Source organism: Glandiceps talaboti, chromosome 13 (assembly GCF_964340395.1).
Source record: "Glandiceps talaboti chromosome 13, keGlaTala1.1, whole genome shotgun sequence".
Taxonomy (NCBI): domain Eukaryota; kingdom Metazoa; phylum Hemichordata; class Enteropneusta; family Spengelidae; genus Glandiceps; species Glandiceps talaboti.
This window is the reverse complement of record NC_135561.1, coordinates 10,159,204-10,231,292: the sequence shown is the minus strand read 5'-3', so window position 1 is coordinate 10,231,292 and position 72,089 is coordinate 10,159,204. Positions and strand designations below refer to the sequence as shown.

The 72,089-nt window shown below is 34.9% G+C and overlaps 3 protein-coding genes and 1 pseudogene across 3 annotated transcripts; all 4 read right to left on the bottom strand.

The window, feature by feature from the left end:
- Positions 1-4,183: 4,183 nt before the first annotated feature.
- LOC144444215 (failed axon connections homolog) lies at positions 4,184-9,475 on the bottom strand (annotated as a pseudogene).
- Positions 9,476-10,898: 1,423 nt separating this feature from the next.
- LOC144444721 (peroxisomal acyl-coenzyme A oxidase 1-like) lies at positions 10,899-19,369 on the bottom strand. The gene is made up of 14 exons (XM_078134248.1): positions 19,199-19,369; positions 18,307-18,466; positions 17,738-17,901; positions 16,982-17,089; positions 16,612-16,731; positions 16,069-16,184; positions 15,401-15,570; positions 14,879-15,038; positions 14,488-14,678; positions 13,867-14,028; positions 13,048-13,153; positions 12,471-12,617; positions 11,585-11,791; positions 10,899-11,219 (listed from the first exon to the last, which is right to left on the bottom strand). Exons 1-14 carry the CDS (start codon positions 19,311-19,313, stop codon positions 11,160-11,162), a joined length of 1,986 nt encoding a protein of 661 aa, XP_077990374.1. The 5' UTR covers positions 19,314-19,369; the 3' UTR covers positions 10,899-11,159.
- A 21,786-nt stretch (positions 19,370-41,155) lies between these two features.
- On the bottom strand, positions 41,156-60,703 carry LOC144444214 (uncharacterized). The gene is made up of 28 exons (XM_078133631.1): positions 60,674-60,703; positions 59,741-59,867; positions 59,090-59,281; positions 58,498-58,663; positions 57,967-58,135; positions 57,524-57,670; positions 57,043-57,132; positions 56,202-56,308; positions 55,514-55,595; positions 55,095-55,241; positions 54,508-54,672; positions 53,951-54,049; positions 53,407-53,501; positions 52,653-52,800; positions 51,758-51,875; positions 50,792-50,990; positions 50,349-50,577; positions 49,318-49,410; positions 48,720-48,822; positions 48,217-48,365; positions 47,696-47,806; positions 46,913-47,095; positions 46,117-46,470; positions 45,469-45,546; positions 44,674-44,838; positions 43,865-43,962; positions 42,944-43,308; positions 41,156-42,381 (listed from the first exon to the last, which is right to left on the bottom strand). The coding sequence occupies exons 1-28, from the start codon at positions 60,701-60,703 to the stop codon at positions 42,269-42,271; spliced, it is 4,122 nt and encodes a 1,373-aa protein (XP_077989757.1). The 3' UTR covers positions 41,156-42,268.
- Positions 60,704-61,562: 859 nt separating this feature from the next.
- Positions 61,563-71,798, bottom strand: LOC144444213 (uncharacterized). Its single transcript, XM_078133630.1, has 13 exons — positions 71,748-71,798; positions 71,128-71,266; positions 70,271-70,491; positions 69,226-69,561; positions 68,470-68,598; positions 67,642-67,876; positions 67,297-67,382; positions 66,720-66,834; positions 65,784-65,993; positions 64,534-64,721; positions 63,885-64,001; positions 62,121-62,727; positions 61,563-61,603 (listed from the first exon to the last, which is right to left on the bottom strand). The coding sequence occupies exons 1-13, from the start codon at positions 71,796-71,798 to the stop codon at positions 61,563-61,565; spliced, it is 2,475 nt and encodes an 824-aa protein (XP_077989756.1).
- Between the last annotated feature and the right edge of the window lie 291 nt (positions 71,799-72,089).

The window sequence follows — 72,089 nt, the reverse complement described above, 5'->3', positions numbered from 1 at the left end:
ATTCTAATTAACTTAGCAGCGTTAACATTTTTCATCGATGATATTTTTCTGATGTATAATACGTGTGCCTCGTCGTTTTATTTTTAGTAGTTGTCTGAGCTTTGTTCAAGGCTTGGCCGACCAGATGTATTGCTTCCTCGACATTTGTGTTTGTATACATGGGCACTACAGGTAATATAAAGTTTCAATAATACGGCAGTATAAGGAAATTTGAATTGTTCCTACTTTGGGATAATGTACGTTGTCTTTTTGTGTATATTTGTTGGCGGCATAACTCTAGGTTGTGTTAGCCTGGAATCTATGCAAATGGGGTTTTGAATTCGTTGTTTCTCAAAATACAAAATTCCCATTCATCTGGAATATATATCCCACTTTTATGCCTCCCCCTCCCCGAACGTTCTTCGTTAAAGTGTATTATAATGATACAGTTCCCCATTCCTATCCTACCCGTGTTGCTACTCATGGCAATTTTACATACTTAAAGTTAACGTGACACAAAAATAAACACAATACTAAATATGCACTTACTCACCACTTGAACTCACTACAGAGTCATATCAAAGACATAACTCACAGAGACAGTTTCAAAGCACCTGAATAATTGGCAGGAAACACTTGCATATATTTTTTTTAACCTGGTAACAATTTTATATCAAATGTTTTCGACATGTAAGTACTTTGCATTCGTTATTACATCACATTAATAAGTCTATTTATTACCACTACAGTTAATATCGTTTCTTTAAGTTTTTCTCTTTCTATTTATCGTGCAGTTAAACACTTGTATTTTTTCCTTGTATATTTTATTTGTCAGGGTCACACACTCGACTATAGCTAGTTCAGATCAAACTATAATCTGTGGTTCTAACAAGAAACACTATCCTGATAATGTCTTTTTTGAAATGCACACCCCTTAATACTTTGGTGAATAAATCAATTCAAGAAGGCCATTACTGTGTATTGCGACCACCCTTGAACAGAATATTAGCTCACAAGTGACTGTGCACCTACCATATCGTTATGGCTTTCCATAATAACATACACACAACTACCAGACTTAACAAAAACCCTATACTGATGCGCATTACTGGCATATATTTTAACCTATCTCATATATTGCGTTAGCGGAATCCTAAACCACCCCCACCCCCATTCCCCTACGCACTACCATCCGGTTAACATTGTCGCGAATAATTCGAATAATCGAATAATTGCATATCTTCTGTTTCGATGACATAAATCTTGGACGAACGTTATATAGAGATTTTATACCAATTGCAAGACACAAATAAACAGAAATGCCTTATTAAATAAGGTTTGTTTTAGTATGTAATTGCTTAATAAAGATAGTGTTTGAAGTTAGCCATGTCACTTTAAGTATAGGCTTTGTCTTCTACCATGTGTATACCCTGCCCCCTCCTCATAGATCACCCCATGATGTTGTCCGTCTAATTAGGGCTAATTCATGTACATGTGTATAACACCAAGGCCAAGAGTATTATATGGGTGTGAATGTAATCAATGAATACAATTCCAGCGGTCGACTAGCCATTGTAGTTTACTGGACCGAATCGGTGTCAAAGTTTAGACATGTCATGAATAGACGAACTACTAGTTTTACAAGCCTACTCTGCATATGAAGGGTTCGGGTTAACATGATGGTCATAGTGTTTGAAGTTAGCCATGTCACTTTAAGTATAGGCTTTGTCTTCTACCATGTGTATACCCTGCCCCTCCTCATAGATCACCCCCATGATGTTGTCCGTCTAATTAGGGCTAATTCATGTACATGTGTATAACACCAAGGCCAAAAGTATTATATGGGTGTGAATGTAATCAATGAATACGGTTCCAGCGGTCGACTAGCCATGATTGTAGTTTATTGGACCGAATCGGCGTCAAAGTTTAGGCAAACTACTAGTTTTACAGGGCTACTCTGCATATAAAGGGTTCGGGTTAACATGACGGTCAGGCTGCATACATCATGGCTTTGCACGCTCACATAGGTCATAGAGCGCCCATGAAAATGTTGTTTGAGAGAGTATTTGTATCTCTTCAAAATTGGATTATGGTATTATGAATATTCAGGAAAGAAATCTGTCATTGTATTTTGGAATTAGTTACGTTTTGGGGACTGTATTCGTGAAAATGTTGGCTTGATACTCGTTGGAAATGTCGGGACACTGACATTGAAAATTAGCCATTTATACAAAATTGTCTGTCTTACCTTTCAGGTACGACTTTCTGTAACCCAATGTAGGACACAGCAGCCACAGTTACCGCGCCAGCAGTCAACAGCAACTTTTTCTTCATTTCCCTGTTGTAGTATTATGTATTAAAACAAAAGAATGTCGACAGAGACGAATGTGGTATGACATAAAATTATGACGGTTGAAGTTCGTATGGTTACAAAATTAAAATTATGGGTACCAGGAGGACCTAGGAGGAGAAAACTCCGAATAGAGCTCCCTAGGTGACTATAAAAACAATACATGTGTACTAAAGGTTTCGGTAATATTATTCTTTCAAGATGAATGTTAGTCACTTGCTCTTCACTTTTGCAGTTTATAAAATAAATACCTACACAAGACATAATAAAATACGTTATCCTTTGTTATCATCAACAAAGATACCATTTAAATCATGTCCAATTTGAAGTAAGGATTGTTAAGAATTAATAGAACCTCATCAATATGTGCACCAGGTAATATGAAATTTGAAGCATGCAATAAGATGTCGCCAAATTGCCAAAATATCAGTCATCAATCATATCATCATCATCTAGCGATATCGGACAAAAACGATGAAAAGTGATAAAAGAAATACATGGACGATTTTCTATGCTAGTGCCAGTATTGACGAAATGGCATCTATATATTTATTTTTGAAAGTAACGTGTCCAGAAAAAAGTTACATTTCTGCATTCACCATCATATTATAATCTTATATTATTGTCTTTCTGTTTGTATAATTACCATTTGTATCACTTGACTTGACCATCACTGTCAAATATCAAAATCGAACAATTTGAAGTACGTACATCGACCCGGGTGTCTTACTCGTAACTGTAAAACAATAATAATTAAATAAATATTATATAATAATAATAATTTTGATAAGGGTAGCTTAAATAAGTGTTACTAGACTAAAGTAAATGAAAGACTTTTTTCCATTGATGCCATCACTAGATTACTAATCATACAAAATAATAAGTCAAATGAAATTCAAATAATGAATGGGTAGCTATAGTATTGCGAAAAATTTATATAGTTAGTATACGTTAATGATTGGTTTATCAGTTTACTTGCAATTGATGGCTAAGTATGCTTCAATAAGTAGCATACTACATGTATAGGCACCTTCAAAACATGTCGCAATACTGTGGAAATAACTACGTCCCAAAACGTAGAATACAGCTTTCATCTAAATGCCAGATCAAGCTGATATAGCTTGAGATGTTTTGGAAAATCAATGGCAGTTTGCACCATGGGTTAAATGTTGACAAGTCCTGAAGACATGTTAACGTTCCCAAAACAGACAGTACAAAATAAGGTACAAGTTTCTGTGTAGTAAATCTTTGTAAATCTCTACTTTACCGTAACATTTGAACCAACTCTTTCATTTTTGCCCTTTATATACAATGCGAATTCTCGCCATTTTGAAAAGTCTTTCAAATTCCAGGCCAGCGTTTAGTAATTTTTAAAATTAAATCGAACTTTATTCCACTAGAAAGTGAAGACATGCACAATACAATCGGCAAAACCAACAAAAAATGAGAACATATAATTCTGGTGAGGACCAGGGCATTATAATATTGCCTGGGAATTGGTCAAACTTCCTGTAACAGATCTACAAATAACACATATTTTGATTGAAGGCAATGTCCATTTGTAGCACCTTTTATTGTTTACATTCGACACATTCCCACAAACTCGTCAGTCACAAAGTCGCTTTTGTTACGACATATTAAAACATTTCAATATATAGTTATGTCAGTGTTTACATTTCAAATGAATCAAGAAAGGTAATGCACACTACTCTTAAGAACAAAGTATGAACTGTTCACGAAATAAACTGTTCAACGAAATATCTAAATCGACTACTCCATACAAATGTAATTAAATTTTATTTAGAATTTTAAGATTGTTCTGTGTTTCTTTGTTGCCAGCAGCATCATATTCCTTCATTTTCCCTTCCATAAAGTTGGATCCGAATCTGGAAAATGCAAGAAACCTTTCAACTTTTGATCACCCATGATGCATTGCTCCCAGTCCGGCCAGAACCGTTCCTTCATCCTATAGCAATAGTCTTCAAGGTTCTTATATTTACCTAAAAGAAATACTACAAACGTTATAATTATTGTGTTTTTTAAATGCTATTTTAGGGAACCTTCATTGATTAGAAGGGGAGGGGGAGCGGGAGAATCAAACATGGATGTTGGTGTAAAATGTGAAGCTCCCCCACTCAGTTATGCTAAAAAGTGGTCCTCCCCAACTTTCTTATTCTAAAACATGACCCTCCCCCTTTAAAAGTTAAATGCTGTCAGATATGTAAATCGACACGAGTCCCAGAATCAATAGTAAGGACTTAATCCCACCGCTGCCACCATCTTGAAAGTGTTAAAGGCATTGATTATTTCTTACTACTACCACCATGAGGTTGAGTGAGAAGGCACTGAATTAATAACCACCTGTATTTAGATCTCATTGGATGAACTGAAGGCCACACTTCAACTTCCAATGATTATATTGTCAAACTCCTGACATTGAACAAGGTCAACATCTCCCCAACATTGTCCCAAGTGTCTTGCCCAACTGTTCTCGTTTTACAACTGTGAGACCTACTCCTCTCCTCACACCATAACTAACAATTAATTCATTACATGGTTCTCAGCAGCAATTTGCTTGATATAGATTGATATCATGGTATCAAACCCTAACCCGAATGGCAGCAATAGGATTTGGAACTGATTGTAGCAATAAGATGACAAAAAACGGAAATAATACATGTAATATTAGACAATAGAATTAGGCAAAGTAGTATGTGACCCTCTCCTAATTTGCATTTTCTAAAATATGGCCCTCCCCTGAGACCTGATTTTTTAAAATTTGACCCCTAATTCCCCCCGACCCTCCAAGATTAAATGTAGATAACCCGTGGTAGCAACGAGGTAATTTATGAAAATCAAATTATATACTCCTTTCAAACACAGACACTCCAACCACAGAGGGCTTATATTTCAATCAACAAAAAATTTCAGATCTCAATATACTGAAATTATTAAACACTGGTCGGGTATCATGAATAAAGGTTGTTCACAAATTTGTTCATTTTACATTGTCTATGAACAGAAACAAGAAATAGTGACGTTTTAGTTCAAGTTTCTTCAAATGTTAGCAATTATGGGTCGGTTGGTCGATTTAAAAAAAAAGATCATCTTCATGTTCCCCCGTGTCTCCTTATCCTCCTCTCTATCTTCTTTTTATTGGTTACCTGTAACAAGCCCTTTCTCAGCTTCTCTACACAATTGACATGTTCTCAGCCCCTCCCCGCATTAATAATTTCCGTCACGAAAGAAATGCTCTGTTCGTAAACAAGTGTTATCGCCCCCACCATAACTTTAGATGACGTCTACAGTTCTGACACTTGCTTATTCTTGCCAGAGAGGGCATATTTTCGCAAAATATTAAGGGCGAAAAAACCCCAATATTTTGTTGTCAGAGCTGAAAATTTGAGTCGGTCGGGTAATGAGAAATGGAAAAAATAGGGTCACCTTTGCGAGTTGTCGACATTTTGCCCATGGCATAAGCACACACTGATCTTGTTCGTTTACCTTTTAGGAGTACACCTTGAGGAGAATTAGGAATCAACCACAAAGCCAATGAAAGTTGTCCAAATATGGCACAGTCCTCTTCACAGGGTTCGTCACCAAACATGAACTTTTTGTCACCTGAAATAGAAATAATATAAACATTGACAGAATATTATTATTTGCATGCCCTGTATTTTATGTAATTTGTAACAAAGAACGTTTTTGGAGACAAAAAACACATCTAGCTACCTAAGTGAACTTTTAAATGTGGTCTGTTTGGGTAGTAAGTTATCAAAATACAATTACTCAAGATATATATAGGTATATACAGTTGGGAAGAGAGTCCTGTCCATTGTTGAACTATATATGCAAGTGTATGCCTATATACATGACCGATCATCCATCAACACAATCAAAAGTTCTGTCTGTCTGTCTGTCTGTCTGTCTGTCTGTCTGTCTGTCTGTCCGTCCGTCCGTCCGTCCGTCCGTCCGTCCGTCCGTCCGTCTGTCTGTCTACTTGCCTGCCTGCCTGTCTGCCTGTCTGTCTGTCTGTCTGTCTGTCTGTATATGTCTGTCCCATTCATTTTTCTCTCTTTCTTATTCATTGAAATTTCATTCATCGTTGCAATCTGCCTTTCCTTGCTCACTTTTGACATATGAACTTCTCACACAACTCACCTAGAAACACTGAGAACGCCCCCATGTCTTGATCAGCTATGCTATATATCTCTTCCTCACTATGACGACCCATTCCTTGACCGTACATCATTTTTCTAAGACTACGTCTTAAATACCCTACCACCAACGAATCCAAAATCGGATGTTCAGGCACAAATGATGGCGAAACTGCACGTTTGTCAAGCCATTTAGCATGCACAATTGTCCTACCGGCAAAATATGATAATTGCCAAGCGTTGGTATGATGTGAGTAATAACCACACAGTGAGTAACTCTATAAAGGCATAACAAATTGTGTGGTTCCGATAACATTCAATTCTAAAATAGGTGGGGTAGGTAGATTTTTGATTTGATTGTAAGTAAAGTATGTGTTCAAGAAGCAAGCGGAATGGGAGATAAAGCGTGTGTGCAGTTACTGCCCATTTCAATTCTCTGGCTCTGTTTAATACAATCACGCAGTAACCAATTAGAAACAGTTCATGCTACATTTCAGTTTCTTGCGATATTTGTCTAAATGAAACGAACTGATGACATGCCATCATGCATACATCAGTTGCAGACATCAAAACATTTATACTTTAGAATACTTTGCATTCAATGCACATTTTTTAGCACAAATTTTACCCATTACGCCATGGAACAACAGTTTGGCACAGAGCACTGTTACTTTTGCCTGTAATAACATACTGTAATTTATCCATCATGAAGTGTGTTAGCGCTGTATGCCTATCAGATGCAGCAAATTGTTACATCTGTGAAACAACACAAGTGTATTCTCGAGATGCTTACCAATAGAAATTTTCGTCCATCATTTTCTGAAAGGCCCTAGCTGTAGCTCTTTCTGAAGGACTTAAATGTTTATTGAGATCCACTTTGAACTTTTCATTGAGAAACTCAATAATGAAACTGGAATCAGAGATGGTTTCTCCATTGAACTCAATCCAGGGAATCTTGGTTTTCGGTGACGGTTTCGTAGTAGGTACTTGCTGAAACGAAAAATCATAGTTTTCACAAAATGAAAAGCTGGTGTGTGTTTGTGAAACTATCTATAACGATGAACTGCATTGGTGAAACTGTCTATAACGGTACCCCTTCCCTAAAATCGAAGTGAAAAATTATTAATATCTTAAGTTGTCTTTGTCAAAACATGAATGGATCCTCGTAGTAAGGGGTCAATGGACGTATACCAGAAACTTAGTACCGCTCATATTAGTTTTAAGATGTGTTGTATGTCCGTAATACCTGTTGAAAATGCGTATTGGGTTTTTGGGCGTAGGATGTTGACTTAAGTTTTTTGTCAATTAAATACGCTGGTCATTCCATGTGGATGTGCTAAGAGTTCTTTGTTGTTTTGAGATGTTGGACATCGAAGCTCCAATAAGTTTGTTTTGAGTCCTCATGTTTTCTCGTACAGCAGTTTATGTATCTAGCCATGGCAAAGAATTTGAGATTTAACACATTCATTTCAGCAATTTTAGGGACACAGCATTGACTCGTTAGGACGTACATGTGAGTAAGCTATAACATCAGGATGATCTCTCTCTCTCTCTCTCTCTCTCTCTCTCTCTCTCTCTCTCTCTCTCTCTCTCTCTCTCTCTCTCTCTCTCTCTCTCTCTCTATGAAAACATAGAAAAACAAACAAAACGAAACAAAACAACAACAACAACGACAACAAATAATAATATTAGGAATAATAATATATATGGCTTGTGTATGTACTTTTGACACAATTTTATCTAATCAAAAATTGGTAGAATGGCAAAGTGTGTTGTCGGCATTAATTTACTATTACCCAATTCTGAACAATACCTGTCTACTGCCATAATGAGGCACACAAGTTCACACAACACTATCAACTTACCACATAAGGGATGTTGGCGAATCTCAGATAGGTTTCCAATTTCATTGGGAAGGGTGAAATACTCGGCATGTCTCTACTTCGAGAAGGCTGATGAAGTATCACCGTGTCTTTGGGAAAGTCAGTCTTCTTGCTGGGATTAAGAACATATCACTATGTTTCATAAACGATTGTTTTTAGAGATGGATGCTGATATAAACAACATGAAATTAACAACATGAAATTAACCGAAGGGTAATTAAGGCACACACACACACACACACACACAAATGTAATCTATTCACATCGAAACATTGCTGAGGACTTGCTTCTTGTATTCAAAAGTAGACCAAGTGAAAGTGTATCAAAAGTGTTCAAAACTCAGGACCACTCAGACGATTTGACCCCTGTTTTTGGCTTGTTGTAGAGTTTGTGCTTGTAAGTTTTGTCCCACAGGGTACATATGTGCCTATTACCCACCAAAGTACCGCCCCGGGTGCTGATATAAAAGGTGCCGACCTTTTTAAGCGTGTCATATGCAGATACGAACTATTGCATATCTTTGAACTTTAAATGAATTGTGTATCTAACCTTCCAAGTACGTCTTTCTGTAATCCAATGTACGATGCAGTAGCCACAGTTACCGCTCCAGCAGTCCACAACAGTTTTCTGTTCATTTCCACTCTGTGGTCGTACGTATTGCAGCAGCAGATGACGAATGTCGACGGCTAGGAGTATGCTATAACGTAAATGCATGACAATTAAGTTTAAACAAGTTAAACATTATAGGTATGGTATCTGAAGTGGAGTCTCGGTAAAATCGATCAGATTTGGTTAGCATGCATGGCTGACTTCAGGGGGAACGCCTATAGAAAGGTATAAAGATATGTGCCGCCCAAATGGGTCGCTTTTCTACAAATAATTCCCTAGACACAGGTCGACTCTTCATCTGAAAAATCCCTAAATCTTTGCGTCGATGTTATAGGATATGGCTTCATACTTTAGAATTTCATTCACAGCACTAGCGCATTTAGTCACATTGACCGGACTTTTGTAACTGGAAATATATACCTAACAATGGGTCTATTTTTGGATTACCCCACCCATATACAACACCTACCGAAGTGACGTCTTTTTCTGGTTTCCCGTTTTTATATAGACGTTAACTCATCGATGGGAAAGGTAATTCCACTGTATTTCTTCCGCTGTACGTCTGGATTTTGTTGGTATTTTTTGCACTCAAAATAAAACTGGACACGTACACCCTGACGAAGTACGTATATTGAGTTTGAGCTTGGGGTAACGGTTCTTGATACATGTACAAGGTCGTAATATAACCCTTGAACCGGAAGTAACAATAATCAATGTTGTACCCTATTCCGTAAGCGTCCTAATGAGGACGTTGCAACACCACATGCAAACAAACAAACAAATTAACAAACAAATTACAATTTGACTATATATGGCTTTAATGGCTGTAACTGGACCTTTCTTTTCCTCAATGCCCGAGTATATCATTTCATTTGAAAGCTTTGATTACTTCTAAAAGTGTCCATGGCTGCTAAAGTTCTAGCGTTAGTTATTGTGGGTTTTATTTTGAGTGCAAAACACTGTTCAGTAAACGTACAGTATTTCATAACGCTTATCCATTTTCAAATTCATGAATGGCAAAGAAATGGTGTCTATTAGCTACATCAATAATTGGAACCACCCCCTTAGAGTGTCACACCAATGGGGGTCAAGGGTCAAGCTATACAACCGATTTTTGTGTTCTCCAAGCCTTGTCTCAAAAAATGATGTCGAAGGTAATTCAGTGACGGGGGTGGGGGGGGGGGTGGTTGGTGGGATGTGTTCCATTGAACGATTGTTCTGCTGAAAGACGAGTTATTGAATATTTCAGTTTTTGCTTGATTGGGGAAAGACGTTTATTATCTGCTGCAATGACATACTAGTCACCTTTCCTGATTTTGTGTGGCTTGTTTAGTCTGGTTTTCTCCCTGTTTGCATCATAGGCCTCCCAAGACTTTGGACTTAATGTTAACATTTATATTTTTGACTATCTTTGGTGCTTCAACTTAAAGGAATTAAATTATAACCTTGTTTAAATGTCATAAAATATATTTGTCTTGATTCACCAGAATGTATCATACATATTAAAATTGGATTCATCTTAATTTTCCAAATATTGTACATGTTATTCGGAGTTGGTGTCGTAAATATTGTAAACATTCATTTCACATTTTTCCATATAAAATATACCATTTTAAATAAAATCATATTGTGAAGGATGAACCAACTATTGCACATTTACATTTTCAAAAACTTTTGACCTCTGATTTAAAGAAAAATAGTATATTGTTCATTAATTCCAACTGAAAAAGCACATTCTCTTTCTAGTGCATAAAATATAGACAACATTAATTGTGACAAAAGGAACAAAAAATATATAACAAAAAAAAAATAAAAAAATAAAATCCCTAAAAATCAAAAGAAAGATGTAATAATGATATTAGAAAACATGTACGGCTTGTTTCATACAAAATGGTCAAAGTACGTTTGATATCACTGTATGTCTTGGCAATCATTATTCAGTAGTTTAATTTTTTTCGTCAATATTCTACACAGTACATATACACACAACACACAGTTTTTTTTTTTTTAGATCAAAAGAATCCTCATTTCATAGCATTTATATTTGAACTGTGTACTACTAAGGCATTGGTTCATACAGGCTTGTTTTCCCAATGTAACCGTCACTTGCTGTTATTAACTCTAAAATCCAAAGGTATGAATACGGTTTCCACAGTCATCTCGGAAATCAATATTAAACTCTTACAGTTTTGATTTCCCAGTATGCAACATGGGTTTCAAGTACTTGTACGATTCATGTACCTAAGAGTGATAAACAAAAAAAGGTACAGTGAGGTTATATATCAACGCATACACAAGGATGGAAATGCGTCATTATGGAACGTTTTTAGCAGAATGATTTCTAAATCTGTTGGATGAAAAGATTGCAACAAAACAAAAAGGAGTCACACAAAACATACAGCGCTAAGATATGAACCATGTTGAAGTATTCGTCAATACGCCATTCCTTGCTTAAATCCCAGACAGGGAAACGTATTTTCTCTGTTTGTTAAACCTATAATTTTATACCAATAAAATTGCGAATCAGCATCTTTTTGTGTTAGAGTATATTGTAGGAAATAATATACAAAACGATAAAGGTCAATGCACACATTGTTGTTCCTTACCTCTTGTTTGTTAAGTGGTGAGTCCTTTGCCCATTTGTACATATTTTCATAGACATTACCATCATATCTCCCTAAAATGGAATCCAAGATTCCATCTGGGAAATCAAAAGCATCAACCAAACCTACTGCATTTGGACGAATTGTTGCCAGAAGAGATGTAATCTGATTTGTTACCATGGTAATATCCTCGCCTGATAAATAGCCATCCTAGAAAAATAAAATGTCAAAGGAGTTAATTAACTATTGCCATCAACACTAAGCATGAAGATCAGGATGCCTACTATGTTAGTAACAAAGCACAGTAAATATTTAATCAGTCTTATTTTCCATGTCTTCATGTTAACATTACACAGTCATTAAGTATTTGAATATTTTTTAAATCTGGAATTGATAAAGTAGGCCATATCTTAGTGTTACTTTCATATCCAACAGTTTTAAATAAAACAACTTTCCTACTAGCATTCAGAACTGCACTTGAACTGTTAACCACATCAAAATATAGCAATATATACTTGCAATAAGTAGCTGATGTCGTGGTCTGACGTTCTAAAACTTCTACAGTTGATACTTTTCATGATGTTGTTTCTATATGCCATAAACTGGTTACCCAGAGTGCGGTCAAAAACAATCTTCACCTGGGATGCCATTGCCCCCAATTAATATCCTAAAGCTGTTGCCGAACAACACCCCTAATAGCAAAACTATGCAATATGTGTCTTACCGATAATCGTAATATAGCACGAACGAAATGTAGATATCATTTAGGCCCATATAATGACAATAAAGCGAATTCACAAAGCACCTGTTCCCCGGGCTCCAGGCGCAGAAACTGAGCTACTAACAAAATGAGAGGATACAGAGAAACAGTATGACCTTGAGAACCTACCTGTAGGAATTCTCCAGAATTTTCATAGATACCATGTAAGGCATTCAATTGGCACAAAGAGGTCAAAACAGACCTGACTGAATTTGGCATCTCTGTTTGACGTAATATATCTATGGAAGCCTTGACTACAAAACATTGAATATGAGCCTGTTGACGAATATCACAAACAAATATATTATTAAAGACTAGTATATCATATATATATTGTGTATCTGTAAATTCTAACTTCAATATACATTTGTTGACATAGTAATACTGATCAAGGTGACTTCCTTACTAAGCAGACAGACCACCAATGTAGAGTACAAAATAGAAAATGGGAGACACAGGTGAAGAAATGATATGAAGGTGGTCTTAAACAAATTTATAAAACCAGTATTAATAATTATTTAAATTGACATGAGATCATAGCATTTACGTTTCACAAGGCTCGCACTTCAAATTATGTTTGAATGTCCTGTATACTCCTATATGACCCCTTTTTCATATTTTATTGTAGTTTATATGCTTGCGCCCTCACAGTGAGTAGCTTGGCCTGACTTTATTAGAAACTGTTACATTGGTGTTAGGTACCTACATTGGCAGCTGCCAGAAGCTCGATGTGACATTTATTCCAAGCAAGATGTTGAGGCTTGTCTTGAGACATCTCAGAATGTAGCTTTCTTGCTGCTTCAATGACGAGTCTTTGATATGAATGATTAGATAAAGAACAAGTACAATAAATGTATCACTTTCTTCCTAAACGAGGTATTACACAAGCAAGGTAGACAGAGAAAGAGAGCAAGGCCACACCGTGTTTAGAACAATATTCTCATGAGAAATACAAACCAAAATTATCCCCGTAAACAAAAATTCAGATTAGAAAACATTTATACATAATTTATCATTTTGCATACATCAGTGTTAAGAGTGTCAATAATTTATGTAAAACTGTGCAAAAATAATTTTGGATAATGGAAAGAACACCGTGTATCCTAACTTAACATCAACACGTACTCTACTTTCTGATGTATATGGGTTACAACTAGCTAAAATCAACTTTGCATCAACATTATAGGAAACATATGAGTGAGATACTAGTTTAGAAGTGTTTCAACTGCTATAATGTAAAAACACGATATATATATATATATATATATATATATATATATATATATATATATATATATATATATATATATATAGATCGTATAGGTGAGAAAGTTATGACGTCATGGTGCCTCTGATTATTACATTTTGATAGACAGATTATATAAGACTGCATATCTTTCGAATATATAACAACAGAACGGATGTCAAACAGCACAGTAATGTAATTGTTTTAACTGTGTATTATTCTATAAGAAAATAAACATTCATTACTTGTTTTGAAGCACTGTGTTTTACCATTACCCACCTTTTAGCACGGTGTTCATAGGCCTGGACTAACAGTTGTAGGTTTAGTACATCAGATTCAATTTTAATATCTGACTTTCCTTGTACAGCGTGAGAGAGGTACTCCACCTGTCCAGACAGGATATCACCTGACATAGCATTTCCAGCACATTTCATCAAATATCTTGGGGGAAAAAACCAACAGTTACTTTTGGTTATAGTATCTACTACAAAGAAGGTAAATTGAACAGTAAAAAAATGGGCAAGTAGATTTTTGTTACGATGGCCAGTTGGCATATTATTTTTAGTACTGTCATGCTGACTAAAATCAGGTGAAGATCTGAATAACCTTTGGTGTCTTTTGTGGCAATCGCGCGAAACTTACGTGATGTAAAATAATGAAAAGACTTTCCAGAAACCAACGTTTATGAACAAGCTTTTATATCCTGGTATGGTGTTCCACTACTATCCTTCTAGTGATGTACTCTAGTATGATAGTAGTGTGCAAGGGGCAACATCAACTGTAACAATGTAACAGTTGTAACAGGTACACTTAGTTCTCCTGAGATTCATATTGAAATTGAAAATATTTAACCGTCTTGCGAAATGTAACTACCGGAGAATTTGAGTGTCTTACCCTTACCTTGCTGTCTGTAACAGCATAACAGTATTTTCTCCTTCTGCAGTCTGAAAGTGGGTATACATAGTGTATATATCTGGTAATCCACTGGCATGAGAATAACCATGTCCACCACAGGATAGACGACAAACTTCAATACCACGACTCATAGCACTGGTTACAAAGGCTTTCAACCCAGCTGTTAAAGCATGCATCTGAGAAAATGTAATGAAACAATGTTTGAATCATTTATATTGATTTAGATAAATGGGATTAATTCACATGACACGACTATCTTATTTACTTTTATTCAAAATCTCGGTTCGCACTATGAAGAAATTTGTTCAATTCTTAAAATGCTTACATATTATAAGATACTTGGATAAAGTTAATTTGTTTTTAATAATTCACTTACATCCTGCAAGCTACTGTAGTCTCCTTTCTCAAGATCATTCATTAGAGCTGAGTACATCTTAAGAGTTTTCTGCACCACAAGGTATAAAACATATGCTGTGGCAAGTTGCGGAAATAACTTCAATTGCTGAGACTGATAGTCAAGAATCTGTGCTTCCTGACTAGAAAAATATATAACACACCTGTTATAGGAAAAGTCCAGTCTGACCTATTTTTGTCTTGATTAATGATATCAACTTAAATGTGACTTTGAGAGAAACATAACACCTCGACATCGTACTAAAATTTGACATCTTGAAAAGAAGAAGTCATTATGGGAATTTAATGACTGCATTTTATACAAAATTAAAATTTATTTCAATATAAATAACTTACACTCAGATAAATGCTTTGATTTAACTTTATCATCATTTGAATAAAAAACAGTCAGAAGAACATTGCTTCTTTTGACATAATAATTGTACATTTTCAACTAGACCAATTTATGTACAAGTCCTACTACATATATAGACAATGTTATTACCCAGCTATCATTTCACTTTGTCTTCTGACAGCGCTGTATCTAATAGCAACAGTACAAGCCATAGCCAGTCCTTCAGCACAAGCACCAATGTATACTGCTCTGACATACATCATACTTCCATAGGCAAGCTTGTCTCTGGGTGGCTTGACATATGTACCATCTGGTAACACCTACAGGTATGGAGAAAGAAAATACTTTGTTGTAATTTCAAGTGCATATCTGCTATTGCAATGTACTTGTCACCCAGCTCTGACTCTAAGTATTCTATCATACAAAAAAATCATTGTCAATGTTTTGTATAAATCATGTTTAAATTGAGGTTTGGATAATTTTCCTGGCTTTCCTATCTTTAGACGTGCTCTTTATCTTGCTTCTTATAATGCATAATTGTAAATTAATTTGTCCATATGTCTTGTGGTTTAGGTGAGAAATTGTTGCATCGAAGTCAATAAAATTGTCATTCATGACAAACCTCTCCAAGGACTCACTTTTGGATATAGTTTACTATCGCTACAAGCATCAAGCACTGTATTTCATTATTACAAGTAGTGGTTTGAATCTAATTCATCACATGTGCATTGACATGTACTATTTGTTTGGGTCTCTAGATATTGTGTCCTCACGATATGTTTAGTTCAAGAAATGGATACCATCATACATGCTCTTACCTGTGCATATTTCATCAGCATATTCTCTCTTGGAATATGTACATGATCAAGTCTCAAGAAACCGTTATCATTGCTATTAAATCCAAACTTTGGTCCAATATCACCAATTGTGACCCCTGAGGAACATACACAAAGGTTGGCTTTGAGATTTAAACAAATACCTTTTTAGAAAAAAGTCTTTGGAGATATTAGATTTTCAGGTAAATTGATTCTCATTGCTCAATCTGAATTTTGTAAGAATGAATACATTTAAACTATAATGTAGTAAAGACCATTTACTCTTTCCTTAATTCCTTCACGTTTTTCACGTAATGCTTTTGATAACAATGTACGCAAAATCAGTACATTGAAATAAACCGAAACATTCGTCATTCCGAGTACCAACTCTCAACATTGAACTCTAAAGAATGGATAAGAATGTGAATGTTATTTAAGTGGCATAATAATTCTATGATTTACGTTACTATATTATGTGGGTGACACAATGAAGAGACGCGACGTCATTAAGCTTATGTGATTCAATGATAAATCTCTATACGTTACCTTTTACTGGTTGATGAGTTTCCAAACTTCTTAGTTGGACTAGGAATGGATGAACACCGTAACACTTCCCCTTGGTGTACAATTGAGCCATGAGCACACCATAGTTTACAGTCTTTCCCACTTGAAAAAAGAAAGAAAGAAAAAGAAAGAAAGAAACAATTATTATAAAACATCATAATGGATGAGGATTGGATGTTTAATTTCTTTGGCAATCTGTTTGTCTTACAATTGCAAAGAGTATGTATTGATGTATAGTATTAATTTTGGGGCATGTAGAAAACAATGCTGCTATACCTGATATCAGCAGAATTTGGCAATTAACTTTGCATTTAAGGTAGAACGTGTTTTGGACAATGTTCGCTTAACTTACACATTCCAGGCCACCATTTTGTTGACGTCAGAGTAGGAGAATGAAGTATGAACTCTTCAGTGTTGGGATTATAGGTTGCCATGGTTTCCAGGCCTCGGACAAACGTACCTAATAGACAAAAAGAAAGAAATGGCATTCAACCACTTTTATCTATACTTATTTGAATTATCATATAAATGTAGCAAATTACTTGAAATAAGAATATTCAGTGAGTTTGTCTTCCTGGGGAGTCGGTAGGCCAAATGGATCATAGTTCCCCAAAACAAATGTGATAGAAATATACGTAAATCGTTTTGTAAATTTGCACAAATACCTTAAGTATTACGTCAGACTTTGGGTCAATTCAAAATATCATTTTCTTTCAACACCAAACCCCAGATGCCTCTTTAAGAATGTGAAGTGCATGATGTATTTAAACGACATATATCACTAAATGATAACAACCCAGTGCTTTGGGTAGCTGAACAAATTGAGAGTACGTCTTTTCTGGCATGTTTTTGACACTGATGACAAACTAGTCATCAGGAAATGGCACGTAAATAGATACAATAGGTGAAATCAATTTATTATCAAATACCCCCTTCAATCTTTAACCAGGATTCCTAAAGCTTAGCAAAACATGTGATGTGGATAAGAAAACACGTGTCTATTTACTTAAATAGTTGTTCTTGATCTAGCTTGCACGGAATATCAGCTGCTGAAGAGCATACATAGGAGTAATCATAATTATGTAACACATCTATAAGACTGACATACCATGACCCATCTCTGTTTGCACATACGTTCCAATAATCTCGTTTCTTTCTGCCAAAGGCAGCCATTTTCGTTTTTGTTCTTCTGTACCTTGCCCCGTTATTGTTGGTATAAACATCAAGTGGTGTAGTCCAAATGCATTGCCATGTCGGTTACGGATCAGAGAACTGCGTGTGTGTGAGAGAGAGAGAGAGAGAGAGAGAGAGAGAGAGAGAGAGAGAGAGAGAGAGAGAGAGAGAGAGAGAGAGAGAGAGAGAGAGAGAGAGAGAGAGAGAGAGAGAGAGAGAGAGAGAGAGAGAGAGAGAGAGAGAGAGAGAGAGAGAGAGAGACACACACACACACACATATATATTATGATCTGGTGGTGATCAAAATGTTTTTAACTATTTCAATATTAAGCACCTTGCCAATTTTACAATTGCATTATATACTGTCACGTTTGATCAAATCTAAAAGGTATGAAAATACTCAGGTATCTACCACAGCTTGTAAAAAAGTCAATAAAGGACCTTCAAGGTAAGCGACATCATCTGACTTCCATGTATCAACAGGATCATAATTATTATCCTTACTTTCTGAATTGTGTTTTCTCTTCTTCATCTGTGATATTGTATTCTTTGATTTTACTTTCAGTCAGAATACTATTTTTCACAGCCAGTGAATATTGTTCATCTCTGGACAAAAAACTACGGTCTCGGCGATCAAAGTCTGGGTCATTTAGAGCCAATGATTCTAAAACAAAGTAGACGTAAAACGTTAATGTATAATTTTATCACTTGCATATTCATTTTTACTTATATCAATGGCCTTTGTTGATCCTTTTTGCCAAATAAAAATTAGATAAATCGGGCAACCATATTGATCTGTTGATTAAAGATCAGACTGACTTAATATTATAATTTTGCCTTATGCACTGACAATATGATTATAAATGCAACTCTTAAATTTTTAGTGCCGTGCATTAATACCATGAGTAAATCTGGCACCCATAATCTTAGGTTAATTTATACACATTTATGCAAAATTCATGCAAAACTCATGACTGAAGTAGAACGATTAAATAGTATGCTTGTTATGAACATAGCATGATTATCAACCTGGCAGACACATTCTACGCTATAGGCAGACAGTGTGCACTATATATGACCCTGTATATAGGTGACAGCGGCCAGGTCGTTAAATTTATAGTTGTGTTAATGTTGTCGTGAAGGCTCTACGTGCATGTCAGCAATGGCAGTAGTCCGTTCAAATGTTGATACAGGATTAGAACAGATAGCGGCTAACATAATGTTGTGTATAGAATAAATATCACATTACTAATCCATGGAACAAATATGGTGGATTCTAACCCATAGAACATGTTGACTGGACACTCAGCTGATTGTTAATCACGTGCACATTGTCAGATATACCAGTGGCCCGTGGCCTGTTGTTTATAGCTTACTGACATCTATGTCAACCTACCGATGTAACGTCTTCTCCTAGTCCTGTCTTTCCCGCGATTTTTGACGTACGTTAACTCTTCGATAGGAAAGGTTGCTCTGTCCCTTTCCCGTTGTATGTCTGGATTGGTTGGCATACTTAACACTTACACTGGTTGATGGGTGGTGTTATGGAGTACTGTGTGCCAGGTCCAACATGTCCGCTAGCTTACGTGTGACCCTGCGCGTGACCCAATTCGACAAGTATCAGGGGTCACACAAACTTTAGTTGGCACAATAGGCTACTGCATGTTGTTAGCCAATGACCCCAAAAAGGTGACGTTAATTAGATAAATGAAAATATTTTACGAAGCAGAAGAAATTGTGTAAAGCATTCACGCAGTTGCTACCTTAGGGAATCTTAAGGGCACACCAACACATTTCGGGGGGGGGGGGGGGTTGAAGAATTTTCGAAAAAAAAAATTGTCGCAGGTCAAAAGTGAGAAAATAATGCCGAACTCAAGCTAGAAAAAATAGCTTCCAGTGTATGAGCTAAAACTATTTGTTGTACTGTAAGTGTCAAATTCCCAGGTACATGTATATCTTGTGCCGCCGCATGTATTGTTTTATCGATCAGACAACCAACAATATATATTGATTGAACATATTTAAAATACCAATGATTGTAAGCTTTATATCTTTAGTAATCTGAGGTCGATTGTATCCACAAGTAAACACAACAGAAGGTTGAAATCATGATGGCATGAGGTAGTTGATTTTTGAGTGCAGACAAAAATCTATTTGTCTGGCAGTGATTAGATTTATTGTACCAGTACCACATTGTGTACTTCTACACAAATGTTTACCCACATGTGATTCGATATTGTTCAGGGTGTACAATATTACGAGTAAGTCTTTACAGCTAACAACATGGTTTTAAAAACAAACAGACAAAAAAAAGAAGAAAAAAAGAAAAAAAAAAAGGATTCTTGTGGAGAGGCTGCACACATTTATAACCATATAGAGGCGGTTTGACATGACGAGGCACCCCTTGTCTGCTCCCTCGTATTTGGATTCAATAATCAGTGCCTACTTTCAAATTTTACTTGCTACTTTTTAAGTTCGCTGCATTAATATTCATTCTTTCCTGCTACTTTAAGATTGAAATAAGCTACATTCAAAATATCTTATGTCCCCTGTTGTGGGGAAGCTAAATTTCCAGAATGAAGTTTTATTTGTATCTGAAAGTGTAAGTGTGCGTGCGTGTGTGTGTGTGTGTGTGTGTGTGTGTGTGTGTGTGTGTGTCCGTCAACGTAGTAATATCTTTATAATATTTACTTTTCCTATGAGATCACGTACTATAGGCCTATACAAGATCATACAACGTTTATAAGTTGACAAGGTTCTGACAGTTGAAAGCTCCAACCACCAACAATTCTCCTTAACAAGGGCTATAACCAATATATATTAATGGTGAACCGTGTTGTATCCTATAGGTAAATGTATCATTAGGTACACTATTGTCAAGCATGTCTGAAACAGACAGATTTATATCATGGCTGCCAAATGGAACACCCCCCCCCCCCGTTACTCATATCAACAGTCCCGTTGGACGCATGCTACGTGGAGGCAATGTGATTGGTTCACAGAACCAGAGAAGTGTACATCGTTTGAACCTCCTTGTCATGTTACATTTTATCATTTTTGCCTTCCCGTACCGGCGTTTGTGTCATGTACTAGATTTATTCTTAATTATAATTTATACACAGATTAACAACATTGAAACACACAGTATAGAATGGTGTACACAAGTCATTAACCTTCCGCGGTACAAGCTTGTATCGAAAAGAGCTGTGAGAGGATAAACATTTTAAAGTCAATATATTTTTTGTATATATGTACGTCTGATTTACAAATAAGTAATTCCATAACACTTACATTTCATTATTTTACTCATACGTAAATCAGATTCACACCAAATGAAAATTTCTGCTCACATTCAATGTGTGTACTTTGTGACTGGAAATTCCATTTGACCCAGATTGACCATTTATTCTTCATATTTCTGTGGTACTACTTTGAACGCCCTCTTAAATTAACAATGTACATAACGTGTAGAACAAAGTCCATATGATGCACACACGCGCGTCGTGTACTCTCACACTAGACAGCTTACAAGGTTCGGCTCGGTGAACAAACTATAGGTACTAAACTCCACAATTAAATGTCATCGTAGGCCATTTGGACAATGGCCTGCTTATGGTTCTATTATTTTGATAGTCAGTACTCCCTTAGTACTAATTATGTTTGGCGAAATTGTTAAATCAATAATTAAACCAACTAGCAGTAATATCCAATGGTGCACAGAATATACAATAATTATATAATATATAATGGAAGGAAAATATATAGCCTTGCAATTAAGTGAAATGTCAGCCAGGATCAATTTATTATGTGTAGAAGTCTGTGAACATTAAAAGTGGCCCAAATATATGCCATGAGTTATTGAACGGTTTAAGCAATATGCACAGTATTATGGGATGGTTTGTCAACAACTATTAACAAAAGCTAATGCCTTAACGGATCCGTTTGAACGGTGCGCTAAATAGAAGACCGAGTGATGAATTGCTCATTATTCAAAAACATAAATCAGTATCCTGTATAAGTTCACTTTAATGTAGCCACTGCATGCAAAATAAAACGAGCCTACTAGTTTCCCACGTATTTTGCATTACTCCAAATGGCAACATATTTTATATACTAGTACTAGTACTAGTACTTTTCCTGACACCGCATGCCTGCTATAGAGGTTTACCAAATCTTAAACTTAGCAAAAAACTAAATTACGTCAGTTATGATTGAATAGCATTAAAGTTGCACGAGCTGCAAAATGTGTTAAATCTGTTTTGTTAGATATATTGACTTACTCATCCAAATATCGTACACCCTGAACAGTATTGAATCACCTGTGGGTAAATGTATTTGAGTAGCTTTTCAAAATCCAATCAAATAGGCTTTTTCTGTATCACCCTAAAACAGCGCCCTCACATCACGATGCCAACTCGTTACTGTATTATTCATTGATAACCCAACTGTGCAGTCTCTAATTCCTGGTAATTTCTCAATTTTCAATGAAAACGTTGTTGGTATCTGGTCGAAGAATTAATTATATAGTTACAGCTAGTACAGTGTTAAGAACATACAATATAGTCTAAATACTCTGTTTTGACAGAAATATTGCAAAATAAAAATGTTAATTAAATTGTCAATTTAAGTATGTGAGTAATTCAATCAAAATGTACGCACGCAGAGTATAAGTACCAACCAGGCGTAAGCTTCTTATATGAACAACTGTTGACACAAACAACTGGTTGCCTGACGCAGTTTCTAGCATATTTGTTATAATTCGTAATCGGTAACAGGTTATCCGTGTTTAGCGCAGTTACTACCCACACAACATGTTGGGACACATACGTTGATGTTGTATACTAGTGAGCTTTGTAGCAGACACTATGGCAATAGCTCTTCACAAAGGTAATGTTTCACTCCTCATATTCAATCTTAGCATTAATTCTAAGGTATATAATATTTGCTTATTTTTACTCTAAGATAGCTGATTTTAGGATAGATAGAATCATCATTCTATGTAACCATTTGATATGATTGTCATTACATATAAAACCAAATCCTACGACTGTAGTAGTATTTCCTATCAATCATCAACGTATCGCTGTCTATGTAGTATATGTAGTACATTAACACTGAGAGAAATAAAAGGCAACTTTGTATCAGAAATTTGCGAAATACGTCTTGTCAAAAGATGGAAGGGGGCAGTGAATTGAAATTTGTTGTGGGCTGTTTTAGCAGACAAAATTCTACGGGATCCTTAAAAAAATATTTCTTCAGATGGCGTCATGTGCATATTTAGTTTTATTTTTCATGTGCCCTTATCATGTTTTGTACTCCACCAGCACATGTTTGTATGTACCCATAACCCGCTACATCCTAAATCCTAGATAACAGCACATAATGCATTATACTGAGCTATCTCGCACATTTATTAGTATCATGATACTGCACCGAAGGGCATAGCTGATCGCTAGTAGATAGAACATTGTTGTTAATTCTACAACTTTCAATTATCTTTCTCCCTCTTTCCGTCAAGACGTAATTTGCACACATGGTTATATATCAGATTCTTAATGTATATTTTGCCATTATTTTGTAGGAATGACAAGAAAGGTGATTATTTCCGTTGCATTATCCTGTTTGGTTGCATACCTTATGCTTGGTTTGTATCTGTTAGTCACACATTGGCTTCACTTCGCTAGGAAACCAGTAATTGCGTTATGGCATCAACACTCACAGTACACCAGGGTCACTCTCCCAAACATGGCATTTCAAACTGGAAAAGAAGGCCATCCGAACTTGTCGGAACTTGACACGAACAGGGATTTGAAAGTTGAGGAAAGAGTACAACAAGTTCTTAATAACATCAATCTCGTGGAGCAAACAATGGGAATCCAAAGGAGCGAACTAAATGTAAATGATGCCATGATGTTCGACGCTTTTGCGTATAACTTTTCAATGACCAGACTAAAGCACATATTCAAAGATGTACTTACTACAGGTCGAACACTAACAATTGGTGTTATTGGAGGTGCTATCTCTGCTGGGGGTGGCCTGGCCAACAGGAAAGAAATTTATATTTATAGTGTAGCAGAGTCCCTCAGACGAATGTTAGGCACTCCAGTGGTGGCTTATAATGGAGCAGTCGGCGGAATAGGCAGTCGAGACGGTTTATTGTGTTTAGATTCATTGATAAACGTCAGCAACATCGATTTACTTTTCTGGGAGTTTGCCTTCAATGACTTATGGAAAGGAAGTGGTGCCATCGCCCAGGAAAGCTTAACAAGGTACATAATGAAACGTTATCCAGCACAGCTGATTTACTTGAATTTCATACACGGAAGAATGATTTTAAAGAAATCATGTGATTTAAAAGAAGAATCTAGAAGTGATCCATTAAGTAGATACTATGACATTCCATCGATCAGTTTAGCACGTGCGATGTGTCCACTAGTTAAAACTGGGAGGGCAGACGATTTATGGGCACATTCCGATTTGCACAAACGCCCCAGTGAAAAGGCTCACCAAATTGCAGCACTCTTTATCCTACATTTACTGACGGAAAAGCTGTATGAAACTGGAAACGGGCTCCTACAAGAAATTTCAGAATTCCATTCATTCGATACTCAGCAGAATCATATTGATGTTGACTTTGAAGGAAATCTACATCATCCATTATTTTCTAAATGTATTGACCTTGATAGCGCACAGTGCTGGACAACTTTGACGTCAGAATACAGTAGCCATCACGGTAATCCCAATCTGTTGCTGAAACCAATTACAAATAATGGGTGGACTTATTACGCTCCAAAATTTGCATGGAATGCCAGGGCTGATACGAAACCAGCATGGCAAACTGCAAAAGGAGGCAGAAATATAACTTTTGTTATAAATATACTTACTTCTAAGAATGCAAGCTTCTCTGTTTCGCTGTTGGGAAAGTTTAAAGAAAATAGCATTATCTTGGTGGAGATCGACAATTCGGATGCAGATTTGCTATTTATTAGAAAATCAATGTTGGGTTTTAAAATACCGAACAAAACACTTGAAGCTGGACTGCATACCATAACAATCAGAAGTATCGAATCCATATCTTTCATATTATATGCCATCGTAGCTTACGTTGTAAATATGTAAACAGTATAAACATGTACATCTGTAAACCTTTGACGAACTTCCATTGACAAGGGGTGACGAAAAGACAATTGCTTTATTCATCCTTGAAAAGTCACTAACTTGAATTGTGAGATTAGTAGTATACACACTGTATTAACTTTAATCTGTCAAATGATGTTGTTACGTTTTCTCTTTCATTCAAAGTGTATATTTTGAAGAGACACAAATATGAAGACAATTGTTTAATGATTATCTTTATATAATATTATGAAAATAATATAGACCGGAATCAACTGTGTGTTCGAGCCTACTGCAACTCTTCGACACCAGATATTGATTAAGTAAAATATTATAAATTGTGTTTTTGTTTATTTCGGAGCTTCATTTCATATAATATGCTGTTTCGGCAATCTGTTTTAACGTCCCGCAAACTCCACAATGTTCACCAGCATGCGAAATATATATCTCACTACAAGAGGGCAGCAGGTGGTATCAAGCTTCGAGAGAAAATTCATGGGTCATATGTTCTATTTGAAGCGTCCTTGTCTATCCGTATACTTTCCTTTTCTTTTATTCTTTTTTTTAGAGTCTTCCATATTTATATAAAGTTTTCCGAAATGTTTCAAATTTTTAAAAGACCAGAAAGTGTACAGGTACATACATATGCTATCAACTTTTAATCATCCCATTTCTGGCCTTTACCAAAATAACAAATATGTGTAGACATGTATAATGAGTTTATTAAAATAAACTATAAATAAAGAAGTAAGTGTGTAGATGTGACTCATAGCTAACTTGGGACTTTATTACCTGTAAATCATTATCATTTTCGGATTTGTTGCCACATGCCCATGGACAGACTGTACAACATTAGATGAGTTGTTTTCATTGGGAACTCTTATTCCCTAAGGTATTGATATATCTCTATGCATAAACCCACAAATGCGTAGATTAGTATATGTCTATACGCAAGTTCATGTTTAATTAGGAAAATTTGCATATCAATGAAATCAACTAATTAAGCAATATCTTAAGACTGAATACTTCAATTTCAATATGATTTAGTATATTTGTTAAACATAACATACATTTGTCCTATAAAATTTGCATAATTAATTATTTTCGGTAATTAGGCTATATCGTAAGACTGCATACTTCAATTTCAATATAATTACTTCATACATTAAACATAAAGCTTATACGCCCTATAAAGTTTGTTGATGTACCATTACAGTGGTAATAACTAATTTGCATGATTAATGATTTTTGGTAATTAGGATATATCATAAGAATGCATACTTGAATTTATATATAATTTAGTACATACGTTAACCATAACAAAGGGGATATGTGCTGTAAAATCTGTTGATATAGCTTACAGTTTTAATGAAAAAGTTGCATAATAGTTGCATAAAATGCAAGCTTTTGTGTACGATATCGTGTGTGTGAGATATTTCTTTACTAAGTAAATTTATTTGATCACATTGGTTCGTTTCGAAATTATTTTTACTGATACGTTTAATAATTCACATACAAGTGGTACTAAATTACATTGTCATATGTTTTCGACATACATGACACCTTGAAAGGTCACATCAACATATGCTATATAAATATTGGTATGTTTATGAGGTTTATTTTTGTAGGTTTAATCAATCTATAGTTTTGCATCCTTAATTTCTGTTTAATAATTTTGAAAATGGAAAGCCAAAGAAATTTAAGATTTAACAATGTCATCGACGGGAATTTATGAGACATCTGATTATGCGTTTATTTTACGATGTCAAAGTTAATTAAAGAAGGGTTAGCGTCGATAGGCATTGGTACTAATACCAAGTTCCCCTTTGGTATTCATTATACAGCTTGTTCCATTCCCGTCTTCTAATTGAATCCCCTACTAAATAAATGTCTCTTAATTACCCCCCCCCCCACCTCCATATAAACTGTCGCATTTGTCGTGTCGTGGTATTAATAAAAAATACATTGGGTTGTTATTTGAGTACAACAAAGAAACCAAATACTTGGACAGGTGTTTACATTGTGTATAGTCTTCGGATATAAAGCTCTTTCTAGATTTTTTTCACCTCGGTGTTGCCATTTTAAAGTGCATCACAAAGAAGGCGGATGAGAAATTATTTCATTATGTGTCGTTTTGTGATAGTATCATTAAAATAGCATGTTTATTCTACATAACAACGTGTACACCATGGGGGATTTAAATCTATATTTTGTAATACTTGCAGTTTATTGTTGGCAAATTTACATGGCTAATTAACACATCATACATTTGAGTCACCATGGACATTGCATCTGGAATTTTCAAGAATTTGCACCAATAATGACATACACTTGTAGTGATGTAAATTGGGCAGGGGATGAATCCTATAGTTTCTATTTGAAAGCATTCAACTTACCATGCACGTATGTAGTACCATGCGTCGGTTATCTTAATTGTTTACATTGTCATATATTTTCAAATCAAATGACATCGAAATTGTACATTATGCTAATATTTAAATGAGAGGTATCACATAGTCGATCTATACATTATTTTGATTATCACCACAAGAAAAACATGATAACGTTAAAGTTAACATAAATCAGCACCACTCGATAAAGTAGTCATGCTTGTTTGATGATGAATTAGTTGTTATTTGAGTACGATAAAGAAATCAAATACTGAGACAGATGCTGAAACTGTTTCTAGTCTTTAGGATGAAATACTGTTTCTCATCACTATAGTAGATATATGAAACACTGTGATTATCATACAGCTGTATCACTTCAGCCTTGTTTTTTGCAGTACGTCAGTAAGGAAAGGTAGGAACTTAAAGCTTTCACAATCTAATATTTTCTTCATCACTCCTGTGACATCACACATTATGCTTTACCAAGTCATTTGATTTCTACGTTATGATATGAAATTGAACAACCTACAGCCTTTCGAACGCAAGCCCGGGTTTTAAAACATCAGAACCCCAATCTACACACTCTTAAAGTCATGATACAGTCTAAACCATCCCATAATGCAAACACGTCTCACAAAATTAAAACGTAGACTAGAACAAGGATTTTGAAGTTGAATTTGAAATAATTGGGTAAAAATTTATTCAAGTACATATTAAAAGACTAGGTATCAAAAATCATCGTGGATAATGCATAAAAGTATATTAAAATCAGTGCTTATTCCCAAAGTGGTCCTCGTAGGGATATCCAAAACGTATATTCAAATGGTATAGAAAAATGCATCAATTTATACATTGACTATACTCAGTATTGAAATGAGAAAGCACCTGTATTACATTTAACAGTTGTCGAAATTTAGCACCACGGCGGCACACCCAAAGCAAACAGAGTTGGCAAATGTATCACCTGGTATGACGTCATTATTTCTTGCATTTAAGTCGTTTCGACATCGCCGTGGCTACGCTGTTTTTGTAACGATTGCAGGATATGAGCTTTACTACCTTCTAACACCTCTGTTCATAGAAGAACATTTCACTTTACTGTATGCCAGTATAATGATAATAACACATACGTGGTTTGTCTTGTAACATATGATCGTTATTTTCAGATTAGAGACTAGTGAGTCTATTTCTTGTGGAGAAGACAATAAATGTGTACTATGTTCGCCGGGATATTTGGTGTGATCTTGAGTTACCCTGGTCTGGTGTTCACCAAAACTTTAGACGTTAGTAACCATGACAGCCAAGGAATGGTGTTTAATGGTATAATTAATTATTCTTAGGATTTCTTAATTTTTTGGTTAAGAAACGTAAGAACAGTCAGAACAATTCACAATAAATCATTTTAAATTGCCCAATACAGCATAGGTTTACCAATTGCGCATTTTAGATTATCCGTAAATTGATGGTGCATTAATATTTACGATCTCGCTAACGCTCATGCTTGTATGTCTTTCAACTGGTCAACCCCTGTTTTGATTCGTTTTCATATAATGCTAAAGTAAGCTTGTTAGTTACCATTCTACATCAGTAGTCTTTTTTACTAAACCTTTCATGGCCATATAGTGATATTATTGCACTCTTGAACTTGTATAGGCAAATACCATAAGTTACATGGCTTCTTCTGCCGGGTGTATCTACAAGTCTATTCTAGGTTTGCTTTAAAAGAATGTATATTTCCGAGTATGTATATCGTAATATAAATACCATTTCCACGTTTCAACAGGGACCGAGGAATTCCTGTATGCTAATTCTCCAGAACAACAAAATGGGAAATTTGTGCTAAGACATAGGATACCAAGAGAAACCGACAGTTTTCTGGTATTGAGCAGTGATTTCAGGATTTTTAATAGCGAAATGTCTTATGGTAGTCCCCCTGTGGAGGGTAGATTTGAAACATTGGATATAGAAATTATGGACGATGGTGCCTTACTTGGCATAACAACAGATTATCAGTTGCAGGTCATGTATTCTGCTATGACACGAGAATGGTCGGTAATATCACCAAGTTGTTGTGTCACATCAGCTACTGAAGGGAATGGTGTGATTTTTGGATTAGACCAAGAGCAGATGGCTATGTATCGTGAAACAATTGATGGGGCGTGGATATTTCCCACTGCTAGATACAGAAAATGGCGGCGGCTAGATTATTGTGGTGGTAGTTTGTTTGCTTTATCATCCAGTAGCTACTCCATTTACTATCAACCTATTGAACAAACTGGTGGTAATTGGTTCAGTGATAGTGCGTGGGAATACATTGGTGTAATATCGGGAGAAGTGGTAGACTTTTATATGACATTTTCTGAAAGTCGTTTTATCCCAGTAAGTCTTCAGCGAATCAGCGGATACATATCAATATGTGAAGGACATTTACCGGGTGTTGATGTTAGAGATAAGTATGATTACATACAACTTTACAAGCAAAATGTAAATGTAATAAATGTAAGTAGGAAAATTAAATTGAACAATGTAATAATAATAATAATAATAATAATAATAATAATAATAATAATAATAATAATAATAATAATAATAATCTTTATTTATACTGGATAGTTCTTTAAGCATTTAAACACTTGTCTCCCAAGAAGTCCAGTGAGGGCCATCCCTCATGGGTTCAGTGTTAATGCAGGAGGAAACCGGAGTACCCGGGGAAAACCTGCGTTGTTCGGTAGAGTCAAACTGAAGGACACTCTTTTTACTTACAGCGTGGTAAAATTAATCGAACCCTGAATGGGGTTCAAACCCCAATCGCAGTGGTAAGAGGCAAGTGGTTTAACCACTTGGCCACCGACAATATATGTATATATTGCATTACAACATTGTCAATCAGGTGGAAAAAAATAATTGACTATTGGTCTCAGAACATAGGGTTGGTAGATTTTTTGGTGTTGGTCTTATTTATTTTACATTTGTATTCGTTACACGTATTTGAAAAGTATTGCTTCTACCCCAAAGGAAAACAAATATCGGTAAGGATACGCCTTCAGTGATGTTTTGATGAAATACGTACACACATAGCCGGGGAAAGAAAACACAGCGCATGTGGGTCGAGCAGACAAAGAATTTCTGATCTTTTTTTTTGTTTTAGATGTTTAAAAAATGTAAGGAGACGGAGGCTTAAACTGTAGGGTCGATCGGGTTATCGGAAACACATTTAATTGTGTTTTAAATATTAAATTCTGTCCTTACATTGTCGATTACCAATACTGAAATATTCATACACATAACCAGACAAGTCATTCTAAGGATAAGAAGGATGCATGGCATAACAGTGTGGGAGTGCAGTGTCATAAAAGTTGAAGTACAGATACAGTTGTATTGTGCTCCAAGATATCAATAATCACCAATAATGTAGGATCGACAACAAGGATATTACTTTTCAATGAGTCCATTGGTTCCTACATGAACACTACTTTCTGTTTGTTTAGATATTGGTGTGATGTTGATGAATTTTCAATAAGAGGAATTCGTAAGTGATGGCAACACAATGGAATTATTTGGCCTTTTGCCATGAGACTTCTAAGATAGTGATAATAATCTAACCTATTTATGTTCTATCATATACCTTACACGAAATGCAAATGTCTCAAGAGGAGTTGCAACTACAGATGAGTATAAAACCACACGCAGTGAAGGAGAAATACAAGGTATTTGAGATTTCAATGATTGAATACAGGTTTGAACGAGACTTCTAAATTCGTACACATAAACCTCAAAACTAATGGAGAAAAATAATGTAAATTAAATACGCTGGTGAAACTATACCATCCTGCATAACAGATCTTGTAATTACTCACATATCACGTGAACGGGTATTGACAGCTGTTCTAATAGATCGAGAAAAGTTGGATTGAATTGTAACTGTATAGTCATTAGATGATTGTTCTAAATAATATCATAATTCATCTTGCAAAACCATTGGATGCACAGAAAGATAGATATAATAGAATTGTTGTTTTGTATCCTGTAGATATGAATGAGGTGAGTACAGAAGGGATTTCCACGTTGGAGCCTTTTGCTACAGCAGGGGACCCTAATGAGGATGAAAACAACAAAGGTACATGTAAAATTGTCACCAATAAAACATACAATCATGGACAGATTACACTAAATTTATTAAGACCGTTTACAAACTATTGTCCATTAAACAAAAGATGTAGATGAGAGCTCATCATCGAAACATGTGTCCAACCGTATACATGTATTACGACACTGGTAACCCAGCCTTGAAAATAGACACAAACTAAATTTATTATTATTCAATGTGGTAGATCTACACAAGTGCATAAGAGCGGTTCCTCTGTTTTAATCACCATGTGATCAAGATAGTGTAAACGTTTGAAGTCCCAAAACAAAACTGTCACATTACAGAACTCTAACTAAACTTGTTTTCAGAGGCACCTGAGACTATAATTAAACAACGTCCTTTCAGTAGTCACTGTTGTATCAATATGTTACGATGATAGTTATAGTGTGTATCTTCCTGAAAAAAACCCCGAAGCCTCAATAACCAGGGTAATATTTAGATAGTTAGGTGACACAAAACGAACCACTTTTGATATTAGATGAGAAAGGGGAATGCATATCATAAACACTGTATGGATTAAGAGTCATCAAAATAAGATATCACAATTAATGGCTTATATTTGTTTCGCTACCTTAGGAAGGACAGAGGTATTGACAGACGAGCTTCTACCCTTTACTGCTGAGAACCCTACCAGAAAACCTACATCTGGTAATGAGAATATGAATGAGAAAGGTTCGTTAATAATATCTACCTAATAATATATGCATGCCAATCTTTATCATAAACACTTGGTACACGCTGTTATTATATAAGCGGGCTTTTAATCTCCCTTTCTGTATTAAACTGAAATGTGAGGATAGCATTACAGACAGCTGGCTTACTGTGGAGGTACATAGATTGAAAAGGTCGCGATTTTTTCTAGTTTCTTCTGACATACCAGGAATTTCTAAGTAGGTAGAATTATTATGTGTTAACATGATCTCTTTTTTTGAATTTTGTATTACTCTTCAATAATTTGAAATATGCCCGTTTTATTTTCCAGCTGATCATAGGACGTTTCGACCTATTCTTCTTGTGTTGGTTGTACCATTGCTAATTGTTGTGGCTGTCCGGCTGTATAGACATAAACTTGCTGGAAATGCTGTCGAAGAACAACGTCGAAACCACGAAGGGGGAAAGAATCCGCCTAATACGGAGAACTTACAACACAAAGGAAGAAGACACAGGAATTGGTTTTGGTAATAGCGAATGTCTATTTAACCTCGGCTGGATTATTTATTTTGCCAAGATGTGATATACACACTATTTGCATATTATACATTGATGGTCAGCTGTAGATCGGAATGGTGCAGAAAAGAAGTTGTATTCACCCCAGAATAGTACTTAGATGATTATTGTGGTTGCAATATCTGTTTCATGTTGAAAGAACAGATTATGTAATTGTAACTCATGGGTGTGCAATGTACAATGTATTTAGCGACCATCGGATTCATTTACATTAATTTTCTTTTATTTCCCAATGATGAATTTTACAACTTGTTATTAATTGTAAAATGAATTATTTTAATTGATAAGCCAATTTATTTTGTATTCATCGAAAGTATTGGATGAGTTATAATAAAAGGTCATTACTAGGAAAAACTGATAATTATACAATATACGATAATGGAACAACTTACTATTCTGAATGACAAAAACGTTACAAACTGTAACAATTATACTTTTTATTGTATATTCAGATGCCAAATAGCAAACATATACTGTAATGTAATGTCCTTGAGCAGCACATACATTAAATTAAACAAATATATAAACTATATGAAGGGCGAGATTAACAGTTGAATGTAGGAGAAACAACTATTTCTTTTTTACTTTGGGTGAGGATTGGGCCATTTTAGTTGTAAATTGCTTTTACCTTTTGTACCCCTAAATACAAATATTTGGAAGAATTAAATATACCTCATTAAAATAAAGTAAAGTGTTCACAAAAGAACTATTTTTTTTACTCACAGACACTACATACTGGCTTTATACAGCTACACACTGATTTGAAAGTGATTGTGTCGTTTGAAGAAATTTTGAATTTTGGCTAATCTAGTTAAAGGGGGTGGGGGTCTAGCGACTCATAGTGACCCTTAGGGTCAGCAGTGCTGCTGCATTATAATATTATTAATGATGAATCGGTATTTCATCTATTTTGTGTACGATATCGTGTGTGTGAGATATTCCTTTATTAGGTAAATGTATATATTACATTGGTTCATTTCGAAATGTTGAAGAAATGCAATTATTCATATTGACACATTTAATATTTCAAATAAAAGTATAAAAGGGGTATAATATAACATTGACATATGTTTTCGAAATACATGACATCTTGAAAGGTCACACCAATATATGCTATCTAATTATTGATATTTCTATGAGGTATATTTTTGACTGTTTAATTCAGAGTTTTACATGCGTAATTTTCTGTTTAATAATTTTGAAAATGGAAAGCAAAATAAATTTAAGAATTAAAAATGTCATCGACGGGAATTTATAAGACATCTAAATATATGTTTTATTTTGTGATAAGTCTAAGTTAAAGAAAGGTTAGCGCCAATATGCATTTCTACTAATACCACGTCCCCCTTTTGTGGTGATGACTCGATGATATTCATTATACAGCTGTTCCATCCCCCCTTCCATATAAACTAAGTCACGTCTGTCGTACCGTGATATTTACAAAAATACAATGATTTCTTATTTGATTACAACAAAGAAATCAAATATGAATCCTGTAGTTTCTGTTCGGAAGTGTTCAACTTACTATGAACGGGGTATCATGCGTCGGTTATCTTAACTTTGCACCTTTTCACAGCGAAATTATACATTATGCAAATACTGATTGTAATATTTAAATGAGAGATATCACATGGTCGATCTATACATTATTTTGATTATCACCCACAAGAAAAAATGATAACGTCAAAATTAACATAAATCAACACCATCTCAAGAAAGTAGTCTCTCAGGCTTCTTTGGTGATTTATAAATAACTATAGAAATTAGTTGTAATTTGAGTACGGTGAAGAAATAAAATACTGAGACAGATGCTGAAACTGTATCTAGTCTCCAGGATGAACTACTGTTTCTTGTCAGTATAGTAGCTCTATTGCACACTGTGACTGACATATACCGGTAGATGGTTTGCTTCAGCGTTGTTTTTTGCAGTATGTCAGTAAGGAAAGGTAAGAACTTATCGCATTTCATCATCTAATATCTCCTTCATCATCCAGTGACATCACACACTAATTTTTACCAAGTCATTTAATTTCTATTTCATGATATAAAATTCAACAACATATCGCCTTTCGAACGCAAGCCCGGTTTTTGAGACATCACAACCCCAATCTACACCCTTTTACTGTCATGATACAGTCAAAGATCCCCATGATGCAAACACTTCTCGCAAAATTACAAAATAGACAAGAACAGGGATTTTGAATTTGAATTTGACATTATTAGACAAATATTGATACAAGTACATATTAATATACAAGGTATACAAAATCACCGAGGATAATGTATATAGATATTTTAACAAACACTTAATTCCAATGTAGTCCTCGTAGGGATATTCAAAACGCCTTGGCAATAATGGTACAGAAAAATGCATTAATTTACACATTGACTAGACTCAGAATTGAAATGAGAAAGGACTTGTATTACATTCAATAGGTGTCGAGATTTAACACCACGGCGGCACACCCAAATAAAAGTAGATAGAGTTGGCAAATGTAACATCTGGTATAACGTCATTATATATTGTATTTAAGTGGTTTCGACATCATTGAGACTACGCTTTTTCTGTAACGATTATAGTAACTGAATCTTTCTGCTTTCTAATACAACACCTTGTTCATACACTAAGGGACATTTTTACTATACTGTATGCCCGTATAATGATAATAACATCTTGTTTTGTCTTGTAACATATGATCGTTATTTTCAGATTAGAGACTAGTGAGTCTATTTCTACAGTTGTAGAGAAGACAATAATGGGTACTATGTTCGCTGGAATATTTGCTGTGATCCTGATGAGTTACCTTGGTCTGGTGTCGACCAAACCTTTAGACGTTATTAACCATGACGGCGAAGGAATGGTGTTTAATGGTATAATTAATTATTCTTAATTGTTTTGTAAGGAAACTTAAAAACAGTCAGAACAAATTACAATAGATAAGTTTTAATGGCCCAATACAGCATACGTTTACAAACTTCACATTTTTATACTTGAGATCTCGCCAACGTTCATGCTTGTATGTGTTTAACAGGTCAACCCCTGTGGATGGTTTTGATTCGTTTCATAATATTAAAGTTAGTTACCATTCTACATCAACAGTCTTTTTTACTAAACCTTTCATGGCCTTATAGTGATATTATTGAGTTCTCGAACTTGTTAGATAGATTCTTTTACCGGGGTATACTTGTACACTAGTTGGGCTGAAACAGGATGTGTATTTATGAGTATGTATATTGTATATTTAAATACCATTTCAACATTTCAACAGGGACCGATGAATTCCTGTATGCTAATTCTCCAGAAAAACAACCTGGGGAAGTTGTGCTAAGACATAGGATACCAAGACAAACTGACAGCTTTCTGGTGTTGAACAGTGATTTCACAATTTGTGTTGGCAATATCCAAATGTTTTCATATTGTGACCCTGTGGAGGGTAGATTTGAGACATTAGATATAGAAATTATGGACGATGGTTCCTTACTTGGCATATCAACAGATTATCAGTTGCAGGTCATGTATTCTGCTATGACACGAGAATGGTCGGTAATATCACCAAGTTGTTGTGTCACATCAGCTACTGAAGGGAATGGTGTGATTTTTGGATTAGATCAAGAGCAGATGGCTATGTATCGTGAAACGATTGATGGGGCGTGGATATTTCCCACTACTAGATACAGAAAATGGCGGCGGCTTGATTATTCTTATGGTAGTTTGTTTGCTTTATCATCGTACGACGGCACCATTTGCTCTCAACCTATTGCAAGAACCGGTGTTAATTGGGTCAGTGATTATTCGTGGGGATACTGTGATGAAATAATTGGACCAGTAACAGACTTTTATATGGGTGGAGAGCATGTTGCACCAATATATGTTAGCCCAATCGACGGATACGTATCAATATGTGAAGGAAATTTACCTAGTGTTGATGTTAGAGATAAGTATGATTACATAAATATTTTGCAAGCAAATATTTAATCAAAATACGAGTAAAACTGAACAAAAATGCATTGCTTTTAATAAAATTGTCAATTAGGTGGAACAAAGTAATTGAGTAAAGTAAATCTGATAACATGGCCTCAGAACATAGGGTAGGTAGGTCTTGTTTTTCCATTTTCAAAAACAAACAAATGTCCGTCAGGATACCCCTCCTGTGACGTTTTGATGAAATATGCACATACATTGCTGGGAAATAAAACAGACATGCATGAAGCTTAATAAGGTCAAGAAGGTAAAGCATATTTCTTTCCTTTTTGTTTCAGATGTTTAATTTTTTTCGAGTCGGAGGCTTAAAATATAGGTTATCGGAAACACATTTAATTTTGTTTTAAATATTAATTTTGTCCTTACATTACCAAAATACTAAAATATTCATACACGTAATCAGACAAGTCTTTGGAAGGATAAGAAGGATGCATGCCATAACAGTGTGTAAGTGCAGTGGCATAAAAGTTGAAGTACAGATACAGTTGTATTGTGCTCCAAGATATCAATAGTCACCAACAATGTCAGGACCGACAACAAGGATATTACGTTTCTATGAGCCCATTGGTTCCTATATGAACACTACCTTCTGTCTATTTAGATATTGGTGTGATTCTGATGAATTTTGTGAATGAGGAATCCGTAAGTGATGGAAAAATATGGAATTACATTTGGCTATTTGCATGTCATCTCTAAGATAGTGATGTTATATAAAAATCTAATCTATTTTTGTTCTATCCTAGATCTACACGAAATGCAAATATCTTAAGTGGAGTGGCAACTACAGATGCGTATAACACCACACGCAGTGAAGGAGAAATACAAGGTATTTTAGATTTCAATGATTGAAGACAGTTTTGAACAAGACTTCTACATTCGTACACATAAACCCCAAAATTAATGCACAATGTAAAATGCGCTGGTGAAACTATACCATCATGCATAGCAGATAGTCTAATTACTCACATATGCATGACTGTACGTGAACAATTATATATCAAGAGAAGTTGGATTGAATCGATAGTTTTGTCATTAGATGATCGTTCTATATAGTATCATGTTATCTATTAATTCATCTTAATGTGTCTTGCAGAACCATTAGATGTACAGAAAGATAGATATCATACAATTGTTTGTTTTGTATCCTTCAGAATAGTTTTCTACATTTGAGTATTTTGCTACTCTATGGGACCCCAATGACGATGACAACAACAAACTTGTGTACGTTAACATTATCAACTGCTAAACACACAATCAAAGACACTTGACACTAAATTTATTAGCAGCGTTTACAAGCTATTATCTATTAAACAAAATGTGTAGACAAGAAAGACCTCATCGTCGAAACATGTGTCCAACCATAGACCCACCACCCTTGGTGGAGGGTCTATGGCCTAACCATATACGTGCATTACAACACTGGTAATCCAGCCTTCAGTTTTCTAAGGTAGAGGCAAACTAAATCTTATTGGTCTTCAATGTGGTAGATTTACACACAAGTAGGTGATAGTGGTTCCTGTATTGTGCATTCTAATTACCCTCTGATGAAGATAGTCCCAAAACAACACTGCCACATTATGGAACTCAAGTAAACTTGCTGTCAGAGACACTTGATTAAACAACATCCACTGAATAGTGTTTCACTGTTGTGGCAACATGTTGCGACACTAGTTATAGTTTGTGTCTATCTAAAAAAAAAGAAGTCTCAATTACCAGGGTAATATTTAGACAATTACGTGACACACAAAGCATCACTTGTGACGTTAAGGTGAGGGATATATGTACGCCCTTTGGATTAAGAGTCATCAAAACAAGATATCACAATTTATGACTTATGTTTGTTTCCTTCCTTTAGAAAGTACAGAGGCATTGACTGACAAGCTTCTAACCTTTACCACTGAGAACTCTACCAGAGAACATATATTTGGTAATGAAAATATAAATGAGAAAGGTTCGTTAATAATATCTATCAATAATACAAACAAACACATGCGACTTTATCATTAACACTTGCTGTACTCTGTCCGTTAATCAGGCTACCGTTATTTATGATAAGACTATAAAAGTCATTACATAAGCGGGCTTTTAATCTCCCCTTCTGTAAATGAAATGTAAGGACAGCAATAAGGAAACTTGGTTGAATGTGGAGGTTCACAGATTGAAAAGATCGTACTTTTTTGTTAACATCTCCCCTGATATACAAGGAATTTATCAGTACGTAGAATTATTTTGAGGTTCGAATTTTGTATTATTCTTCAATAGTTTAGCATGTGCACATTTCACTTTCCAGCTGAGTATACGAAGTTTCGACCCATTCTTGTTGTGTTGGTTGTACCATTTATAATTGGTGTGTTTATCCGGAGGTACATATTAAATAAACTAGCTGAAAATGCTGCCGAAGAACAACGTCGACGAAACCAAGAAGGGTAGAATATCCGCAAAATAGGGAGATCTGTAATTAACAATACAAAGGAAGGAGACACAAGAAATGGTTTGGGAAATAGCGAATATCTATTGCACCTCGGCTGGATTATTTATTTAGCCAATTACTCTAAGATGTGATATACACACCATTTGCATATTATATTATATTATATTGATTGTCAGCTGTAGATCGGAATGGTGCAGAAACAAAGTTGTATTCATCCGCGAATTTTCATACTTATGTCTAAAGAACAGATTTTGTATTAGTAACTCATGTGTGCACAATGTACAATGTATTTAGCTACCATGTTAAACACAATTTACCAACATCGCAATTATACCGCATTCAATCATCTTTTTTATTTCCGATTTATAAATATTGTTGTTACCAGGACAAACTGATAATTGTACAAGGGACAATAATGTAACAACTTACTATTCTGAACGACAAAACGCTACAAACTGTAATAGTTATACTTTTGTCATTGTATATTCAGAAATTAGAAGCCGAATAGCAAATATATACTGTAATGAAATTATGTGATTGATACATTAAATTGAACAAATATTGAACGCCAGAATAAAACTAAGGACAGATTATTTCCGAAACTATCTATACACCTAGGTGAAAAAACTTGTCGCTATAATAAAGACAGAATTATGTTATATCATATCTATGTATTGCACTCATGCTTATACAGAATTTTTGAATGCATGCAAGCAGCATGGGTTATTTTATCATGTCATAAAGGGCGCATCTACCAGTTGCATATATTTTGAATTTTCAGGTCTGTAAATAGCAAAATACATAACGATAAAATATAGAGCTGTATAAAGGGATATTCTTACTTCAAGGAAGTTCTCCCAATAGCACATCTTGGGAAGAACATAAAAGCATGCAAGTATAGCTATACTTCCATGATAGACTTAACATGATTCTGTCTTTGACTGACGTATACATTAGCTATATCAAACATAGGGTCGACTGCTATATTCAAGAGTATGTATTGAGAATTTATTTCCGAAAGCATTTTAAAGACAAAGCTAAAATATACATATATCATTCGGTACACTTTATATCGAAATTTCTCTACTAAAATACATTACAATTTTAGTTGATGACAAAACAAATTGCATTTAGCTATTATAAATGTTGCAAAATATAATGAATAACCATTTAGATGTACTCTTAAGTCTATCAGACGAGGACGGAGTTAGTCATGATTTTTTTATTCCAGCAATTACAGTAAAACTAAGTCTCCTGTCATGTTCGTTTTTCTTCTTTGTTTTGCTTCTGAAATAAAAAACTTATTGACAGTTTTTAGTTGACATTATTTTGCTTATAGTATGGTTCACCTGAGTAAATGTGTCATTTGGAGGTACACTGCTATTGAATCATCGAAGCATATACACCTTGATAACTCTGAGTGTAATGGTTCAGCTTCAGCTTAAGAAAATATATACTCAGTCAGTCTGTGACACAATTGTAACATTTATAACAATTGTGACAGTTACTTCTATCTATTGATTAAAGTGTGAATTATCAACAGAGTTGTTCTGGCACTTTAGGTGACAAACCTGTGTTAAAACAGGATAAGCAATTATATAAATTTTCCTGATTATATGCCTTATCTTTACATAGATGAAATACTCGTGATTATGTATGTATATGTTCTTTGATCTATGTCAATAATGTGTTCATTTTACATTGGGAAACTTTAAAGAAATATATCCACAATGTTGCCACTTCATGATCCTTCAAATCCTCAAGGTAAAATAACTGAGTTATGTGAAAGTCATAACCATACTTACAGTAGTCATATATCATGCATACATTCATGCATACATACATACATATACATATATACATACATACATATACATATATACATACATACATATATACATGCATACATACATACATACATACATACACATATATACATACATACATATATACATGCATACATACATGTACATACATACACGCATGCATACATACATACATACATACATGCATACATACATACATACATTATGTACATTTGTATATTATGTGTGTTCGTGCTATAGCCTTGTTAATATACATGAAGTAAAGTTGTGTAAGTGTACATATATAATACATATATATGTATGTATAATAATAGAAGTTTTTACTAATGCTATACACATTGTCAATAAACTTGACTATTAAACATAAATCCATACTACATTGATATATCGCCAATGTACATGTACACATCAAGTCATATTATCTCTAATTCATGATATACTTGTAATCAATATACATACTAGTAATTCATACCAGATTCATTATCAATAGACATAGATAAACATAGTGTGAGTTTATATGATGCTATACACATATCTACAAATGACATACATGTAATGAACACTATTTCTTACTAGATTAACAGTTGACATGTAAATGTATTTAAACCATTTCATCATAATTGCTGGTAATATGTAAATATCTATACCATTCAATGTATACAAACGAAACCACTTCATTAAAGCTACAAATTTTAGTAATATTTACATCTTTGAAGTTTTATGTCACATATTTATATAATAACATTATTTTTCAACATTGTGATAGTCCAATAGGTATTTGATGCCACTGCAATGGGAAAATATGACAGTGGTAATCCGGCTTTTGGTTTACTAAGATAGATGCAAACTAAATTTATTGATCTTCAAAGTGGTAGATTAGACAAGTGGGACTTGTCTTCAGAGACGCCTTTCTACTGAGACTATAATTAAACCAACATCCATTCAGTAGCTTATAACAGTTGTATCAACATGTTGTGTAATTGCAACAATAGTTTTAGTTTAAGCCTATCTTAGAAAACTGAAGGCTCAACTAATAGAAACAGCTATGTAAAAGTTCTCAAATGAAACATAATCTACCAGTATATTTATATTGTATTTGAAAAAATCTCTGTAAACATTACACAGTGTTTGGTGGTCATTTTGAATGTATACTACTGATATAATTTTGGATTTTTTTCACCTTTATTCAATATTTGCACAGTAACTCTCCTCATTTTCCTTAAGGATTGCAACTAAACATGATTTGTTATTTTACTGGACAGTAATCCATCAAAAGTTAAAACTTTATATCTATAACACATACTCAATAAACCTGGCATCTACTGAGTGGATAGGTTTCCATTTACTCTATATGATCACACATGCTTTACTCTTTGAGCCATCGGATTTTCTCTTCTCTGCCATTGCTACTGTACCCACTGCTATACCAGCAGTCTTGAAACTTGCAGGTTTCTTTTTATCTGAATGTAAAGAAACAGAAGCAATGATGACCTTAAATTATGTATCCATGTTATTATGCCCCTACGCTGTCAGGAGACACCTTATATAAATTCATAACTTAACTTTACAAGGTTCAATCTAAATGTCCTGGTGATCACACAGACCTAAACTTAAGCTGGGATCATAATCCTTTGTTCAAGATAAAATTTTTATAAGGACATCAGTTTGATAATATTTCGTTGTTCTTCTCCTTTTTCTGTATATTGTATATTTTCCTATTATTCAGAAATAAAGACAAATTAGTTTCAAAAAAAAAAAAAAAATGTTCTTCACACCTAAATGTACTCCTGACATTAGAAGTACTGAAAAACTGTTTATCTACAAATGTACTCTGGAGTTCACTAAATTACAGACAAAAAAAAAACGTTTATAATTAAAAAAGTAACAATAAATTTCTAGTATTAAAAGTTGCCAACACTAATGTTTGTCAACTTTGATACAGTCTTCCGAACAGTTTTTCACACATTCAACGACGTGCATCAGTGCAATTCAAAAGGCTATTTGTGCTTTGTATGTACTCACCTTCAGGCTTACTCTCATCTGGCTTGGGTGCTGATGTCCCTGCTATGACTTGAGGTTGTAACTTCTGTTCTTCCTTCATGACAGAATCAGTCCTGCCCACTGTAGGAGTTTCATTCCTACTGGGTGTATACTGTGGTGCTTGACTATTTGGTGTTGGTGTTCTATCCTGTATTCCTTTCTGGAGAATACCTTTCTCCTGCAGCAATTCCTGGACATGTTCTGCAAGTCCTAAGTCATCCTCCTGTTCAACAGTACCACCACCTCCACCGCCACCACCTAGTAGGTTGCTAAGGACAGTGATGCGTCCTTGCTGCTGCTGATGTGCTTTACAGAGCCAGGAGATTTTACCACTAGCAAGTTGACATCTACAAGCATATGAGAAATAATTTATTATTTTAAATACCTTGAATTATTATTTTTTATGATGTAATTCTGTCAAATCAACCAAAGTTGACTGGCAATCTTCCATCTTAATTAATATCAAATTGAAAGGGACATAAGCTTACTTGTTCAATACAATACACCTTATATATATTGGGGGGGGGGGGTACTCTTGCTGCATGTTAAAATGCACCTCAAGCACATTTGAAAACACAGTTAACTGACAGTATGGCAGTACAAGCTTAAATTTTAAAGACATAATACATAATTCACAGGATTTAGTGGTATTACATTATTATGTACATGTACACTAAAAGAGTAACAAAAAAATTACACCATCAATTGTGCTAACAACAGTAGCAGACAACTGAATGACACTAAAGCCACTCCTCCACATTAACATTATACTAGCCTAAGAAGGATTTAATTGAGGTTTTATGGTTCTTAGTATTTGCACCCACTGGAAAATAAAGTTTATACACTCAGCTTGTGCCACTTAATCAAAAGAATGTATTGTTTGGCGTAATAGAGAGGTCTTACCTCTGTAAACCTCCCATGGAGGAATTCTTATCTGCATCCATAACATCTCTTCTTAGTTTATGATACTCGTTAGAGAAGTCTACCGAGCCTGCTGCTTTCTGAAATAAATAAGTGAAAGTAAATAGATAAAAAACTTAAATATACATTTTATAAATAAGTTTAAAATTGTTTTTAAATAGCTTAAATATACATTGTAAAATGTAAAATCGATTTTTTAAATATACATCGTAAATAAGTTTAAATGAGTTTTTAAATAGCTTAAATATAAATTGTAAATAAGTTTAAAATAGTTTTTAAATTGCTTAAATATACAATTGTATATAAGAAACAAAAATGTATCATAATATATAAAACTGTAATAATGTAATGTTAGCCTCTATTTTTGAAATTTGCATGTGACCTGATTTTTTTCTCTTGTTTTTTTTGAACAATGTTATGGCAAGATTTTAAAGGTGAGACAGGGATAAGAAAAGGACCCTTAACTTTGTGGGGTCATTGTCAAACTTGAATGCTTAAAATGAACAATGCAGAAATTCCTCTATATGAAAACCCATGGTAAAAATGTGTGTATTGTTGTAGAAAGTTGATATTTATACATGGTATATACAATTTTGGAGAAAACAGGATCAGACTAGGGCTTGTTCGTTACTATTCATTACTCTTAATTATTGAAGATTAGGATGTTTTTAGGTGCTAATGACAACCACACTGGTTACCAGCTCCGCCTATAAGAATTTTATTTCTGAGGTGCATAGATGCTCTAGTCTACCGGTATGTTAATGTTATGTTTACATAATGGTCATAAATACCTCCATTAATATGTTTATTAACGCTTTATCGTTGGTAAGATCTAAGCTGATTGGTCCATGCTTGACAATAGCTAGAATCCTGGCTAAATAGGGTGCCACGGTTGCCAGGAAACCCTCAGGATCTTCAGAACAAAGTGGGACTCCTTCTTCCAAGTAGTGCCATCCCTTTGAAAAAGAATATTGATAGTTATCAGTTTTATGAATTCGAAATAGATACTGAAACTATTTAAAAGAGAAGTTTTATGTTACATTTTGATGGTAATACTATGGCTTTACAACTGGTCGCTTTAATAATTTGATAATATTTTGCAAGAAATTACCGAAAAGCTTTACTATAATCCTAAAGATGAAACATTTCACCACTTATTAAGAAATTCATAACCAAGTATTTCAAACATAATTATACAAATATGCAATTCAGAGTTTTTATAGTTTTCTCAGCATTTTTCTTTTTTTTTTGCAAAGATTTATACATGTATTATCCAAGGGCAAAAAAAAACTATGGCTTTTATGTTCGACATTATTTAATGTGCAAAATAAGCAAATAGAGAACTTCATGAGGTAAAAGTACAGATGTTCTATCATTTGTTGCACTGTTCTTATGATGACATAATGTTAAAAGGTGTATTTTTAGATTTCTATAACATTATAACCACTAGATGAAATACTTTCAACACTCACTTGATATATGTATTGGTAAATTTCTGAAACTTCTTCCCCAAACAAAAAAAACCATCTAAATATCAAAACATCTGATATATGTTAACTGATTTGAAGTCAATGTCTTAATCTTACCTCATCATGTTCACATAGTAAGTAAGTAATTAGTTTAGGCTCCATATTGACTGTTGCTGTTGGCTTGTCATCATCACCCTACAAAATATAAGTTCATGGAGAAAAGTTATATCTGGACCGATAACATAGGCCTTGCCCAACAATGAGTACATAATATCACAATTCACTGAATTGCATGGAATATGCCAATTTTGTTTAAAATTACAATGGGTAAAACTGAAGTAAAGCACTCTTTCTATGTGCTACACTTGTTTATTACATTCATATCGAGTGTAAAAGTATACTGTTTCAACTAGTTTATTTACAAACCTAGCATTTGGCCTTTCTAATGTGGTCAAATAACAAATGAAACAGTATACTTTTACACATGATATGGATGTTATAAACGATTGTGGTACATACAGAAAACGCTTTACTTTGATGTTATGAGTTGTAACATTACCAGTAGTGGCATTAGGTTTAGATTACATTCATGTTTACTTGTGTCTTAACAAGTTTTATGTATGTGCAGATGTTTTGGCAAGATTTGCGTCTTTACATCTCCATTATGATGCACGTTAAATACAAAATGTACATGTAACTATGATAGCTAACAGAAACAGATCTGAAGAACCTAAAGTCAAATGTACAGCTAGTGTTTGGTTCTACCTTCTTTGCCATGTTTCCATCTCCTTGTTCAGATGTTGGATCATCCCCTCTCTCAATCTCCATGTCTTCCTCTTTTCCTTCCTTGTTATCAGAGTTATCACCTTGGTTACCCTGGTTACATTCTCCATCACCATCATCTTCTTGTGACTTGACATGCTCTCCATCACCTTTTGCATCATCCTGGTCAGTTTCCATGGCTTTGTCACCTTGGTTACCCGATTCTTCATCACCATTATCATTACCTCTTTTATAGTAATCAAGTAGAAACAGCCTAGGATATGCCTGTGTGTCCATGTTATCAGCGAAAACCGATACTTGTCTCAAGAACTTCCTCTGTGCCAGTTCATACAATTCCTGTAAAGTTTAAGAGCCGAATTTTTATCAAATGTTTTGATTTCAATTTTAATATCTACATGTGGTTATTTTCAATGACATATCTGAAATGTTCGTTATGACAAAGTAACATTGATTTTGAAATTGGTAGTATTTCCTGCAAGAGAGCCCTATCACTGTAGAACATATTTTGGTGTAAAAAAAATTGACTGATTTCTCAAATGTGACAATTCTAATTTCACACTGACATGTTATTATCATAACTGTGATTAAATGTATATCTAACTAGCTCCGAGTGAGATTTAGATGTTTTATGACATCTTTGTTAACACTATATTGTAATTTATGATTTACTTTCCAATTGACAGTATACATTACACATGACATAAATGCTATAAACAATTGTTGCACACTGTGAAATCACTTTATTTCGGTGTTTATACTGTCAATCAATTATATTCACCTGGAATTCTAAATTTCTCTGGTCAGTGCCTTTGTTTTCCTCCTCTTCCTTTCCCTCATCATGTACAACTGGTAGCAACTCTTTCACATATTGAAGAAGCTGTTTATTAGCAGATTCGGTAGCTTCTTCTGTCAGTTCATGTTGGAAATTCACTTTATGACATCCAATACTTAGCATACCAATCTGAAGGAATGAATAACACATGTACATATATATATGTCAATGTAGGCATTCTAAAATCTAATTCCTTCTTTGAGAAACTTTCAAAATATTTCCATTTTACTTAAAACTACATGTTCACTCCATTATGTATATAAGAGTTTGCTGTTAGTGTGTTTGAAACAAGTTTGGATATGGCTATTGTCAAAATAATTATACAATTTAGGTTTAGCTTAGCTTTATTGTACATTGTAACTGACAATTCTGTATGGGGGGGGGGGGGATCTGAGAGCTGTGCTAGCTATAAACCCTTCTTTATATCATAAAATATGTACTTTTGCCTAGAAATGGTACATGACAAAGCCCTCAGATGTAAAGAAATTGCAGGATGACTTCTATAAACTCGAACATGTAATCTGTACCTTTAATTCAATTTCTAACGATTCCCATGTTTAGCTTTTAACCGTAGGACACACATCAAGTGAAAATTGTTGGGTGATTGCTATCAACTGAACTACTTAATACTTCCCTTTGATGCTTTCAAGTGTAGCTTTTAATTTTACAAACCATAACTGGTACTATAAAAAGATGTAGGGTGACTGCTATAAATGTAACAAAACGTACCTCTGAAGATTCCCATGCGTAGCCTTTGCCAACTACAACTACTACAATCGGAAGTCGCAGGGTGACTGCAGCAAATCTAAACTCCATTTGACAATTCTTAGACCTGGCATACTGTAATGACAAATATTGAGATATTACTGCAGCTTCATTGATGATGGAAGTTTGCACATGATGAGGATTGGATGGTAATTTGCCCCACTTGAGAAGAGTGGATAATATTCCAATCCGAAGGAGCAAACAACCATATTTGGATTGTAACACTTTTATCACATTCTAAGTGTAATAAGTGAATGTTTGAGTGGTAGAAAAATATTTTTTCATCAGTTTTAGATGGCAAAATTTTGAGAGCATCTTGTCAAAATGGTAATTTTAATGAAGTTACTGTAGTATTTGTATATTGCCCCTGAACATTGTACACCTTTATATTGTACAAAGCAAGAGATTAAAGCTATGGCTTAATAAACATACAGAGTGTAGCAAATCTGTTGGAAAAATCATCGTTGAATATTTGATAAACATACCTCATCAGAAAGACATGCAACCATCAAGTCTGCATGTTTTAGTCCTTCAGCAATGTCTTCAAAGAGACCAGATCTACCAACGTTATCAACGTCCATCCAACAAGATATTCCATTCTCTTCCAGATACTCCTTGAGAGCTCTAGGATCACCTAAATGATAGCAAATAAGATGTGATGAAAATAAAAGCATTCAGTCTACATATTATCACAGCGTACTAGGGTCAACAAATGTAATGTACACAAAGTTGTCATGGTACTAGTGGAACACCTAAGTCCTTTGAATAACAAAATTTTAATAAAATAACTAGCTTTACAGTGTTTCTTGGACAGGTCTGCTTATGTATAGCATGGGTGAAACTTGTGATCTACACAATGCCAATATTTACCCAAGAACAGCAACAAATTCTTCACATTTATTGTCATTTATATCACGTTTTGATATAGTAATCTAACATCATATACATTTTTTGTTTCATTAAATTATACTTTATCTGGCTTACTAACCTTTTCCTAAAGCTTGAGGATTTTCTGGAACTTGTTTGAGATCAACAGCTTTCCTGGAATTGTGCCAACAATAACTCACAAAGCATCTTGGGTATGATTTCCCCTGTTAGAATAACGAGCACTAATTGGTCAAAGCTATAATAATAATTTGCACATTCACAGAAGCAAATAATCAATAAATATATTGCTGTTTATCTATTGCTAATTGTAAATGTTCCCCTGCTTGCTTATAATAAACTTTCAAATAAAAAAAATGATAAATTGTAATTTATAAGACAAGGAGAGTGTCATTCTGTTGAAAATTCAAGTTTAGTGTGAACAGTTTTGATGGAATAAAAATCACTTCCAGAGGAAATAAGTTTGCTACAAATATGCAATGCTTGATACATCAGACAAAGATTGCCAGAGGTGAGGCTCGTGGATTATATGCAGGTTTTTGAATATGTTGATATTTGCTACCTCCTCAATGTTGTCTTGCAGGAATTTCCTGCTGGTTAACAAAAATGTACAGTTAGGTGAATGAGTCTTGTCCAAACACATTATTAGAGAATGTTCCCCTTTATTCACGACAAAGTCTTAATTTGACAGCTGTTCTTACCTCTTGTTTCTTTGTCTTCTGTCTGACTTGATTCAACAGCTCCCCTATTTTAGACTTGTATGTTTTTATACCTCCTTGCATATTAACATATACCTTGAATATATAAATAAAACAAAACAACCAAGTTATATTAATTTTCTGCATCCTTTGATGTTTTTTTATGATTACACAGTGCTGAGAATAGTGATTGTCAAAAATCAACTTGTACAAATGGTTTCCTATATCAACACTAATCAGAATAGACCCATTTATATAGCCAAGCATACTATGACTTTGACGTCCAACCATCAATCACCATTGAACAGAACAGATCTCTAAAATTTGGGGCGTTATGAATTTATCTGACTCATCAATTTTTTGAACGAAATGTTCAGGTACAATCATTGTTCAGGTACAATCATTGTATCTTAATGAAATCCTTACATTTTATAAGTATACCCTTTTGAGGAAACAATTTCTCTTATCTCTTATCATCGATTTTTGACAGAAACCAATAATTTTTCTAATATGTATTTAGTTATTTTCTTATTTATCATGTATTTTGTATAGTCTATATACTTATCATTCTGTATGACTTTAGCTTTTTAGTGTCTGATATGACAATTGTAATCATTTGTACATAAGGTCATAGCACTGAGTAAAGAATTGATTGATTGATTGATTAGTATTTCAGCTTACATGTATACCCATTTGAGGATGTAATTTCTCCATCAACAAAGTATACATAATTATACATTCCAGTTTTAATACAGAAATACTGTCTGAGGAAGCAATTTTAATAAGTTCTCCTGACTAAATTGTAATCAACATTTGCTACAAGACTAAATCTGTTTACAGTTGAGTAATGTCATCTTTGTTTTACAGAAAAGTTCCACTCTTACTTTCTCTCAAAACAGCAGTTGTGGGATGTGCTATAAACAGGCTTTCTTACTTTATTACACACACATAATATATTTTTTTTTTTATAATTGTCCATGTTAGAGATTATTAGAATAAGTTAACGAGAACATTCATTAAACTGAAACGCTCACCTCTTTCCCAACTAACATTCCAGTATGAGTCTTTTGCCATTCCATGCCTTTCCCAACTACAACAGGAATGACAGCCTTATGGAGAACATTAAATGCATATTCTAGCTGATTGCGACAGGCGGATGACTTTTCAAACTCATTTGACATGAATACCATGACGACCTGAGCATCTTTCATTGCTATGGTAACCTGCTCAATGTTGCCTTGGTTCTTATCTTCATCTAACCAACTGCAAAAATGAAAGAACTTACAATATTAGCAATATAAAATATGTTTAAGCAATAAACCCCGGTAGTCTGAATTGGGCCTTTTAATAGGTTGGGGACTACACTGACGTTGCGAAAAGGAAAGTTCTATCTCTTTGTAAGACTTTGGACAGTAAGAGAATCATTGGATTTCTTACTCATAGGATAACTCAGTGTTTCAAATATGAATGTACTTACCATGAGTATCCCTCTTTCTCCAAGTCATCCTTGATTGTTCTAATGTCAACTGCATCTTTGTTTCCTACTGGTGACAGGTTGTCATGGCAATACAACATAAACACATCAGATGTCATGGAGATCCTGATTCCCTCTAAATCCCTCATAGTGTTCTCCAGATGCACATCAAAGTTACTTGTACTGTCTGGTGGCATCACAGCTGAAGCAAAAGTTCACATTTAAAAACTCATGCTGCAGTTAATTAATTGAATATAAAAATGGCTTTGATTTATTCTTTTTCTCAAATATCTGTGGTGCTGGAATAAGTTCATTTCCTTTTCTGCACATGAATTTTTCGAACAGACTATTGATGGAAATATTTTTGAAATGTATTATGTATTATATGACAGCAACGACACTTCACTAAATTTTACGGTACATTTTCTGAGCTAGGTGATTGGTTAATAGCATAGTAGTGGGGGCTATGTCTCTGAGTGTAGAAGACTTGTTACTTCAATGATAACGAGGAACTCCACAACAAATTAATATTTAGATGTTATTTCCTAATATTTTTCTGCGTTCAGCCAATGCAAATATGAGTGACCTAAGGGGCCTTTGTCAGTACGTGTCGCCAGATGAGTAGTGACAACCCTTAGATCCCAACTATTTTCTGGATGAATGAAGAAAAATATTGGTGAATAACATAATTATACCAGCGTCAGTGATATCAAAGAAAAATCGGGGAAAGCAATTGCAATTTTGAATGTTTTGACTCATATTTTGAACACAGCAGAACTGGACCAGGGATGTAGAAATGTATTGTCATGACACACACACACACACTGTTGTGATGTAGAACAACCAGAGTATAAGTTCTATACTTCTTGTTCAACTTGGCTTGTGTATGCTATAATGTGGTGTACAAATGTATGTCGTCAAATGTAGGATACTTGTTACTTTAATTAGATTTCCAATGTGAACATTTACCTTGTATTTCATGAAGTGATATGGTATGAAAGTAATGGTCACATTGTAGGAATGGTGCCTTCATATCATTAGCCCTGGACACCTTACTGGCTGGAAACATGCATGGATCTCGAGATCCCTGTTGAAAATTGAAAGGATAATATGTAAATTATACACGTATGTATTGGTCTGGCTCCTCTGCATCAATACCTATAAGCATTGCTGCCATCGGTAGCAGCCATGTTTTATTTCTGAATGGACTTAGACTTAGAAGGCAGCATACACCTCCTACATGTCAAAGTGTAACTATATCGCACTTCTTTTTCCCATAAACATGGATACTTGAAACAGTTTTATCTTGATACATTTCATTCAAACATCAGTAAAACTTTCAATTAACACAACAGTCCAAATGTCACAGGACAGTTTGAACAGGATGAATATGTTAAGCCTGTTTAACACCAATAACCCCATACAACCTGTACTAGGTAAACACCATGTTATGTGTTATGCTATAAATGAAATTGTTAAGTTACATGGTACAGTTTCTAATTTTTATAGCACTTTCCTAGTATCCCTGGCATGGGCCTATAGTAGGAAGGTTGCCCTTTACATTTATATTTCCTAAACTCATTGGCGAGCATTCGTCCATTACAGCCTTTATAAGCACATAAGATTAAAGCATTCATATAGCAACCTCTATCCTACTAGGTCCCTAATTCTAAAGCTGTGTTGACGAGGGTCGATAATGGTTCACATTTTGTCCAAGGACTTTAAACAGTTCAAAAACAAATGGCAGCAGTGAGGCTCAAACTTGCAGATTACAAACCCACCACTCTAAACATTCATCCATCATGACTCTCCGCTTGTGTACATGTATATCATAGTTGTATGCACACTCCACAAATGTACTTACCACAGTAATACAGTCAGGACAAGGCACTAGGTAGTCGTATGTAACTCCATGGAATGATTCTGTTATCAGACCTTCAAATACTTCATGTACCAAAAAAATGATGTTTTCTGGTCTTGGGCCTTGTGCTAGGACAAGTAAGCTAGATTCCCTGTAAGAAAATAACTTAATTTGAACAACGACAATACTTCAAACATTTTGACACACTGATAAATATTGTCAGAAAACAGTGTTCAAGATGGCACAAACTGAGCCAAAAAAAATGTCTTTGAATGGATTAAAATTATACCCTGGAATTGTAAGTACTGTCCAGTTAATGGCGAAGTAGGGTTTCCTTGGCATTTTAGTATGTGTTAGTATCAGTTACTACATCATCACATAAAATTATTTATAATAATATGCATTATGCCTGAATATTAGTCATTTAAGTGTAGCTTGGTAACTACATGTAGATTGGTCCCTTTTTATATACATGTACACCACAAATTACACAACATATATGTTCTGCAGTGCTCGAAATATGAGTTGTTGTTCAGACGCTAACTCATAATTACTCTTTTTGATTTTTCATACATTATACTTACATGTACATATCATTCTCTAATATTTTTTTTCATTTAATGTGAAAATACTCATAACCTAAGGGTTTGTCCCTTTTTGTCACATGACAAGACCCCTCAGGTGGTACTGGACAAAGATAAGTATTAGAGAATAATGCCTAATTATCTGCTGGCACTTACAAAAATCTATGACTTACCTCAGTTGTCTTATCAAGGCTGTGTGACCATTCTTTCTCAGCATAGAACCTTTCTTCCAAATTACTGAGCTGTCACAAAACTGATACAGACGAACCTACAGGTACAACATCACAACAAAAAGACAAAATTGATAAGTCACATTGTATCTTACACAAACATGCGCATGCAGGCTTATTCCTTGGAACACCCATTACTTGTACAGGAATACAAGAATGTACAGAAACATTAAGCTACAGATTCTTGCTTCACACCAATATTATATCATCTGACAAAGCTCATTGTACACTTACTCCCTAGAACAATGATTACAAGAACAATAGTGTACAAACAAAACAACCCTAGTACATGTACATGTATGTCTGTAAGCTTATTCCCTGAAACACCCATTACACGAATAATAGTATACATGTTAAACAAGGTACAGATTCATTCTTCACACAACTATTCGAATGTCAGTATATTCTTGACTCTATTGACAATTAGACAAGTATCTCAAATGCAAACATAAACACCACTCAATATAAAAAGTAACATTTTACATACCTGTGCTCTATTGAATAAACCTGCTGGTAGATATTCAAAGTTGTACATCATTTTTGTTTCCTTGACACCAGGCTGGTTGTCTATGTCAGGCCAGTTAAACTACAGCAAACAAGATGAAATACAGAGAATTAAATGTAATGGAACTTGTACAATAGTGTAACAATTATATAATAATGTTGTAGCTCTGAAAATATACATTTTGAGAACTCTGAAATGTCTCAGAGATATGTTGGAGTTATATATATTTTCAGAGCTATACATGTACATATTGGTACAGTGTGGCTTGTTGGATTTATATGATTATGGACCATTTTGCTACATTTTTTTCTTAAATAATAAATATTTTCAAGGTATTTTACTTAATATATTTACAACATGTTAACAAATCAAGTTTTTAAAGATGTCATATTTCTATAAATTAATAAGTTTGTTAAAGACCGTTTCATTTTAGATTTACATGTTGCAAATTGCAAAGAAATTGCAACATTTAATATTGGTAGTCCTTAGCATCCCAAACGTCACCCATAATTTAAAAGCTAAGATATACTATGATTTACCTCTGGTTCTTTCTCTGGTAGTAGGCACGGCACTACGTTAACAGGTTTGTCACTCAGTGGAAAGGTCAGATCAAACTCTTCTGTCAGTCTCAACAACCATTCATGTAGTTTTTTTGGATATTTATTCCAGACAGAACTGATGTCTTTGTGACTCAGTTGCCCATCCTACATGAAATAACACAATGTAGTTTTACCATCAATTTCTCTATTAATTTTCTTGATATCAATATTTTGAAAAAGTCTATCTCGTAGTCATCAAAATAACACATACTTTACAGATGGATAAAACTATTTAGGTTATACAACATACTAAAACAAATCTACCATTTACATGTAATTGTTGTATTATATCACAATGCATTTTGCAGAAAGTTATAAATGTCGTCTCTTTTTGTGCACACTTTGTCCATATTTTTCTCTTTTAAGTTTTACTAGATCCATTTGTTGGTGTGATAGCTTTTTTTGTAAATGTCTTTGGTCTTTGTGAATTGAATGCATGTATGATGTTCACATCAACCACAGGACACTGTGGGTTAATAATCGACCCACAGGACACAGTGGTTGATGTCTGATGTACATGTACATACCTGAATGGCTGATTCATGTACAGAGACAACACAAGCCATAACATCTACGATCCACTGTGGATTAATCACCACTTTATCTTTGAGATACTCATTGTCAAAATGTTGCAATGATCCAAGATCATGTAGAAACTGAACAGCTTGTACCACCTGTAAAGAAATTGTGAAGTTGTGAGTATTATTTCTCAATTTATGTGTTCTCAAGATGGACATCGAGTCATTTGTACCATGTTCTGATTCTCCCTGAACGAAGTAAGAGCATGTAGGACATTTTATTGTTACACTATCCCTCTGAAAAAGGGGTACTGATACCTTGTCATTTGTCCTTTGTCAGTGAGGAAGAGGTAGCTTGGGTCACTCAACCTTCAAGTAGAGATTTAGGGCATAGATCATTAGATGTAGGGAAATGAATGTTAACATACCTCTGTCTGATCATAAATTGCTGCATCTGATGCCATTTTACAGATGTCATTCCATGATAGTACACTGGTTGATCTCCTCTTTCTGTGAACAATCAAACAATGCATGTTAATATAGTGACACAACTTTTCAATCTGGTCAACTTTCACCATGCCAAAGATGGGTCAACACAATAACGAGACCTAGACTAGCTAGCATATGATCATCATGTAACATTGGTGGCAGTGGTGGGATTTTGTTTTGTTTTCATACTGGCATTTCAATTCTTTTTCATTTTATTGCAGTTTAGATTTAGTACATGTAGCTGTGTTTTCTAGGCTCATCGACAATTGTTGTGGAGTCATGATGGGTGAATGGTTAGAGTCGCCAGCTTGGAATCGGCAGGTTCAAGCCCCATCGATACCATCTGTTTCTGAGTGGCTAAAGTCCTTGGGCAAGATTTGAACCATGATATATAAGAACCAACATTATTACTTTTAACTCTGGTTGTCTTTCCATCACACAAAAACATCACTCAGATTGCTACAAGGACCAGAACTACATGTACTAAAATGTAATAAAGTTATCTTGGTAGCAGGGTGGGATTACTTTTCATGTTGTTGTGTTGTTGCAGTTTAGTTTTTCTTGATTATCGTTGCATACAAACACTAAATGTATAAAGCACATACAGCTGTAAAAGGTTATACTTACGATATGATTGCCTTCTCAAAGTTGAGCCAGACCTGTGGTATTCTTTCACCCATGTATTTCTCTTGTAGTGTCACTTCCAGTAGCTTATCTTGTAACTCTTGAATGCCCTGCCAATTATTAATCAACATAGAAGAATCAGTATGTTGTAACAGTTTTTATTTACCTACAAAGATTGAACGATACATGTGTATATACAATGCATGTACATGTACATAGCAAATGGCTATTCTTAAAAATTCACAAGACTTATGCAGCAAACTTAAGTTAAAATCTTTTTCTGTGTGCATGATTGAATATGTATAATATGCATAACGCATTGTATGTATTGCTTCACAATGAGCCTCAAGTTAGTCTTTCTGTCTGTCTGTCTGTCTGTCTGTCTGTCTGTCTGTCTGTCTGTCTGTTGGTCTGTCTGTCTGTGTCATTTACACTTTTAATGAGAATTAATGACTAAACATGATTGTACATTCAAGTTCAAGATAGAAGTATACACCTTTACAATTCTTTTCCCAGAAGCGAGTCAAAGCTATTAACTGAACTATCAAGGTTAGTGAGCCTGATCACAAGGTTTCATGTAGAGATAGACACCATAAAGATAACACACAAATATCACTTACACTGTGTGGGCCCTTTATTCAATGATATACATGTAAACAGTAACAGCATGCACACTACTTTAATAATACCAAGGTATAATCTTTGAAGTTCACACAAAATCCGACATAGTCAGAAGGCAGTGAAAATTAACATGAAACCTTGTGATCAGGCTCACTGATCTTGATAGTTCATTATAAACAGCTTTGAATCGCTTCTGGAAAAAGAACTGTAATATAAAACTGACCTGTCCAGTAACAGCACTGGTGAGAAAGAATCCAGCTATCTGTGGATAACGTCTCTTCAATTCTTCTGTATGCATTTCTACTTTAGACACCTGTCAACAAAGTTGAAAAATTTATTCTAATGATGTCATATTCAATGTCTTGAGTAGTCTGTAACTTGCAAATTATGATGTGTTTGGCCACCCACAATGGCCTTCCCCTATCACAGAATACGAAAACCCGGATGAGGGTGGAAAGACATGATGTATACTTTATACATGTATCCTACAGTCAATGTCATACATACATGTATTGCAAACAAACTTGTAAGACGCGGAATCTCATTTACATTTTGAGACATTTAAAGGACATTCCAAATCCTATTGCAGGAGTACTGCTGTAACTTATTTCGATTTGAGTTTTTTATTTCTTGCAATAAATAAAATTGAAATTATTTCATCATTATGCTAATTTTCCAAGAATTACATGTTAAACTTGACAAACCTGATCTGCATGAGTTCCTACAACAAAGATAGGGGCCTTGGGTGCATGTACAGCAATTGAACTCAACCAGAAATCCAAACCTGAATGCTCCACACCAAGACGAGTGTTCCACAGTAGCAGATACACAGCACGGTTAGACAGGAAAAACTGTAATATGCAATTTCATATAAAGATTAATGAATAGATCAAACAATGTGTGATTAATATTAAAGTAAACATATTACATTAAACGTCGCTTTTATATTCCAACCTTTAAAAGAATTCTTTTAGTACTTGTCCAAGTTCTGGTTACCGACCTGGCAGGTTTTTTTTTTTAAAGAAGTATCAACAATTGCTTCAAATTTTAAATCAAAACAGCACTCCTTGTGGCCAAACTGTATTAATCTTTTTTCTTTTTGTTAACCAGATAGCATATCATAAAACTAAGTCTGTCATTGTCATACCTGATGAGTGTTATAATACACAGTCTGTCCAGCAAAATCCCATACACTGTATGTAATGGTGTCAACTGTTGTTTTCACTGTCCATGATGTAATGTCAATACCATCTGTGATCTTCTCTGCATAGGTAGCGGATGTGTAGAAATTACCACTCATTAGGGCCCGTACCATACTGGAATCCAAGAATTACATAATTATTTATTTCTTTTGTTAACTAATCTTTAATTGGTGTCACTCATTCTTATGGAACTGATTCCTACAGTGTAAAAGTATATGACTATTGAGACAGCTTTCCAGTGAAGTACTAGATGATGTCCTCTCATTTGTAATATAATATTTGTAATAACCTTGTGTGTGTGTGTAATGAGACAGACAAAGACAGACAGACAGACAGACAGACATACAGATGCAGACAGAGGGACAGAAAATGGGATACAAATACAGAGACAGCGACAGAGGCAGGAGTAGACATCAAATGGAAACTGGATTCCCAACAAAACTCAACTCAATGTATTTCCTGTACATGTATGTTACCTTGTTTTTCCTGCACCACCCAATCCAACCATCATCAATTTAGTTCTCTTGCATTCTACCGAACCAGATAACAGTCTCTTCAAATAGGCATGAATTGCTTGAAAACCTCTAGCTACTATCTCCTTGGGTGGTGTCCTTAATAGCGGGCAATGGCCAAGAGATATTGCTTTGGAAGAGAGAGAGAGAAATCCAAAAGAAGCCGTCAATTCATGTCATTGTTTTCACATGTCATGGAATGTTACTAGCCTTAGACAAACAATTTGCGAACATATGGTGAATATTGTGACCACAATTTGAATCCATGGTCTGGTAATTTTGAAGTTTACATGCATTAATCTAATTTACATTTGAGTAACACACAAATTTACATGTGATTAACTTATATCTTAATAATGATAAATAATAATAATAATAAAAAGAGATTTATATCGCGCTATTTATATAACTGTATATTAACACTTTTACTGATTTTTGCTACTTGAGGTGTAGCCTTGTGCATTGACTCTGCTTACTTCTACAAAGTATTATCAATCATTACTTGCTGTTGAAATTGCAGCAGTAAAGTTTCATTATTAACACATTCTAAAATTACCTTTGAGAGGCAGGTTACCAAACTCAGCAGACAATGTCTCCAAAGCCGGGTTATGTTCAATACTGAATGTATCTAAACTTGTCATTCCCTTGATGTTGTCTGGAACTCTTTTGATCCCTTGATAGTCTAGTTTGAGTGTTCTTAGGTTTGGAAGGTTACACAGCTGTAGTGGAAAACCACCACTCTCTGAATCTGTAGGGTGAAAAGAAATAGAACTATGAATGGATAAAAGGTTGGGATAGATGAATGGCTTGGTGGATGGATGGGTGTGGTTGGATGGATGGATAGATGGATGGTTGGATGATCAGGTTGGTAATGGAAAGATGGATGGATGGATGGATGGATTAGTGGTTGGGTAGGAGGATGGATGTATTGATTGATGGTTAGATGGAAGGATGATAGATGGATGGATGCATGTGTGGATGAATGGATAGATGGGTGGATAGATGGATGAATGAGTGTGTACATGGTTGGATGGACAAATCAATGGGTGGTGGGTGGATGGATGATGATGGATACGTGATGGATGTGAAATGGACACATTCACAGGTACTTTATCACAATTCTTACAATTTAGATAAAGTTGGCATGACTTCCATTAATAGAATCTTACATAAAAAACTCAAATTCTGTGTAATGACTTTAACTTACCAGCTGAATCAGTAAGTCCAAGTCTTGGAAACATAACAAATAATTTAGCATTTAGTGCTGTTACTTCCTTCCAGGTTAGCACTCCATTGTGGTCTACATCACACTCAACAAATAGATCATGACGTTGCTAAAATATGGACAGACATGACACATTTGACATTTTGTACATACTATGACAATGTGCTGCTAAAATACATTATTTCATATGAGAACATTCTATTTGTATTTTTGTAATAACCAGATTGATCTTGTTATAATTTTGTTATACTACATGTATTTATTTCCTTCAAATTATCAGTGAAATCTGTGTTATCTTTTGACAAAAAAACTTTGTCCAATTTTTGGAAGCATGCTGATGTTGATTATATTAGTCTGGTCAATAAGCTAAGTCTAATTTGCATAGCATGTTGACTGTTAAACAATAGACACTAACACCCATGGTTGAGCTGAAGATGTGTGCTCATTACAGGCTGATTATAACCTGTTTGAGGGTGTCTAAAGGTGTTTTCAGCCCACTGGAAGGTTTTGCAGAGACCTGGAGGGAAACTGACATTTTTTATTTGGACTTGCTCCCTAGATGTAACTAAAATATTAGGTGTTTTTTTTCAAATCAGACGACCAACAACATGTTCACTGAAAATTGTTAAAATACCAATGGTTGGGCACCGTCATGTTTATTACACATCAGATCCATAAGCAGCACAGGTTACAGGCTGAACCACTTATTTTAGGATGTGGACCAAAAAAGCAATTTGACAGGATTTATTGCACCATTGTATGATTATGTACAGCTACACAAAATCCCTTACCTCAATACTGTTCAGGGTAGACGATTTTATGAGTATACATCAGTAACAAAACAGTTTCAAAAATGTTACTGTTGCAGCTAGTGCACCTTTAAGTGGAAACTTTGCATGATACTTCAATCCTTACCTTTTCATCAACTGTAGTTAATGCTGACATAGAACCAAAGTATTCATCAAATGCTTCCCTTGTGAAAACAGACTTCTGACCAATCTCTTGGACCCACGGTATTCCTCTTAGATCCAATTTCTCAATATTGACTAGTTCACTGAAACTATCTGGCAGTCTGTAAACAAAGAATTAATTTTATAACTTCACACATACTAGAATATTCACCACTTATACATTTATCACGGGTTTCCTCAAGTGATGTGATCCATCCATCCATCCATCCATACATACATACATACATACATACATACATACACGCACACATGCATGCATACATACATACATACATACATACATACATACATACATACATGTACATACATGCATACATACATACATACATACATACATACATACATACATACATACATACAAACATACATACTATACATACATACATACATACATACACACACACACATACATACATACATACATACATACATACATACCGGCATACTTACATACATACATACACACATACATACATACATATTACATACATACATACACACATGTCTGTTCATACTGTGCATACATACTGTGCATACATACATACGGTACATTATATACATTGTACATGCACGCGCGCACACTCACACACTCACACACACAGGCACTTTCCCTTCTAGATAGTCCTAAAATGAAACTTTCTGTAATGTATCATTATAGGTCAAGTTACATAACATAAGACTATTCATTAGACTAGCATACTCACTTGCTAAATCTGTTTCCCTTTAGATTGACTTCTTTTAAATTATTTACAAGTCCAATATCTTCCGGTAGCTCTGTCAGCATGGTATTAGCAGCTTTCAGTACTTTTAGTTTGGTATATTTACTGAAGTTTTTAGGCAACTCCTTTAGTCTGGTGTAACTCACGGCTAGGACCTAAATATATGAAAGAAAATATTAATATATGGCCAAAAATAAATCTAAAGAAATTGCATTCTAATTTATTTTCAGGTGGTGAATACAACTGTCACTCATGTTTTTAAACACTGAATATCTGGAACTTGAGTTTTGAACTCCTTGAAACAAAAAGAGTATAATATCATTTTCCCAAGATTCTTTGCGGTGAAGTGGTAGAGTTTTAATTCAGTTAAACATCTGGCTGAACTTCGCAAAACTTTTAATGTGTTCAATTTTATTTGTAATGAATAATTCCCATACGTATTGAATAAAGTCACTTGGTTCTGGTTGAATGATTGAAAGGCATAAGTGTGTTTGGATTGACTTCCCCTTTATAAAGGCCAGGGATTTCAGTTCCAGGTTCTCACAATCAACCATCGCATCTCTGTCGAGGGGTAGTACAAGACGCAGTACCACTTTTGGCTGTCTGCGGCCACCAGGGGAGAGATCACCGGGTGTAAATTAAGACAAAGGTGGAACTTCGTCTCATACTCACCACATTTACACATCCTCTGCTTAAGCTTTGCCCCAGGTGGAAAGACATGGTCAAATATGACTTTTTGTATAACGCTTACCCGTAGTGTTTCACTGCAATCGATGAAATCTTCTGGTAGGTATTCGATGGGATTACTGCAGATATCCACACATTCAATTTGATGACACTGACCAATACCATTGGGAATTTTGGATAGGTAATTCTTGAAGAAACAGAATATTTTCAGATTGGGAACAGTACTGAAGAGGTCTTCTGGCAGCTGTGTCAAACTCTGGTCTGTAAAATTGAGGTGTGTGATGTAATTATTGTACCCTACAAATAGTTCAGATGGAAACTGTCTGATGACACCAAACAGGGCTTTATTATAGTGGAAGAAGTGGGCTTTACAGACGTAGGCACCCTTCTGTTCAGTCAGACCGTGTTCTGTCTTCAAGATGGATTCCAAATCTTGAGATGGTGAGTCTGCCAGTGCAGCTACTGGAGGCATTTCTAATTCAGATTCTAACCTCCTCAGTACTTTTTTCTTCATCTTTGGGCTTGATTTTGTTTTTGCTTTTGGTTCTGGTGCAGTCAGATTGTAATATTTCTGTAAGATTTTCTCTAAGGCCTGAAAAATTGAAAAGAAAGAAAGAAAGTTGACTTTAATTAAGGGGAAAGTTCACCTGAACAACAATGTAACTTCTAATGAAAGATAACTGACTCAAGTTATACCATTTTTTCAAATTTAATGATCATTCAAGACATGTACTTTATTTAATAAGAACTACCCTAATGAAATAAGTCCCAATACAATGTCACACAAGCTCAATAAACAAACTCCGTTTGGTTAATCGGGAGGGGGTCAGGCATCAATACGATTGCTGAACTACGTAATCATATTCTCACTTCTTACAAAATTTCAAAATCTTTCACACCTTCAATGATAACAGATTCAGTATTTATGACCGAGATGTTGAAATGTTGGGTAAAATTTATTTCTAATACGATATGCAGTGCTAGGTTTCTGGATAGTATTTTAGTGTGTTTAGTATCATGTTTTTACATTGCATCGATTGTAGTGAGTGTGACCGCTACATTTTTCATCATGTGGTTTACATCATATATAATCATGTAGATGTCACATTCATGAACGTTTGTTAAGGGGGGGGGGGGGGGGGGTGGGGGTGGGGGGTGGGTAGGGGTTTTTGTCATTTACTGAGCTTGTGCGACATTGTGCGATGATTCCTAACCTCATTGCTTTGTGTATTGCATGATTTTAGATCATTTACATGTACTTGTTATGCCATACATATTATTATATAAATGATAGCCAAAACAGTATGTGAATGTTCCATGCATGTATGTGAAATCACACACACACTGTCTTTCAAAATATTTATGAAATAGGCTTACTTAATTTGTAATTTTAATCATGTGTATATAATACATTATATATTTTGAGTCATATTGAGTACCTTGCTGTGAATTTCTGTATATAAATATATGAGAGAACAGGTCAAGACTAGCTGTACGTTATATAATGACTCCCCATTTACCCAATGTTATATTCATTTGGGGTAAATAAACTTATTATTATGTAATGACAAAGACCGCCATGACACATGAGTGACAGCATGGTATACTAGGGACATGTTTGCATTGTTTTCTACTGAACTTTCATTTGCAATATGCTAATGAAAGTATGGCAATAAAGAACACCGCAAGTGCTCACATCAGCGTACATCATGGGGTTCTGCATATTATCATCTAGCATGGACAACTTACATGTGGTTTCCACTGTTTCTTCTTGTCCTTATCTTGATCTCCAGGTTGTGGTATGTACCAATAAGTAGACACTGACAACGCATAGAAATATAGCAATCTCTGTACAGAAAACTCAACCTGAATGATAAAAAGACAATATATTTTTAAAAAAAATATAAGTCTTCACATATGACAGGCCCTTCCATGATATTTGAAATGTTTAAATATGATAATGAAGATTCATTTTCAAATCACACCAAGTGAAAGATACCATAAATAGAACCCACTATTAATGTCTATAATACAGGTATTTCATATAATTTTCTTGTTTTGTTGTTCATAAAACCATAAAAGAGTTACACACGGTTTAAAAAATAAGGATCATAATTCGATGTGTCATACTTTGTAATCACAGATTTATGTGCTAAATAATTTGTTTAAAAAAAATGTTCTTCAATCATAAACAAAATTTATCAAATTTCATTCACAGTAATTATTTTATTATGAAACGGGAAATATTTGCAGTCTTGCGTTTTCCCTGTAGAAGGAAACATACCAGAAGATAGAAATATGTCAGAGTTCTCAAAGAGAATATTTCCATGACTGACCATTAGCCGAAATATCCAATCTGAGAACTCTGTAGCTCAGCACAAACTGTCCATGTACTGACCTGTTCTCGAGACACTGCATCTGTCACCTTTGGAAAGAGTTTGCTATAATTTGGTAGGTAAACTTTGTGAGCTGCAAGCATCGCACAGCTGAGGAAGAAACTAGTTGTCAGTTCATTAGACTCCATTATCTTTGTTCCTTCTTCCATTGGGATACCAGCCTTGTCCAGGAAATGTATCAGACTTATTTCTGTAAGGGATAAGGAATACAGACATATGGAAAAAGAGAAAAAGTGGTAAGAGGGAAATAAATGATACAAGTACATATGTAGAGATGATTGTTGATGTTGGATAAAAAGAAACATTGAAAAAGAAAGAAAGAATGAAGTGGGAGGCATGGAGAGAGAGAGAGAGAGAGAGAGAGAGAGGATATACATACATACATACATACATACATATGTATGTACCGATGTACATACATACATACATGTACATACATGCACACATACATACAGACAGACAGACAGAGACAGACAGAGACAGACAGACAGACAGACAGAGACAGACAGAGAGGGGAGAGGTAGGGAATATATGTAAAAAGAGAAAGGAATAATGAAGAATGAATGAAAAAAGATGAAAAAATAAACTTATCCAACACATAACAGTGGTACATTCAACTTCATAGGATAAACCAATATTTTACTTCTTAAAATTGTTACTTTTGGGATGGGAAAAGGAAATGTTTAGTAAAAGGGAGTGTTCACCAGATGAGTGTATGCAACATATACATTCACGATCAAAGTTGATCACTTGGCAAAATGACTCTGGATAGTTTTTTCTTTTACTAGTGAGAAGAGGGTAAACATAGTCATAAGAGTCACAAGATGTCTTGGTTTCACTTAGAGCAATAGATACTCACAGTTGTGATACTTGACATTTAGACTGTCGACAGTCACTCATGCATTTTTTGCTACATTTTATCTAAACTAAAGTTGTCGCCACGCTCCGATCTGGTGCAATACTACTATAATCGCATACTGATATCGACAGTCTACTTGACATTAATAGGCACCACATACTGGGCTAATGATTAAAGTAAAACGTAACAGTATACCAGTACCTTCATACTTCATATGGCATGCTATAAATGATTGTGACGAGCAATGCCAGCAGTTTAGTTGACTGTTGCTGATTGTACCGATTACTTCGTTTTCTACACCTTCCCTTTTCTACAAGATGTAGTTACAGACTGATGTTTTTCAAAAATAAGCCATGAATAATGCTAAACTGTAGATGAATCTTAATATCTTACCTGTACCATCACAAAGTATATGAAGATCTACACTAGATACATCATGTACTAATCTCCTACATGGATACTTTATTGTATTGTCATCTATCACCTTAGGAAGAAACACAAACGCTCCATGGCTTCCGTCTGTTTCTCTGCACAGCTTGTAAACATTGTTGAACCAATAGTCTTTCCAAAACTTCTTTGTCTGCTTGTAGTGTTTGATAAGTGCTAACAAAACAGGAAAGAAATAATTTAAGTTTTTAATACATCAGCAGTAAGTAAAGAAATGACTGGAAAGGTCTGACAATTATGTGCCTCAGAAATAACAATCTTAAACATTTGCAGTTACTTTGCTTAAGAAAATTAAAAACCATTTGCAGTTGAAATCAAGGCCATGAAATAACTGTAGGAAAAATAAAAGATTATCAAAAGATGAAGCACATTCTAATTTCTTTATTATAATAAAATTAGCATGAACAAATCTGAATAGCCTCCCCCAAGGAACATGCAGACCAAATATCAAAGAAAGTATTCCGACTGTCGGTTTCAGAGAAGAAGATGAAAATAGAAAAAGTTGACAGGCAGACGACAGACACCGCCAGAAAATCAAGATAAACCTTAAGCTACGCGTCAGTTGTCAATGACAGTGGAGCTAATAACAAGACCATTATTGCAAGTTTGGAAGGATTTCAGAACTTTGGTTATTAGGGAAAGTATATGTAGTGTGGTCCCTGGAGCACTTCAACTTTGGTTATTAGGGAAAGTAGTCCCTGTAAAGTAGTTCCTATTGCACTTTAACTTCACTGTACATATATTTACATAACAGTTCTGTTGAAGTATCACTTACACATTTGGGAGTGGTGGGGTGCAGTGTGCATGTGTGTGTGCGTGTGTGTGTGTTGATTGATGCGGAATTTCACAAAGCTATAGCATATTTCAAATGTTATTCATTACCTCCAATAGGGTTAAGTGAGTGCTCACACTGAAAGGATTTCAATACTTCTGGATCACAATTTGTTGAAAGAGCTTCAACTTCATGTAGAATTTGAGGACTACCATCAATTTGTTCCTGTTAAGATAATACCAACAGCAAAAGAAGTTAGTTTCACTCAAAAATAAAATGCTATACAATGTACTAGAAGCAAGAGCTTTTGCTACATGAACATGGGTTCGAATTGTACTTGTACACAGGTAACATGAGTGTTAAGGTTAGATTTTTGTCCAGATAGATGAGAAGATTTACAACATCAAAGAGATATTTTGTCTCGCCTGACAAAAACATGTTGCAATGTTGATGAGATTTTGTCGAGCCAGGTGACATTTTGTTTCAGGTTTTATGATTTAAATGCAGCAGAACCAGTGGCATAGACAGGCATTGTCAGGACATAGAACGGCTGGAGTATATATTCCATATTTTTTGTTCAACTTGGCTCGTGCATGGCATAATGTATTGTATAGGACAGCACAACTGTTAAGGCTGGACAGTGTGACTGCTCACAAAAAAAGTGGGTTTCTAATATTTTTGACTTACACTTGTGAAGGCATGGTAGGGAGCTGCTACAGCTGAGATTTCATTCAAATATACCTTCCAATCAAATGTGTGATTTGTTTTATACCCTGTAGGTTAGAAAAAAATGAAATCTTACATGTCTCAAGTCTTTTGGACCATTATAACCTGAAAACCTTCATAGCTTGTAATACCATATTATATCAAATAGACGTTACAATTTGAAATATTCTCAGAAGCTGATTAGTATCAGTGGGAGTGATTACATACATGTAAGTCAGACTTCATGATTATTCAAATGAAGTCATTATGTAAATGAACGTATTAACTGTAGTGAACTCAGTGCACAGTGAATTAAAGAGTGATTACCTCTGGGTGCCTGTAAATCAATGTTATGTGTTTTACAGAATCCAAGTGGATGGAGATCTGTACTTGTTGGTTCACACCAGTAGTCGTAGTTTTTTCCCCAGCCATCAAAATGTATCAAAATGTCACCCTCGTCATTAATGTGATCAACGGTGGCAACACATGTCATAGGATTCTTCCTATCCCGTGCTTCTAGTCGCATACCAATTTCAAAGCCTTGTGATGTAGATCCCCATATCTATGAAGAAAAACAAACACAGCAGCAATGGCATTGAGGTAAAACTGAATATAATTTAAAGTCATTTCTTTCCAAACAATGACCCAAACACATACACACGCAACAGTGGTGCGATCATTTTGATGTGAACAATTTCCCAATAAGACAACATATTAAGTAATATCCCCATCAACACACACACACACGCACGCACAGACGCACACACACACACGCACGCATACACACACACATACGCACATGTACATGAACACACTCATGCATGCATGCAGACACTTACACTCACACAGAACAATACAAACTTAGATATACCTTTGGATTGAACATTATGCTTGGAAAACCACACTCTCACAAGCCAGAGCATTTTTTCCCGGCTTACGAAACAAAAAATAACCCTTTTGGCATTGGCTGATATGACTCGCCATAGAGGGCGGTGATTTATGACAATGAGAAAACCACAGAACATCTGAATTTTAGTGTCACACTTTTGTTTGTAAGAGCTCCAAAACATATGAAGATGTGCAGCACATGACAACTACACTTAACCACTATATGTATACACAAAGTCGTGTATATATCTAAATTCAACTACTCACTGGCAGAGATGATGATGATACTGTCACTGCCATCTGGTCATTTGCTTTCACTACGATATATGGTAACAGTTGATTGGTATTTTCTAGCACAGACTCCCTAAACTTCTTGTTATTCTTCAGGAATACCATCTGAAAAATAACCAATAGTTTTATACAAACAATAGTGATTAATTATGTTCATTAATCATAATAATCTGTCTATGGGGTTGGGGGTTAGGGGGGTTGGGAACGGTTACTACATGTATAACAGAAATGAAAATTGGGATATTGAAAAATTAAAATGGAAATGTGGCCCACACTAGGTTACTACATTTTCAATGAACAATTCCTACGAGTGGGTTCATTTTGCCAGAAACAAATTCCATAAAGATAGGGTTGATTATTAAAAGACGCATGCCTATTTAAGTTACATCACACTTCAGAAATATCTCAAATCACAAATAAAAGGTGAAATTGATATAAAAAAGTCACAAATAAAGACAAAGTTGTCAAACATTTTGCATGGTATTTGTAAAGGTAGGTGGTTGTGGTCCTGGATATTAAACAATACTGGTAATATCGCGTGCCCCCACCCACACTGTATAGCGCCCCCAACGGCCACAAATCCTCAATCCTTTTCTGGAGTTTTTAATACCTAGTAAAGTGTTCCTTTTATGGCAATAAACACCTGTACATGTAGGTGTTTTGAACATGGGCAGCATACCCTTATTTGAAATCTACAATCAAGTACCCTCTTTATAAGACCCTTTAACTTACCTTTGATTCTAACTCTTCAGACCCAGTTTTCTGTGTTTGCACAAGTTTACAAGTGAACAAATCACCAATTTTAACTGGTGTAAACATTTCAAAATGGCCCGACACCCCTAATCCTACATTACCAGTCTGTAGGCATTTCATAACCAATACAGAGAATTCATCAAATTCGTGTGGACACATCATGCTGCCAAATAAAATCTTCATGTCTCGGCCATTCATTTTATAACTGAAGATATTTCCTGATTGTGCTTTATCTTCTGGTGTAGCAGCAGAGCGATCACTTCCCACACATGTTGAAATTGATACAGGTCCCTTGTTCACCTTCTTGTACAGTTGCTGAAATATAATAAATGAATAAAATTGTGACATGCAAAGCTGCTTCACGATGACATTAACGTAATTTGTGTAACTTGCTTCATGACAACTTTGTTGTAAAAAAAATTTTGATGGGCCTCTGTAATCCAAATTTGTCCACACATGGGTTACCAGCCCTGCTTATAGAAGGTGATTAATTGTAGCATACCATTCATCTAGAGACACCCTTGCTACATGTAGTATGAAATAGTTGTGTTTTAGAGTGAATTGTTAGATTTGAATTTTCAGTTCAGTTGGAGTAAATAAATCCAGTCTCCTTCTGGTGACAAGCTGTGTTGCACGAGCCTTTGACAAGAACATACTATAGTCTCTCACTGTGTAACTGACTATTTGGTACTGCTGGATAGTTATAAGATCTTGAGTATAAAAAATGCAAAACTGTCTACTCCCAACTCTATTACTGCCCTCTTTTGATGGAGCTGGGTATCAAAATGAGCCAATAGACCCTTCCAATAAATTACGACCTCCTGTGATGAAGTTGGGTAGTATTAATGTGAACCAATAGACCCTTCCAACATACCACACCCTCTTGTGCTGAAGTTGAGTAGTAATACATAACACTGAGCCCCTTCAATGAATCATGGTCTTTTTTTTAGAAAAACATCAATCATACATGTTACATTAGTTTCTTTGACAGTATAAAACAAACAGACTTCTAAGTCATACTTACATAAAGAATGTCGCAGCAATTCTTCGATGTTCCACACTGTGGACATGTTATCATTTTGGTGTGTATATTTCTCTGACTATAGTAGCTACCAATGATGGCGCTGTTTTCCTGGACTGGAGTTGACTGACACATAAGTGAACAGGAGATTGGTAACTGTGTCTCCCCATCTGATTCTTTATGTTTGGCTTTCCAATTGTGGATCAAACTCACAGAAGTGTTGTCTATAAAATGGCACATAGCAAAGAGTATTTATATAGGTCATAAAGGTTATTTGGGTAATTTTATAAACCTGGATATGGTTTTGACTTTGTAGTACAATGTACATTAAACATATATTTTGAGAGTAACAGCTAACTTAAGGTAATTCAGATGGATATTACCTACTTATAATACAAGAAAAGTCAGCACATTTTGTCAAATTGTACACACGTACATACATATATACAAGTCATACATACATACATACATACATACATACATACATACATACACACATACACACATACATATACATACATACATACATACATACATACATACATACACACACACATACATACATACATACATACATACACACACACATACACACATACATACATACATACACACACAAACATACATACATACATGCATACATACATCACACATTGTACATACATACATACATTCATATACGTATGTATGTATGTATGTATGTATGTATGTATGTAGTCATTCATATAAGCATACATACATACATACATACATACATACATACATACATACATCAGCCAATCAATACTATGTATCATTCCCACATATACCCCCACCCAACCCCACTTTCCAATTCCCCTCCTCCTCTATCAACCTCTTACCTGGAGGTAGATAGTCATCCTTTGAGTGTTGCTGTCCACATTTGTCACAAATCTGTGGTGACATTTTGTCCAATGTAAAGATTGCCACTTCTTTTGGGTCACTTGTCTTCTCCAAACAGGTGGGACATACAACCTTATCCTAAAACACAGAAAACCAAATTGAACGTGAATTCCACTCACCTCCAGGTTAAAACACTGAAACAAGGTTCTGATACATACATGTACACTGTACGCCACATTACTTATGATTTTGAAATCAAACATATTTCAGTTTTAACACTCAATGTAATTTCTCTGCTGATAAAATTAAAATATTATATCAGAAAAACTTTTAGATCTGGTCTATGTCCTAATACCTTACTTAACTGCGTTAGTACCCTGGGATCTTTATTTGTAACCCATTCTTAAAGTGTGTGTGTGTGTGTGTGGGGGGGGGGGGGGTACTTGCTCAGACATCCCTCCATTGCAAAGACCCCTTAAGTTACCAATATTGATTTTACTTGACAATGTATGGTTTACATGTTACAAATAGACATTGTTCTGACAAAGTGAAAAGTCACAACAGAAAAGAAAAAGAGGTTTTTATTTAGAATACCGAATGACATTCTGAAACAACTTACCGTGACCAAAATGTGGGGGCTATAGCTTGTAATCACACTTGAAATTACCATGGCGATGGTATTAAATGTTTTGTACATTAGTTGTATCATAACATCTTGCCTGAATGTACAACAGCTGAGTTCAATCTTGCAATTATCTGAAATTATGCAAAGGTACAAAATAGCTCTGTTATTTGTGTGGCTGGACATATGGATGAGAATTGGGTAATCTATTTCGGAATTTGAAATGATGAAACAACTGTTTGGTGTTTATTTTTCCTACTTAAGAATATGAAATGACATGGTCCAAGTCTGTGTTTGTAATTGATTGGGGTGGGGGTGGTAATTGGTTTGTTAGTGTAC

Coding starts and splice junctions, on each gene's coding strand:
- LOC144444213 (XM_078133630.1), bottom strand. CDS start 71,798: ATGGTAATTTCAAGTGTGATTACAAGCTATAGCCCCCACATTTTGGTC. Junction 67,383..67,641: donor TGATTTACAGGCACCCAGAG/GTAATCACTCTT, acceptor TCTAACCTACAG/GGTATAAAACAAATCACACA. Junction 61,604..62,120: donor GCAGAGGATGTGTAAATGTG/GTGAGTATGAGA, acceptor TCATATATTTAG/GTCCTAGCCGTGAGTTACAC.
- LOC144444214 (XM_078133631.1), bottom strand. CDS start 60,703: ATGTCAGCATTAACTACAGTTGATGAAAAG. Junction 54,050..54,507: donor TACCAGAGAAAGAACCAGAG/GTAAATCATAGT, acceptor TGTTTGCTGTAG/TTTAACTGGCCTGACATAGA. Junction 50,991..51,757: donor ATCACTTCATGAAATACAAG/GTAAATGTTCAC, acceptor CTTTTGCTTCAG/CTGTGATGCCACCAGACAGT.
- LOC144444721 (XM_078134248.1), bottom strand. CDS start 19,313: ATGCCAACCAATCCAGACATACAACGGGAAAGGGACAGAGCAACCTTT. Junction 16,732..16,981: donor AAAATGGTGGCCTGGAATGT/GTAAGTTAAGCG, acceptor TCTTTTTTCAAG/TGGGAAAGACTGTAAACTAT. Junction 16,185..16,611: donor AACTCATCAACCAGTAAAAG/GTAACGTATAGA, acceptor TATGTTCCTCAG/GGGTCACAATTGGTGATATT.